General features: G+C 50.0%; 3 protein-coding genes across 6 annotated transcripts; 1 reads left to right on the top strand and 2 right to left on the bottom strand.

Moving 5' to 3' along the window:
* The first annotated feature begins 12,321 nt into the window (after positions 1–12,321).
* Positions 12,322–38,219, top strand: ILKAP (ILK associated serine/threonine phosphatase). 2 transcript variants are annotated; one of them, XM_063103399.1, is made up of 13 exons: positions 12,322–12,465; positions 19,762–19,827; positions 20,301–20,357; positions 23,014–23,133; positions 23,353–23,394; positions 24,426–24,552; positions 26,527–26,633; positions 27,070–27,163; positions 27,441–27,528; positions 29,196–29,317; positions 35,675–35,794; positions 37,600–37,681; positions 37,946–38,219. In XM_063103399.1, the coding sequence occupies exons 1-13, from the start codon at positions 12,411–12,413 to the stop codon at positions 38,084–38,086; spliced, it is 1,221 nt and encodes a 406-aa protein (XP_062959469.1). In that variant the 5' UTR covers positions 12,322–12,410; the 3' UTR covers positions 38,087–38,219. The 2 variants fall into 2 exon arrangements, with proteins under 2 accessions (XP_062959469.1, XP_062959476.1); XM_063103406.1 differs by lacking the exon at positions 23,353–23,394.
* A 1,528-nt stretch (positions 38,220–39,747) lies between these two features.
* Positions 39,748–50,522, bottom strand: ERFE (erythroferrone). Of its 2 annotated transcripts, none has more exons than XM_063112342.1 (8): positions 49,074–49,223; positions 46,574–46,696; positions 45,503–45,605; positions 44,263–44,498; positions 44,079–44,187; positions 43,898–43,988; positions 42,880–42,958; positions 39,748–41,787 (listed from the first exon to the last, which is right to left on the bottom strand). In XM_063112342.1, the coding sequence occupies exons 1-8, from the start codon at positions 49,221–49,223 to the stop codon at positions 41,689–41,691; spliced, it is 990 nt and encodes a 329-aa protein (XP_062968412.1). In that variant the 3' UTR covers positions 39,748–41,688. The 2 variants fall into 2 exon arrangements, with proteins under 2 accessions (XP_062968412.1, XP_062968420.1); XM_063112350.1 differs by lacking the exons at positions 39,748–41,787; positions 49,074–49,223 and adding exons at positions 42,239–42,636; positions 50,239–50,522.
* Positions 50,523–54,031: 3,509 nt separating this feature from the next.
* Positions 54,032–65,567, bottom strand: KLHL30 (kelch like family member 30). Of its 2 annotated transcripts, XM_063091847.1 has the most exons (9): positions 65,459–65,566; positions 63,586–63,621; positions 62,772–63,355; positions 61,219–61,354; positions 59,374–59,460; positions 58,739–58,894; positions 58,004–58,192; positions 56,751–56,896; positions 54,032–55,397 (listed from the first exon to the last, which is right to left on the bottom strand). In XM_063091847.1, exons 3-9 carry the CDS (start codon positions 63,294–63,296, stop codon positions 55,146–55,148), a joined length of 1,491 nt encoding a protein of 496 aa, XP_062947917.1. In that variant the 5' UTR covers positions 63,297–63,355; positions 63,586–63,621; positions 65,459–65,566; the 3' UTR covers positions 54,032–55,145. The 2 variants fall into 2 exon arrangements, with proteins under 2 accessions (XP_062947917.1, XP_062947909.1); XM_063091839.1 differs by having other exon boundaries at positions 62,772–63,621; positions 65,459–65,567.
* Between the last annotated feature and the right edge of the window lie 3,357 nt (positions 65,568–68,924).

Here is a 68,924-nt window from a genome sequence, read left to right as displayed (position 1 = left end):
GTATGCATGAAAAATAAAGATAATTCTTTCGAATAAATGAGTCAATCACAATTCACTTGCCATTAGAACACTTTAAGAAAAAAAACTCTTTAGAAAATCTTTGTCCATCATGTGAAATAGATTCACTAATATCTACATCTTGCCCTTCATCAGGTTTGTATTCTATTAAAATAATTTTTATTTTATTACAAAGTAATAAATGGAGAATTATTAAAATTTACTTCAAATGGCATCTTTTTACTTTCTTGCTCACACTCATGTCCACTACTTTCTGAAATTTCTAATATTTTTCTTTCTCCGTTTTTTTGAAGAGGAGATTTTAGTTAACTCGGAATTCCATGGTAATTCTGTTCTAAGATTGTCAGTTTTGAGGGTCCCAGTCACTTTCAATAGCTGGAATACTGTTTTTTCTAGCTGCTATGGTTTGAATGTATCCCCAAAGTTCATCCCCAATACAACAGTGCTGAGAGGTGGCACTTTTAAGAGGTGGTTGGGCCATGAGGGTTCTGCTCTCATGAGTGGATCATTGTCATTGCAGGAGTGCATTAGTTATCGCAGGAGTGGTGGTACCTCTAAATAAAGGCTTACTTTACAGCAATTAGAGGGAATGAACTGTAACTATTAACAACATGGATGAATCTTACAAACAATGTTGAGTGAAAGAAGTCAGATTCGAAAGAACACATATGATTCCATCTACATAAAGTTCATATCCAGGCAAAACTCATATATGCCTTTGTTCTCTGCCCTTTACCCAAAATGAATCTCTCTCATTTTGACATCTGAAAATCACACCCCACCTTCAAAGCCCCAGGTGGAAGGTTCTAGGGTGCCCAGTCCAGGTCCCCTCGGATCATTTTGACCATTCCTATGCATTCTGCCCACTTGCACGCACACACACATCCCATATTTTGCAAGGTTTTCCCACTCTGGCTAGTGCTATGTGAACTATTCCTGGCCTGGTGTGAACTTTGAGAATGATTATCTTGCTCCTCTCCGATTATTTCCCTAGGCCATAGGTAGATTTCTCACACTCAAGTGCTGATCGCTTCTCACCTACAGACTCAAGGGGAACCTTCTGCAGACCTATCAAGTGGGAATACTGTTCCCTCACAGGTCTGTTGAAAGATTAAATGGAATTAACATATTCAAAGCATCTAACTAGTGCCTCACCCAAAACAGTGTTTAAATTTAAAATTTAGTGTTCTCAGTTGCGTGCCCCTTCATTAGAAGACATGTTTCACAATAAAAATACCATAGCCAATTTCTTTTGTGCAATGTGAGAAACTTTTTCTGACATGTATTCATTTTTTCCCCAAAGTAGAGTTGCTATAAAATCCCTCTCCCGATTGTCGTGGAAAAGAGAACAAATATTTGTCATTATTTTCATTTTTCATCCCTCTCGTGCAGTACAAAAAACAAGTGTATAACAGGTTGTTCAGGTATTGTTGCCATATACGTACCCCAAAACTTAGCAGTTTAAAGCATTCACTTGATTTTGCTGATATTTTGTGGGTCAGGAATTCCCGAAAGGCTGGAATTGGCAGTTCTCACTTAAGATCCTTCATATGGTTGTAGTTGACACTTTCAACATTTTTCCTGGAAATCTCCTTAGCCAGAGTCATCAGATCATTGGGTATATTTTCTATTTCCCATGTTGTTGCAGGCAACAGTTTTACTAAACTTTCCACCCTACAGAAGAATGATATTCTTTTCTCCATCTTCCAATAACGTTTATTCTCAACAACAGCCTCAAGTCCCAGTAGGGTTTCAAAGCCCTACCAGCTTTTGTCTGCTGCCCAGTCCCAAGGATAATACCTTATACTTTGGGTTTTTTTTTTTCCTGTGTTTTTTATACTTTTTATGCTTTTTTATCTTTTTTTTTTCTTAATTTTATTTTGTCGATATACAATGTGGTTGATTATTGTGGATTATTGTGGCCCATCACCGAAACCTCCCTCCCTCCTCCCTCTCCCCCCTCCCACCCAACAATGTCCTTTCTGTTTGCTTGTCGTAACAACTTCAAGGAATTGTAGTTATTATGTCTTCTTCCATCCCCCCCCCATTTTTTGTGTGTGTGTGTGTGTGTGAATTTATTTATTTATCTTTAGCTCCCACCAATAAGTGAGAACATGTGGTATTTCTCTTTCTGTGCCTGACTTGTTTAACTTAATATAATTCTCAAAAGGTCCATCCATGTTGTTGCAAATGGCAGTATTTCATTCGTTTTTATAGCTGAGTAGTATTCCATTGTGTAGATATACCACATTTTCCGTATCCACTCATCTGATGATGGACATTTGGGCTGGTTCCAACTCTTGGCTATTGTAAAGAGTGCTGCGATGAACAGTGGGGAACAGGTATACCTTCGACTTGATGATTTCCATTCCTCTGGGTATATTCCCAGCAGTGGGACAGCTGGGTCATATGGCAGATCTATCTGCAATTGTTTGAGGAACCTCCATACCATTTTCCATAGAGGCTGCACCATTTTGCAGTCCCACCAACAATGAATGAGAGTTCCTTTTTCTCCGCAACCTTGCCAGCATTTATTGTTCAGAGTCTTTTGGATTTTAGCCATCCTAACTGGGGTGAGATGGTATCTCAGTGTAGTTTTGATTTGCATTTCCTGGATGCTGAGTGATGTTGAGCATTTTTTCATATGTCTGTTGGCCATTTGTATATCTTCCTTAGAGAAATGCCTACTTACCTCTTTTGCCCATTTTTTAATTCAGTTGCTTGTTTTTTTCTTGTAAAGTTGTTTGAGTTCCTTGTATATTCTGGATATTAATCCTTTGTCAGATGTATATTTTGCAAATATTTTCTCCCACTCTGTTGGTTGTCTTTTAACCTCTGTTAATTGTTTCTTTTGCTGTGCAGAAGCTCTTTAGTTTGATATAATCCCATTTGTTTATTTTTCCTTTGGTTGCCCGTGCTTTTGGGGTCGTATTCATGAAGTCTGTGCCCAGTCCTATTTCCTGAAGTGTCTCTCCTGTGTTTTCTTTAAGAAGTTTTATTGTTTCAGGGTGTATATTTAATTCTTTAATCCATTTTGAGTTGACTTTAGTGTATGGTGAAAGGTATGGGTCTAGTTTCATTCTCCTGCACATTGATATCCAGTTCTCCCAGCACCATTTGCTGAAGAGGCAGTCTCTTCCCCAGTGTATAGGTTTGGTGCCTTTGTCAAAGATCAGATGGCTATAGATGTGTGGATTGATTTCTGGATTCTCTATTCTATTCCATTGATCAGTGTGTCTGTTTTTATGCCAGTACCATATTGTTTTGGTTATTATAGCTTTGTAGTATAGTTTAAAGTCAGGTAGTGTTATGCCTCCAGCTCTATTTTTTTTGCTCAGCGTTGCTTGGGTATGCGTGGTCTTTTGTTATTCCATATAAATGTCTGGATAGTTCTTTCCATTTCTGAGAAAAATGACATTGGAATTTTGATGGGGATTGCATTGAATTTGTATATCACTTTGGGTAGTATGGACATTTTCACTATGTTGATTCTTCCAATCCAAGAGCATGGGATGTCTTTCCATCTTCTTGTGTCCTCTCTAATTTCTCTCAGCAGTGGTTTGTAGTTCTCATTGTAGAGATTTTTCACCTCCTTGGTTAACTCAATTCCTAAGTATTTTATTTTTTTGGTGGCTATTGTAAATGGGCAGGCTTTCTTGATTTCTCTTTCTGCATGTTCACTATTGGAGAAAAGAAATGCTACTGATTTTCGTGTGTTGATTTTGTATCCTGATACTGTGCTTAAATCATTTATCACCTCCAAGAGTTTTTCTGTAGAGGCTTTAGGCTGTTCTATATATAGGATCATGTCATCTGCAAACAGGGACAGTTTGACTTCATCTTTTCCAATCTGGATGCCCTTTATTTCCTTCTCTTCTCTGATTGCTCTGGCTAGTACTTCCAGCACTATGTTGAATAGGAGTGGTGAGAGTGAGCATCCTTGTGTAGTTCCTGTTCTTAAAGGAAAAGCTTTCAGCTTTTCCCCATTCAGGATGGTATTGGCAGTGGGTTTATCATATATGGCTTTGATTATGTTCAGATACTTTCCGTCTATACCTAACTTATAGAGGGTCTTTGTCATGAATGAGTGTTGAATTTTATCAAATGCTTTTTCAGCATCTATATAGATGATCATATGGTCTTTGTGCTTGATTTTATTAATATGGTGTATCACATTTATTGATTTGCGTATGTTGAACCAACCTTGCATTCCTGGGATGAATCCCACTTGATCGTGGTGAACAATTTTATGTATATGTTGCTGTATTTTGTTTGCTAGTATTTTAGTGAGGATTTTTGCATCTATATTCATCAAGGATATCGGCCTGTAGTTTTCTTTTTTGGTTATATCTTTACCTGGTTATGGTATCAGGATGATGTTTGCTTCATAGAATGAGTTTGGGAGATTTGCGTCTGTTTCAATCTTTTGGAATAGTTTGTAAAGAATCGGTGTCAATTCCTCTTTGAATGTTTGGTAAAATTCTGCTGTGAATCCATCTGGTCCTGGGCTTTTCTTTGTTGGGAGCTTTCTGATAACAGCTTCAATCTCCTTTATTGTTATTGGTCTGTTCAGATTTTCTACATCTTCATGGCTCAGTTTTGGGAGCTTGTGTGTGTCCAGAAATTTATCCATTTCCTCCAGATTTTCAAACTTGTTGGCGTATAGTTGTTTATAGTAGTCTCGAACGATTCCTTGCATTTCAGATGAATCAGTTGTAATATCACCTTTTTCATTTCTAATTTTTGTTATTTGAATCTTCTCTCTTCTTTTTTTTTTGTTAGCCATGCTAGTGGTTTTTCGATTTTATTTATCTTTTCAAAAAACCAACTTTTTGATTCATTGATCTTTTGTATTGTTTTTTGGGTTTCAATTTCATTAAGTTCTGCTCTGATCTTAATGATTTCTTTCCGTCTGCTATCTTTAGGTTTGGATTGTTCTTGTTTTTCTAGATCTTTAAGGTGAAGTGTTAGGTTGTTCACTTGCCATCTTTCCATTCTTCTGAGGTGAGCATTTAATGCAATGAATTTCCCCTTTAATACTGCTTTTGCAGTATCCCACAGGTTTTGGTATGATGTATCATTATTTTCATTAGTTTCAATAAATTTTTTGATTTCCTGCTTGATTTCTTCTTGGACCCATATGTCATTAAGTAGAATGCTGTTTAATTTCCATCTGTTTGTATAGTTTTCAGAATTTCGTTTGTTATTGATTTCTAGTTTTAATCCATTATGGTCTGAGAAAATACATGGGATAATTCCAATTTTTTTGAATTTGTTGAGACTTGATTTGTGACCTAATATGTGATCTATCCTGGAGAATGATCCATGTGCTGATGAGAAGAATGAATATTCTGATGTTGTTGGATGGAATGTTCTGTAGATATCTGCCATGTCCAATTGGTCTCGAGTATTGTTTAGATCTTGTGTTTCTCTGCTGATTCTTTGCCTAGATGATCTGTCCAATATTGACAGTGGGGTGTTCAGGTCCCCTGCTATTATGGTATTAGTGTCTATTTCCTTCTTTAGGTCTAATAGAGTTTGTTTTATAAATCTGGCTGCTCCAACATTGGGTGCGTACATATTTATGATTGTTATGTCTTCTTGATGGATCAGTCCTTTTATCATTAAGTAGTGTCCCTCATTGTCTCTTTTTATGGTTTTTAGTTTAAAGTCTATTTTGTCAGATATAAGAATAGCCACTCCAGCTCGTTTTTCTTTTCTGTTTGCATGGTAAGTCTTTTTCCATCCTTTCACTCTTAGTCTGTGTGAATCTTTATGGGTGAGGTGGGTCTCTTGTAGGCAGCATATAGTTGGGTCCTGCTTTTTGATCCAGTCAGCCAGTCTGTGTCTTTTAACTGGGGAATTTAAGCCTTTAACATTACGAGTTGTTATTGAAAGGTGTTGATTTATTCCTAGCATTTTATTGGTTGTTTGGTTGTCTTAGGTGTCTTTTGTTCCTTGCTTTCTGATTTACTGTTTGGTTTCTTTGTTTGTTGGTTCCTTAGGTTGTAGATAGTGTTTTTGTTAGCTTGTTTTCTCTTCATGAATGCCATTTTTATTGTACTAGTGGGTTTAGATTTTTCTTGGGTTTTTATGGCAGTGGTAGTTATTTTTCAGGAACCAAACCCAGTACTTCCTTGAGGATTTCTTGTAAGGGTGGTCATGTGGTGGTGAACTCCCGCAGTTTTTGTTTGTCTGAGAAATATACTATCTGCCCTTCATTGCGGAAGGATAGCCTTGCAGGGTAGAGTATTCTTGGCTGACAATCTCTGTCTTTTAGTATTTTGAATATATCATCCCATTCCTTTCTGACTTTTTGGGTTTGTGATGAAAAGTCTGATGTTAGCCTGATTGGGGCTCCCTTATAGGTGATTTGATGCTTCTCTCTTGCAGCTTTTAAGATTCTCTCTTTGTCTCTGAGTTTTGCCAATTTGAGTATAACATGTCTTGGAGAAGACCTTTTTGGGTTGAATACATTTGGAGATCGTTGAGCTTCCTGGATCTGAAGATCTGTGATTTTTCCTATACCTGGGAAGTTTTCTGCCACTATTTTGTTGAATATGTTTTCAATGCAATCTCCTTTTTCCTCCCCTTCTGGAATACCCATGACTTGGATATTTGAGCGCTTAAGGTTATCTGATATCACTCTCAGATTTTCTTCAATGCCTTTGATTCTTTTTCTTTTTTTTTTTGTCTGCTTGTGTTATTTCAAACATCCCATCTTCAAGTTCAGAGGTTCTCTCTTCAACTTCCACAACCCTGCTGGTTAACCTTTCCGTTGTGTTTTTTATTTCGCTGAATAACTTCTTCAGTTCGGCAAGTTCTGCTACATTTTTTTTCAGGGCATTGATTTCCTTGTACATTTCCTCTTTCAGGTCCTGTATACTTTTCCTCATTTCATCATGATGTCTAGCTGAGTTTTCTTATATCTCATTCAGTTTCCTTAGAATTATCACTTGAAATTCCTTGTCAGTCATTTCAAGGGCTTCTTGTTCTATAGGATCTAGAGCTTGAGATTTATTATCTTTGGGTGGTGTACTTTCTTGATTTTTCTTATTTCTGGTATCTTTTCTTTGATGTTTATTCATTGTGGCAGGGAGTTTCACAGTCCACAGGTTTGACACTCTTGACTAAGATGTTGCTGTGGTTGCCAATTTGGTATGGCTACCTCAGTGTCTACTCAGTTGGCCACTAGTGCCTTGCGTGTGTGGTTGCCTCGGGTCTTCGGCCTCTCCAGGGAGCCACCTCTCTGGTCAGCTTGGACTCTGCCAGGCTGCTGGGTGATGGGGTGGTACCGCAGGGTGTCGCTCCTGCCGCTGCTGCTTCCCCTGCTGCTGCTGCTGGTGCTGCCGCTCACGCTGCTGCTGCCGGCACCACTGCCGCCGGCTCCACTGCCGCTGCTTCCCCCGCTCCCGCCACTGCTGCTGCTACCACTGGTGCCGCTTCCCCCACTGCTGCTGCTGGTGCCACTACCGCTGGTGCCACTTACACCACTGCTGCTGCTGCCGCCACTACTGCTGGCACCGCTTCCACCGAGTTTCCTAGGCTGGGAAGTCCAAAGACTGTCTGGTGGTGGCGAGTGACCCAGGAGTAGTTTCTGAGGCTGGGAAGTCCAAAGTCCGTAGTTTTTGAGGCTCAGAAGTCCAAAGTCCATCTGGTGATGGCAACAGTGAACCAGGGGTCTCACCTTGCAAGATGGTGGAAGCAGAGAGAGAGCTTATGCTTTGGGGTTTTGATGTCTCAGCACCACACTCTGGATACCAAATTTCTCTTCCAGTTACTGCTGTTGTGGAACAAATCACCCCCAAATGGAGCTGCTTAAAAAAATGAAAACATTTAATTTTGCTTGTGGTTTTGTGGATCAGAAATTCATGAAAGGCTTAGCTGGAAGTCCTTGCTTGTGGTCTCTTGGGAGGTTGTAGTCAGATGCTGGCTGGGGCTGTGGTCATCTGAGAGTTCTATTGGGATGGATGTCCCAGATGACTCACTCAACATGGTGTGCAGTTAATGTTGGCTGTTAGCTGGGAGCTCAGGAGGAGTTGCTGAATACAGTGTCTACATGTAGTTTCTCCAGCATAGAAGTCTCAGGGTGGCTGGACATCCCATCTCCAGAGAACCAGGCAAACTGCATGTCCTCTCATGGCCTTGCCTTGCAAATCATATCACGTCACATCTTCCATACCTTGTTGGTCAAAGCAGTCACAACGCACCCAGGTTCAAGGTGAGGTCACATAGACTTTATCTCTGGATGGGAGGAGTGTCAAGGACATGTTTTAGAAGAGCATATGGGGTGGGAGAGATCATTGCAGTGAACTTTGAAAAATTCCATCTGCCACATAGGCAGTCAATAATGCCCTGATGTAACTAGTGACTTTTCAGGTAAAAGTTATTCCCTGTTTAAATTGATCATTCTTTCAGTAAATTTCCATAACTAATCTATAATTCTGTTTCTTCCTATCTGCCTTTTAAGATAAGGCTTCTGGCACAGAGGTCACGAGTTGTGACCTAAGGTGTTTTTGCAGGACTGTTGGAGTTAGCTTGCCCCAGCACAAGCCAGGCTAAACTGGGTGATCCTGCAGACTTCTCTACTGAGCCTGTGTGAATGTCTGATGGTGAACTTTTCATATCAGAGGGTCAAAAACTCCACCTCCAGATCATGCTAATGCTGCCATTTTTCTGAACACAGAGGCATGCAGGCAGCTTGTGCTTGTGCAGATTGCTGAAGAACTTCTTCAGACCCTTTAATCAATCACAATCCCCATGCCTTGCACCACCTCTAACTACTTCCCCAGAAATACACCTTCTTCTTGCTGTGGACAAGATGGATTTGAGATATAAATCTCCTGTCTTCTCACTTGGCGCCTTGTGATAAACCTTTTCCCCGCTGCAAAGACAAGTATTTCGGTGTTTGGCTTTCTGTTGTGCAAGGACAAATGAACTCCATTTGGTTCAGCAACATGGGGACATCAGGTGTTTTCCTTGTGTCTAGACAGTTTAGGGTCCCAGAATCAGAAATCCATAAACTTTTTCTAAGAGCAAAGTAGTAAACTTAGTTTTGGGGCAGTCCTGAGCAAGCACACAGGAGGTACCAGTCTTGGCTCCACCCTTAATGACTTTCCTGAGGTAAAAAAGGCTTTTTTTTTTTTTTTTTTTTTTAAAGATGACCGGTAAGGGGATCTTAACCCTTGACTTGGTGTTGTCAGCACCACACTCAGCCAGTGAGCGAACCGGCCATCCGTATATGGGATCCGAACCCGGAGCCTTGGTGTTATCAGCACCGCACTCTACCGAGTGAGCCACGGGCTGGCCCGTAAAAAAAAGCTTTTTATTCATGTACTTTGAGCATCAAAAATGGACATGTGTATTCATTTATTCATTCATTCATTCAACCAATGTTTCTGAGCACCTGTTATGTGCCAGGTGTTGGGCGTGCAGTAATAAGCAAAACCAGACATAGTTCCTGACCTCCTACAGCTTACATTCTGATGGGGGATAGTCATTAATAATTGCATAAATAAATGTAAAATTGAGACTATGATAAAAACAGAGAGGAGGTGCTATCAGAGTGTGTAAACGGGGTGTTTGCCTAGTTAGGACACTCAGGAAAGGTTTTCCTGAGGAATTGGTGACTCAGCTGAAATCTGAGGGATGAATGGAATTTACCCAAGAGAATGGACCCACATGAGAAAGTGTCCTGGAATAAGAGAAAGGGAAGGACAAGGGATTGAGAGAAGGGCAGAGGGAGAAGCCTGAAAGGAAGCTGTGATCCAGTGACACAGATTTGCCGGTAGTGGGCTCAGAAGACATGCGCTCAAAAGGCATTTGGGGGCTAAAACTGATAGGACTTGATGATGGAGCGTGCTAGGTGTCTATTGCTGAATGACAAATTAACACGAACTTAGCACCTTAAAACCACATTCACTGATTATCCCACAGTTTCCATTGGTTGGAAGTCCAGGTACAACTGAGTACTGCAGGGCTGCAATCCAAGTGTTGGCCAAGACTGGGCTCTCATCTGAGGCTCATCTGGGCAGGATCCACTTCCAAGCTCACGTAGTTGCTGGCAGAATTCAGTTCCTTCTAGGTCCTTGGATTGAAGACCTCAATTTCTTGGTGGCTGTTAGCTGGAGGCTATTCTCAGTTCCTTGCTGCATGGTCCTCCCCATATTGCAACCCACAACATGCAAACTTGCTTCTGTAAAACCAGTGATGGAGAGAGAGTCTCCTAGCAGGATGTATGTCAAAAACCTGCATAAAGGAATCACATACACATTATCAGATAAATCCTGTCACATTTGCTGGATTTTATTGGTCAGAGCAAGTCACAGATCCTGCCCACTCTCAAAGAAAGGGGACCACACAAGTGTTGAATACTGGGAGATGGAGACCTTGGGGGCCATCTCAGAGTCCACCTTCCATGGAGGGGTCTGGAGTGGGAATGGTGGGAGGTGTCAGCCCTGGAAGGGGAGCAGATTGAAGGGGAGATGGTGGGAAGGAGAGAAAATAAATTCAGTTGGGAACAGGTCAAGTTTGAAGTACTTTTGAGCCATCCAAGAGGTATCCCATGGGTACTTCTTCGAATGCATAAAGACGGTAGGAAATGCAAGTTAACAAATTGTGTTCAAATGGGTGGTAATTCAAGCCAAATGTGGATGAGATTACCAGGGGAGAGAGCATGGAATGAGGAGATGACTCAGCATCGAGTCTTAAGGAATTCTATCAATTAATAGCCAGGCAGAAGTTGAGCCTGCGAAGACAGACGGAGCAACCGAAGAGCAGGAGTAAAACCAGGAGAGTCATGTGTCCCACGAACCCAAGGGAAAGAGTCCAATTGTCAAAGACTGCTGGGATTCACATAAGATGATGACGAAAGTGGCCAGTGCCATTTAGCAAGAGTGGGAAGTTACTGGTGAGCTTAGAAAGAACTATTGTGGAGAAGTGATGAGGTGAAGCCAGGTTGGGGTGGGCTGAGGAGTGGGTGAGAGGTGAGGAAATGGAGGCTGTGAGTATTGTTACTTCCGAGTATTTCCACTGTAAGGCAGGAGGCAGGCCATCCAGTGAAGGCTAGGAGAGAGCCGTGAAGCTTTCAGATAGTGGCCGATGAGAAGTCCACTCAGATGAGAGGCATGAGAGCTTACTGGGCCTGATTAACATCCCATGGCTGGAGAACACCAGAAACACATCTGTAGTTGAACAGACTGGGCTTAACTCATTGTATCAAGGGAAGCCACGTAACCTGGGAAATGTTGGTGTTAGTCGATTTGGGGACACATTTAGGGAATGGGGCTTTAGTGTGGATTGGATGACATCAAGAAGAGGAAGTAATTCCACCTGGATAGCTTGCTGAATCTTATCTAGACTGCGGGAAGATTAGACAAACCTCTCATTAGTAAAGAAGGAGCAGTCACTCTTATCAGGCGAGGTGGGGAATGTTTGGTCATTTTTGCGGCTTGGACATGTTCAAGTTTTGTTTGTGTTCAGACTTGATAGAGCGATCTCGTTTTTTGTCTTGATCTATTATCACAGCCTGATGTTGACATTTTAGTAAATGGTTTACATTCAACTGGAGAACACTAAAGCCTAGCTGTGTGGGCCAGGCCACCTTGTAGCAACACCGAGGCCTGGCTCCTGATGTCAGCGGCTGCTTTTCCCTTTCTCGGTCGTAGGGCGGGGGCGTCAAGGGGCAGCCGCGCTCTTCCCTGACCCCCAGGAGGCCGCGTGGGTGCAGACAGGTGGGGGGATGCGTCCTCTCCCTCCTGCAGCTTACGGGGTTCCGTCCCAACGCACGGCGCTGCTCAGTCCAAGCCTAGCTTTCTGTCTCTACAACGGGCCAGGAAAGGAGCCATGCTGTGCTGGCGAGGACGAAGGACAGGGCAGTGTGACGTTCAAAGCTCCACGAAGCCTTCCTAGACGTCAGGGACCGACCACCGTAGCTGCCCTTGAACTCAGACATTCTCTCTGCACGTGACTTCTTGGCCAGGAGCTCAACAAAACCTGGCGGACATAGGACGCTTCTGCGCTGAGAAAGCAGGAGGGACCCGGGTTTGGCCAACACGGGGTACACAGCGAACCCGCCCGCCCTCTGCAGAGCCGCCCAACCGGGAGCGAGCTTCCGGCCGGGCGCGTGAGGGGCCTGCGCGCGTGCGCACCGCGTCGTCCCGCCCCTCCTCATCGCCCCGCCCCGTCCCCCGCGCGCAGGACCCTGGGGCGGCCGGGCCACGCCGCGCGCTGATTGGTGGCGTCCTGGGCCCGCCCTTGGTGTGACTGACGGCGCCGTCGCCCCGCTGCCGCTGCTGCTGCCGCCGCCGCCGCCGCCGCCGCCCGGGTGTGGAGCCGGGCCGTCGCTCGCGGGCTGTGTCCGCGTCCGCCGCCGCCGCCGCCCAGTCTCGGCCATGGACCTGTTCGGGGACCTGCCGGAGCCCGAGCGCTCGCCGCGCCTGGCTGCCGGTGAGCGACGTCTCCGCCCGGCGGGCGAGGGGGAGGAGGGCGGGATGGCGGCCGCTGAGGCCCGCGGCTGAAGCGGCGCCCGCGCGGGCTGCATGGGCCTGTTGCTGCCTGGCCGTCCGTTCCCTCACGGGGCCTGGGGACGCGCCTCCGCCATCTTCGCTGCGCAGCACGGAGAGGCCGCCGACCCCGCGGCCCTGCGCAGCGGGGGAGGGCGCCGTCGCGTCCGCGCGGCCCGGCCCCAGGGAGGCGCTCCGAGCGCCCGCCGGCCGCGAGGGCCCCAGGCCGGGGCTCCAGCGAGCGGCCCTGCGGGGCTTCCGGTCTGCGCTCCAGCCCGCTGGCTTCAGAACAGCCTGCCCCGGGCGGGGTGCACGGTCAGGGGCTTGGGGTATTTTGGTTTTTGCACCGCAGATCGCACGAATCACCTTCTCGATTCTTATTGGTTTTGAAGCCCTGAAGACAAGGTGCGTTCTCCGTGGTCCTATGGTTTTATTTCGTGGATCACAGGAAGTTCCTCCGCTCCCTGAAGAGCGCTGGCTAGCTTGGGTCCACTCCTCTACGAAGCCCTGACCCTGCCAGTGTGCGAGTCCCTGCAGTCTGTCGTTTGAGCTCAACATATTAGCAATATGAAACAGTGCCTTTTTTAATCCCTTATGTCCGATGGATTACAGTCACTCCAGGTTTAATTTGGCAAAACACGTGAATGTTTTCATATGCAAGACATTCAGCTAGTTGCTGTAGTTTAGAGTCTTATTTCCAAACCTAACTTGGTGGCAGAAAACCTGTAAAATTTTAAATACAAATTCAGATTCCCCGGGCCCACCTCAGCCCCGCTAAATCACAATCAGAAGGTGAGTTTCTGAATCTGTTACTGAAATCCCCAGGGGATTTTGACTGGACAGCCCAGCGGGGGTCTGGAGACAGTGATTTGGAAACTACTGTTGTAGGGAATATGAAGGTGAATAAGATACAGCTTTTGCTTTCAGAGAGCTTAATTCTGAATGCAAGTGATTGTAATTAAAACTGGCAGAAGTTAATGACTGTGGGAAATGCTGAGTTCCCTGAGTGGTATTTGTAGTCCACTGAGATTGGGGAAGAAGGCAGTATTTGGGTTGGGCTCCTAAAGATGGGTAGACTTGTGATTTGCAGAGATTCTAGGCAAGAAAACAATGTGCTCAAATGGGGAACGCTTCGTTCTGCAGTTCACCAGAGCAGAGCATACCAGGGATTTGGGGCCCTGAAGAGGGGTCCTTCTGCTCTCCACAGGGCCTGGATTCTGGGTTTTCACCTGTGCGTGGCTGGTCTTTATCGAGCCGTTTTGAAGTTTCATCTTTTTGCCCTGTTCTCAGTAAGGGCACCATCACTTGTCCCCACTGACCATTCTGATGGCATAGAAGCATCTAAATAACATGTCCTTGAGTCTATGAACTTAACTCAGCCATTCATTTTCTAGATAACTACAGTTCTAGTCGTGCGTGAAAACTAGCTTTGTATAGGCAGTTTTGAGTTTGGATTCACAAATGTAACTGTAACCCTATCATTTTAAAATCTCCATTACTGTTTACCTGAAATTAATTTGGGTCTGTTCAGGGGAAGTCCCCCTTGACGGTACAAAACCTGACAACTTGAAATCTTACAAGTTGGCACTTAGCATCCTATCAGCAGATACAGTGGGAGGGTACATCCTGCCGCTGTTTTTTCCAAACTCAGCTTCCAACCCTGGCTGAACTGACCTGGTAGCAGAGGGGCTGCGTGGTGTTCAAACCCCCCATACTCTGAGAGTGGATTAGTGAACTGTTCCCTGCCTGTGTATTTTTAAAAATAGCTTTAAAACAAAAAAGACATGCTTTCAGAATTTGTAGATGACAGGAAGCTCAGAGGGATAAGTACTAAGTGAGTGACAGATTGAGGTCCAAAGTCATCTTGACTGGCAGTTAAAACCAACAAAATGAGATTGGATAGGTTAAAAAATCATTTCAGCAAGAATAGAATCTGATTTCACTTTCTTATAAAAATACTGTATTTTTTTAAAAAGTTAATTTATATACCATACTTTGTTTCAGTAAATCATATTGATTGCTAAAGTGGATTGAAGGTTGAGGCCAAACTGTGCATCATGACCCTTGCATGTGATATGTGGGTGCCACAAGTTTCTAAGCTAGTGCAGGGAACAATAAAAGGCACCCAAACTCTTGACCTTGGTGTTATAATACCACACTCTAACCAGCTGAGCTGTAACTCATCAACCTGAGACTTTTTGAGTCCAGCTCTTCACTTACTAATTCTGTGTCTTCTGTGGCTGTTTCTGCATCTGTGTGATGCTTCCTATTGGTATGGTAGGGATTAGAGTGTGTGTACCACATGTACTGTGGAGCACAGAGGACAGGATTGAGCACATAGTGCTTTGTAGATGTTGGCCATTATTATATGAGCCATTAACTTGAACAGCTGATAAAAAAGGTAAAAATGGATTTCATAAAAGCAGTAAGTGTCAAAAAGGGATAAGATGCCACACTGCTCAGATCACATCAAGCGTATTTTTTTTAGTTCTTTGACTTTTGTTTTCTTGTAAATATTGTATCTCATGTTCCTACACCCAAGCCTCTTACATTTTTATGATCTGGCAAAAATATAGAAAGAGTGCATTAAATGCTTTCAGGTATTTAGCCATTAGTAGTTTTCATCTCAGCACTTAAAGGTTTTGATTGCTGAGTGAATCAAATTTTTAAAAAGAAACGTGTATACAGAGAGAGTGTGTGTAGTTTACCTAAAAGAGGAATTATGTTTGTTCATATCAGACAGAAATGGAAGTTTTCTGTCATATCCATAGAAGTGCTGACTTAATGTCTTTAAGATTGACAGCTTATATTTGACAATTCATGCAAGTTAGTTAAAGGTGTCATGGTTTAAAGTTGCTTCAGCAATAATTTGGTTTCAGTTTTATGGGGTAGTTCTTTCACTTATTGCTGCATCAGCTGATGATTAGCTGTCAAGGACTAAGTATTTGCTTGGTAGACCATCTTAAGAATATTTAAGACATAAAATAAAGGTTAAGATATTAGAAGTAAACAGACTAATTGTAAAACTTCAGGGTTAAGCAAGAAAACTCAAGTCATAAAAAATTAAAATGAATTTGACTATGTAAAAATTTAAAGTTTCTGCAGGACAAGAGATACCACGAAGGCTAAAGACAGAGAAAATAACTGCAATATACATTTCTAACTGTTAATATTCCTAATAAATGAAAGGCTTACAATATTAATAAAAAATATATAACCCATTAGAAAAATGGTCAAAGGATTTATGTATCCTGACAGTTTATAGAAGAAGGAATATAAATGGTCCCTTAGCAGGAGTTTATGTTCAGCTTCCCTGGTCACTGAGGAGGAAGAGAATGTCAAATCACTGACATTCCATTTTTTCTTACCCATCAGATTGGCAAAAATTGGTAACATTGGTGAGGGTGTTGAGAAATGGACGTTCTCATAAAGTATGTTGGGAGTAGAAATTATAAGAGCTTTTTGGGGAACAAATTTTGACTGCTGTCCAAATTAAACTGCCCATACCCTTGGACCAGCAGTCTGGCAGATTATGTAAGGATATATGTGTAAGGTTGTTTATTGTGGTGTATTCATGTGAAAAACTAGAAATAGCCTGAATGTCAGTAAGAGAACTGGACAAATGAGTAGAGTTACTTCCCATACAGAGTAGTCTGTAACTGTTGGAGAGAATGACTTAGGTCAGGTGTGTTGGCCTGGAGCATTCCCTGATAGGTTTGGTGAACAACCATATTTGTGAAGTATTGTGTGAGTCTACCTTTTAAAAATTAAAATGAACATATATATGTATATGAGCGTAAAGGAAAGTGGAAAGTATACGCCAAACTTATTATGCTTGGAGAGCATTATGGACCCCCTGTCCCCCATAATATTTCTGTGGTATTTGGAAAACATTTGTATTGCTTTTGCAGTTGAAAAGAAAATTCACGTTTAAAAAACAATTTAGGCAAAATATTTTAAGCTCTTTTTGTTTCTTTATCATACTTAGCAACCTTTAGCTAACCTGAATGTGATCAACCCAAGAGTGTTTTTCTCAGCATAGTGTGTTACTTTGGATAGACTTAGCTTTAGAATGTAGATAACTGGGAAAAAAAATTCTAAGGGAGATTAACTATAATGAAAAAACATTTTCATTCTTATTTCATTCTGTATTAGAGCTCTTATTAGAGCTTGGAGAACCTCTTCCAAAGTTTTGGGTCAAAGTTAAACTTTGTCCAGTGATTGCAGTTCCCAATACTTTTAATATTTATTATCCAAAACAGAATGTAAGGTTTTGCCTAATCAGAAATTCCCTTAAAGATGCTCCTCAACTTATGATGGGGTTACGTCCTGATAAGTCCATCCTAAGTTGAAAATATCATTAAGTCAAAAGTGCATGTACTATATTTAACCTACTGAACATCATAACGTAGCCATTGACTCCCTTAAACTTGCTCAGAACATATACATTAGCCTACAGTTGGGCAAAATCATCTAACACAAAGCCTGTTTTTAAATAAAGTGTTGAATATTGTCATTTATTGCATAGTGTACTAAAAGTGAAAAACAGAATGGTATGGGCTAAGTACATTTTCTACCAAATGTACATCACTTTTGCACCACCTTAAATTCAAACCATTGGAAGTTGGGGACTGTCTATATAGTGTTTATGACCTACACATTTTTTTTTTCTTTAAAGAATCCAGATGCAAACTTATTAATTTGATCTTTTCGATGATACAAAAAGTATTCCAGAGGTCTTATAAAGCCTCAGAATTGTCATTGTAGGGTTGTCGTAAGGGTAAAATGAGATGATCTTTGTGAAGTTCCTGGAAGGGTGCTCGCATGTGGAGGTGGTGTAGCACCTCGCCAAGAGCATGGACTGGGAAGCCAGAGTGCCTGGGCTTGCATCCCCACTCCACTCTTCACTGGCTCTCTGATCTTGGGCAGGTATTTGCCCTCAGTGCCTTAGTTTCCTCATCAGTAGATAACAACAATAATAGTACTTATGTCATAAGATTATTGTAAGGATTAAATGAGTTAAAATATGCAGGGCCCTTAAAATAGTGCCTGACAGGCGGTAAATATTAGTTATTTTATAAGCCATTCTCAGGTGTGGCCAACAAAATGTAAGATGGTCTTACTGTGTTTAATTGAAGTACCTCTTCTAGTATTCTAGAGTGAAAAAAGGTGATAGGCTCATTTTGTGCAGGATAGGGAGATAGGTTATTCTTTGAGGGGTGGTTATCAGTTTTGGGCACTGTCTTAGACTGAGTTGTACCCAAAGGGGAGAGGCCAGACTGATACTAAGCTGGAAATTGTATTGTGAGGAATGCTTGCAAGAACTGAGAATATATTAGCTGGTTAAAAGAAGACTTCCGCCATTGGACAGTGGCAATAGGAAGACCCGATTTAATTGGGTGGGTTTATTCAAAAGTTAAAATCTGACCAGGCACAAGTGGAGGGGCTCGTTTCTCTTCAAATTGGCTTCTTCCCTCCCCACTGAATGCAATGTGATTTTTCTGGATTATCCCATATGGTTTCGAGTCTGTTAGGAGAATGGGCATTTTGATTGTTAGACCCAAAGTAGTTTGGGCTTCCCTTGGAAGTGACCTGCTAGAATATCAGGGATTCTTACAGGGGGGTTAATACATTGAGTAAGTGTTTATCCTAAAATACCTTTTAAAGTCCTGCTGCTTCTTGAATACTTCCCATAGAATATGCCACTTGTGAGAAAAATGAAAGTTTTTGCAATTATTTGTTTAGGATAATCCTAAAGAATTAGAGTACACTTTCCCATTCGCAGTAGGGGTATAAAGCAAAAGAATTACTTTTTGTTAAGTCGGGGATTTCTTCTGTATTTTAGGTACTTATTATCTAAAGACCCCTGAAAAAATTTCCTTCCTTGGGGCTTTTAAATTTAAATTTAAGTTTTTAAAAAAGAGATTGAAGCTGGATAGTTAGCTCAGTTGGTTAGAGTGTGGTGTTGAAAACACCAAGGTCTGGGGTTCAATCCCTGGACAGTAAAAAAAAAAAAAAAAAAAAAGTAGACTTTACCCAGTTCATTTCTACATGGAGGCAAAAAGACAATGTAGATGAACCTCTTGGAGGATATAAATTTATTTTGAGTGAAATGGTTTTTAAGTGAGTACATTTTTATACTTGAACTCTGAGGAACAAAAGGTGGGAGAAAGCCTGTATATTTGGTCAGTGTATTGAACTTCATAGGAGATGGACATGCATATTTTTATCTTCAGCCCTGTGTTTTTTCCCAAATTCCTGTGTGCCAATTCATATATTTGGTAGCTTAAATAGAATTTTTGGAAAAAGCTGGAGAATAAGGAAAAGTGGTTAAATTTTATGTGGAAAGGGATAATTGGGCATAAATCATTTAAGATGTGTACTTCTGAAATGTAAATTTTCAGGTTTTTAGATTAAAAAAAGGTCTCTCTGGCTTTCTCCTGAGGCCATCTGTCTTCAGTTATCTAAAACTCATTTTCTCCATGGATGTTTATTAAATCAGGCACTGTGCTAGGGCTACCAAGTTATGACAGACTTTCTTCACTTGAGGCTCTCACCACCACGTCTGTGCTCATTTGAGATTTTAGCTAGTGGTTAATTTAGAATGTTTTGAAACAGGATTTTTAAAAACCTATAGATCTTTGAAGGGCCCCCTTATTGCTGAAGTTCTATCTTGAGGTACAGAAGTATTGTTTTCTCGTTTTACAGTCAGTTTTTTTCCTTCCCAGGAGGATTCTCTTTTAAAGAAAGATATTTTAAATGGTTGATGCTTTTTAATAATGAAATTAACAAGAAAAATATTTGTTTTTCTCAAAATACCCAGTGGCTCTTAAATGCCTGTTAGGGGCATCATTCTTTGCTTTTATGTTGACTATAACCATTGTAAACAAGTGTTTATATTAAATAGCTGTCATGAAAATATTTTTAAGAAATAAATTTTGGGGCCGACCCCATGGCTCACTCGGGAGAGTGCAGCGCTGGGAGCTCAGCGGCGCTCTGGCCGTGGGTTTGGATCCTATATAGGGATGGCCGGTTGCGATCCCCTTACCGGTCACACACACACAAAAAAAAAAGACAAAAAAAAAAAAAGAAAGAAAGAAATTTTGTCCAACAGGAGAGAGAAAATGTGAATAGAATAGCAAACTTGTCTCAAAGCAGGGGAGACCACACCGTCTTCTCCTTTGGCAATCCATCCTTGATCATGACCACATGCTTTCTAAACAGTTTTTCTGTGTTTTAGGGAAAGAAGCTCAGAAAGGATCCCTGCTCTTTGATGACCTCCCTCAGGCCAGCAGTACTGACTCAGGTACAGTCTTCAGGCTCTCCCAGGTGTGTGTCAACGTCTCTACTCATCCTGGGATTGTAGTTGTCTCAAACTTTTTCCCTTTCCCCCGTTTTCAACACACAGATGTTTTAGGTGTTGGACTGTCTTAAGTTTTGAATCCATGGCATCAGGTAAGGCAGAAAAATCTGCTAGTCGTCAGCCCTGAGAAGTACTGCGTAAAAACGTTGAGCAGTTTTCTCTGGTTCATTTGAGTATTTATTTTACTAGTTGAAATAAAATTTAACTTTTTAAGGCAGATTTTTATTTCCTTTGAAATGATAGGACTTTAAAATAGGTTGAAGATATTATTCACTGCAGTATGAGTTGCCACTGGATTGACGCAAGAGTTTTGAGTTTATTTCAATAACCTACATAGGTGTCCTGGTGGGATGGATTCTGAAACTTAAGCCTTATACATTTTTTGTGGGCTCACTAAGTGTTCTGCTGTGTTTCAGGATCAGGGGGACCTTTGCTTTTTGATGATCTCCCACCTGCTAGCAGTGGCGATTCAGGTAAGTGGTAGGGAAGAAAATCCAAGGTGCTGATAGAAATAATACATAATATTTTACTCTTATGTAAAATTTATCTGCAAGTTTTAGTGGGATTTTGGATTACATTAAATCGTAGTGCAGCGTAAGGTTTGTTAAAACTAAACAGGTACGATTAGGTGGAAGCAAAAAGATTAGATGCTTTGATACTATATCACTTTTGAGATTATTTAACTTCTTGGGGTTCAACCTGTTAGAACTGCCTGTAAAAATTAAAAGTTTAGTAATTTACTCTGAACATTGTTGTTAACGTTTTTTTAAAAAAATTCAGAGTCTGTTGTTCTGGTTTGCCTTGTTATGTTCCTGGCAGATCCAGATGTATCAAGCCTATTAGCATTGGCTCAATTGCTCCTGAAAATGTTTAACTCTCATTTTGTGTTCCAATTAAGTGCAAGGGAAGAATAGAGCAGATTCGTCTATGTTGTCAATGACAAATCTATTACTCCATCTGAGAACTATGTGGAGGTCATCTGGTTGGTGGGTGGTGGTGATGGGGGCAGTGGGGATGCAGGCAGTGCTATTTCATATGCAACTATCCTCTGGTGTAAAACTATTCTTTTATTATCAAATAGAACATTTGAAGGTTCTCAGGTAGATTTTTTTGTATTATTAATTTATCACCATAAAATCATTTGAATCAGACTAGAAAGTATAGATTAAGTTAGTATACTTCCTGTATTTTAGAAAAAGTATTAGAATCATCTGACATAAGAATTCTTGGGTTTTTTAGAGAATTCGTACCAAAAAATAACAGCATTCTCATACTCAAAATTTAGCCTGAAACCTTCTCAATAAAGACAGTACTCTTATTTGTAATGAAAGTTGATATGTGTAAACAAGGCTCTTACCAGATTTAACAAAAGAAATGAAGATTCAACATAGCTATCTCTTAATTATCCATAGGGTAAATGACAATTGACTAGTAACAATTTAGAAGATTTACATACCACTCACTATTAACAAGCTTGATTTTTGGGGGGGGGGGGATATATACAGAATCTTGCATCCAGTATTTTGGATTTCTTGAGAAGATGACACACTCTCTCAAGCAGGCAGGAACCATTTACAAAAATTGACTATGTACTAGGCCATAAAATAAGTCCCAATAAAGAATGTTTCATATACAGATCTTATTATCTGACTACAGTGTAATTTGCTTAGAAGTCAATAACAAAGCTATAAGCTTTCTCTGTTTTGAAATTTAAAAGAGAGGAAGATACTTTCACATATACATTGGGAAACCTGGAACCGAAACAGTAAGCAATAGGACTCCAATGGAGAGACCATCAGGAGAGATTCTGTTGGAAACGTCTATGACATTTTCTCATTAGTTTGCCTTATAATACTGGGCGGCATATGTGTATTATATTATATTATATTATTGCAGAAGTCTGTTCTTGTGCAAGTGATTGACTTTTCTTGAGGGCAGGGACATTTTCTTTTTTGCTGGGTTTTTTTTTTTTTTTTTTGCCAGATGATCCACTTGGATATTCTTTTCTTCTTTTTCCTCAGTGTTCAGAAATGTCTGACAAAGAGTACATTGAATAATAGTTGCATACTTTTATACCTAAATGCAGAGACCTTAGAGCCATTGATTTGGACAGCAGCTGCCATTTATTGGACATGTGATGTAGCAGGCACTATGACATATGCTTTACATACATTGTCCTCATCAATTTGCAAACAACCCTCTGAGATGGCAGTATTCTCACCATGTTACATTTGAAAAAACTGAGGTTGGAAGGTTAAGTAACTTGTCTTAAGGGCACATCTCTTCGAACCTAGACTTTTCTCATTCCAAACACACACACACTTTAGTGCCCTTAGCTCTGGCTTTGAGTAAAGATCCATCCCTCTGCAAGTGGGAATGGCTGCCCCAGCACCATTTTGCCTTTTAGGATACATACAGTTCTTAAAGCCTGACATTTGTCTCATTTTGAGCTTTTTGGGGCACTGATTACTTTTTAGACTTTGTTCAGGACATGTCAGTTTGTTTACAGGTTTTGGACACTCCCCTGTTTATCAGTAAAGGCCTGGGAATATAAAACACATGTATGTGCTACAGGCCAAAAATATGTACAAGTATTTTTACCAGTGAGAAACCTTTTACAAATACAGGAACATATTGCTCATCAACAAGGATACATTTTGAGAATGTGTTGTTAGGCAATTTTGTTGTCCTGTGAACATGATAGAGCGCATCTACACAAACCTAGATGGTGTAGTCTACTACATACCTAGTCTATGGTATAGCCGTTATAATGTTACGACGGGACCATTGTTATACATGTGGTCTGTCATTGACCAGAATGCTATTATGTGGTACACAAGTGTATCTTCAGGGTCTTTCTGACTCAGAGCCTCAATCTTAACTTGTGCTCTCCCACCTTGGATTTGCAGCAGTGCCTGTGGCTGTCCCCCCAGCCCCACCTCTGCCTCCCCCCTCCCCCGGGGTGGAGTCATAGCCCTAACTACTGTGCCTGCCTGCATTTGCCAATTCTTGCTTGAAATGTCATTCTGTCTCTGAGGACTGGGATGGAGACTAGTCTGACTAGTCTGCTAATGACTTTTGCTAACAGTATCTGGCTGTGTTTCTGTCTGGCTTATACTTTATTTCCAGGTTCTCTTGCCATGTGCATATCCCAGATGGTAAAGAACGAAGGGAAAGGAGCCAAGAGAAAGACCTCCGAGGAAGAGAAGAATGGCAGTGAAGAGCTTGTGGAAAAGAAAGTTTGTAAAGGTTTTCAGACAGTTTGGAAACAAATGTATTAGACTTCGTATTTTAACAACCCAGAGCAAAAAGCAATCTCAGCTTTCTAATTATAATACTTCCTTTTCATATCTGTATTTAAAAAATGGGTAGGGTTCTCTTTTTGCAAACAGATGTCCAAGTTTACCTTTGCTTTCTTTCTCCTTTTACTTTTCATGTACATCTATCTCTCACCCTACCTTTGGTCAGAAAGGAAACCTACATTTGTTCCTCAAGAGTTAAAAAATACAGGTAGTTTTTTCTTTGCCTTCTGCAGTGAATGGTTAATTTATTGACCACCCAGTCTCTGATCTCTGTTCATAACCTATAGATTAGCACATAGAATTCAATGATGCAGCTTATGAAAAGAGAGCCCGAGACTAGAAAGGCAGTTAATTTGTAGTTAGTGTTGTAACTTGTTTTGTTAGTGGGGAAGATAATTAAAAGTATTGACTAAAGAGAAGTAGTGGGCTTTCATTTACTGCACCAGACTCCTTTGTCCTTTGCCACAAATTACCTTAGTGAATGCCGTAGGATGCACACGGATGTAGTGAGAATACCTGCTCGTAGATCTGCTGAGAAGATGTGGTTTTCAGCTTAACATGTCACTTCCCAGAGATAGGTCTTCCAGAAGTGTTCAGAAAGATCATAAATTTACCTGACTCTAGGTGTCAGAAGATGAGCTTGAACTAGCCTAGACATTAAACATAAATAGGTTTTTGTGCCAACAGTGGACTCTTTTATTCTTTTCTTCCTCAGTTGAAGTAAAAGCAACTGATCTCACCATTTGATCAAATTCGCCACCAGCCTCAGGCATGGAAATACATATTTTCAGGGTGTCCAACAGGGCATTTGGGGCAAACTCTGTTGATTTGCATTTCTCTAAACTAGTAGTTTTCCTGTCCTTGTCCTTCTCAGCAAGGCTTTATTTGCATATGACCCCTTCCCCTGGTTTGAGTCCCCCTTCTGTGAGCGGCAGCCCTTGCCTTGCTCTCGTGCTCTGACTTCCGCCTCCTTAGACGAACTGTTCTGTGCGTGCTGGCTGTCCTCATGTCTCCACCCTGATGTCTATCCTCTCAGAGCCCAACTTGACCAGCAGTGCTCTGAGTTTAGTTACACACCTGCAGCGGGGGAGGTGCCTTGAGGGGAGTGGCTCATTTATTTACACCATGAGGACATTGCTGAGCAAAACAGCCATAGTTCCCACTCATTTGCTCTGGGACTAGGGTTTCTGGGGGGAGGGCACAGTTTTGTATTGGCTTTTTTGTTCTCTTTTTCCTTAGCCTCTTCGGTCATCTTTGGTCTGAAAGGCTATGTGGCCGAGCGGAAGGGTGAGAGGGAGGAGATGCAGGACGCCCATGTCATCCTGAACGACATCACTGAGGAGTGTAGGCCCCCATCGTCCCTCATGTGAGTGTCCAACAAGAGTGGTCGGCATTAAATTCTCCACTGACTGGATTTTTGGACTGTGGCCATTTGTATTTACGAGAAAGATTGACATGTCACTTGAGTTGCTTAGTGTTACATCAGTGGTTCTCAGCTGTGGTTGATTTTGCCCTCCAGGGGACATTTGTCAGTGTCTGGCGATATTTTTGTTGTTGCAGTTGGGGGAGGGGGTTGCTACTGGCATCTGGTAGAGGCCAGGGTTGCTACTAAACATCTTACAAGCATTGGATAGCCCCACAACAAAGAATGGCCGAGCCCCAATTGTCAGTAGTGCTGTAGGTGAGAAACCCAGCTAAACAGGAAGTGACTCTCCACATCGTGGGTCTTCATGGGGTGTCACTCTTCACCAGTAACAGCAGCTTCTGGCAGAAAGTATTTCTATTCTGTGACCTAGAAGGTAGAGTTGGAAGCCACTAACTAAAGTATGAATGGTAATCAGAGAGAGCTAGTACAGGTTGAGTATCCCTTACCTGAAATGCTTTGGACCAGAAATATTTCAGATTTTGGGTTTTTTCAGATTTTGGAATATTGGCATTATACTTACCTGTTGAACATCCCTAATCTGAAATCTGAAGTGCTTCCAGTGAGCATTTCCTTTGAGTGTTATGTTGGCACTCAGAAAATTTCGGGTTTTGGGGGATTTCAGATTTTTAGTTTAGGGATACTCATCCTGTACAAATAATTAGGGCCCAGAAAGGGAGCAGAAAAGCTGAAATGGCATTAAGGAGAAAAAAGACAATGAAAAATTTCATGCAACTTTATAAACTAAAATGAAGCTTTCTGGATTAGCTTTTAGGCATGGAGAAAAAGCAATCAGATGGTAGAATGTTAAGTTGGATGTTAACATACATTATGTTACATATATAATAATATATATTATATAATTACTCATACACGGTATGTATATTACATAATTTCCAAAATCCAGAATTACATAGTACTGTATATACATGACATACATTAACTGAAGCAGTTGGTCAATAATATACGGTGTGTTTGAGCCATTTGTGCCAGTGGCTTTTGTCCAGTAGATGAGGCCTCATGAAGATGAGGTGATGGCTGGCTGGTCACATGCAGAGGCAGCCGCACATACACTCATCTCTGTAAGGCTGCCATTGTTCAACAAGATTGTGGTGTGCCTTGGAGTGTGCTTTGGAATTGCTTTGAAAGTCAGGAAAGGGACTTGTGGTGAGCAATGGAGGGCAGAACCTTTGGGGGTAGATTTAATTGGAGACACTAAATCATACCTAACCAACACTAAGCCATACCTAGCAAATACTAGGTTGTAAGATAACAGTTCTGAGTTATCAACCAGATGAGGTTCATTTTCTCATGGCTTATGGTGTCCTAAATTGAAAAGGGATTCCAAAAAGTTTGAAAGAAGAGCAGCTGTATAAATTAAATGTCATTTCTTGTAGGCATTTTTGTTCTTTTCCTTTTATTCCATATATGTGCATCTCTGGCCGAACTTGAAAGGGGAGTAGGAATAAGACTGGTAAGACAGGCTTTAAAATCAGATGTCTGTCAGGTTATTTGAGTAATAATTCTGGAACTTCCTCCCTACTCTTATAGATACTTTTGGCTGTCTTGGATCAATAACTCTATCCGTGTATTAATTTTTATTCCTAACTCTGATTTAAATAGAGAAAAGTTCTGAAGTTTAGTTTCATCATCAATGAAAAATTAGTTAACAGATCTTGATTTTTGAAACAAGTGTGGGTTTTTAACATTTAATTTAAAATGCCATGAAAGTTACTTAAATGTTTGTCTCAGTCAGCGTTACACCTTTTTTCCATTTGTGACAGTGTGACTGGTGTCTCACCTGTGTGACTTTCTGGCTTACTAATGTTCACTGTTTGAGATGAGATTTAAAAGCTTTAGCAGGGAGGTGTGATCTTTGCTGTGAGAATCTCATTGACTCCTAATTCATTCTTCCAGTACTCGGGTTTCATATTTTGCTGTTTTTGATGGACATGGAGGAATTCGAGCCTCAAAATTCGCTGCACAGAATTTACATCAGAACTTAATCAGGAAATTTCCTAAAGGTGAGGCTGAGAACCAAATCAGTTAATATTCACTTTGTTTTTATTTTATTTGGGTAACTGTATAAATCAGATATGTCATTTTTGATTTAGCAAAGAATCATTGATGACTCTTAAAAGAGGAGCTAAGAGGAGTGGACTTAGGCTTCCAGGTGTAGTGGCTGTGCATGGGTGGTCTTGGATAGTACTTCTCATGTCTCTAAGTGATGGGTACCTCTTGTGAATTGTCTTTGGGTACAGTGAGTGTCTTGCGTTTACACTTGGGAAACCAAGTTGAAATGGCACTATCTTATAGGTAAGGAAATAGAGATTGTTCTTAGACAAGCTTAGAAATCAATTGATGTGCAAAAAATACAAAAGGATATTGACCATGGGAGGAGGATAATCTTCCCTCCTTGAGAGATTGTTTTTTGTTTGTTTTTTGGCCCTCCTGTAATAGGAGATGTAATCAGTGTAGAGAAAACTGTGAAGAGATGCCTTTTGGACACTTTTAAGCATACCGATGAAGAGTTCCTTAAACAAGCTTCGAGCCAGTAAGTATAACTCCATGAAGAAGTGTGATTGGATTGCATGTGTTGTTTCCCTAAATACATTTTAGGTCTTCTGATGTGGTTTGATACTAACGGTCACTGTCTGAAAAGTGCCTAGTGCTGAGTAAGCTCTTAAAACCACTAGCTAAATCTAAAACAAAAAAATAGCAAGTATCAAGGAAACAGTCCATTTTAAAGTAGAAGATACTTCCGTTTAGCTGGAAATGAGTCTCATAGTGCTAGCCTATTGGTGGTGACTGTTTTCTGCTGTTTCCCTCAGGAAGCCTGCCTGGAAGGATGGGTCCACTGCCACGTGTGTCCTGGCTGTAGACAACATTCTGTACATTGCCAACCTAGGAGACAGTCGGGTATGTGGCTCTAGAGCCACCTGTGTAGATAAAGCGTGTTTATGGGGAACAAAACCTTAGCAAGTACTTGCTGAATAAGATTAAAATGATGAGGTCTGGGTTGACATCTTGTGCTTCTTGTGGGGTTGCTGCAGGGTGTTCTGCAGAGTTTAACTTCTAGGTAGGGGAACAGGAGCCAAACTGCGGCAGTTTGTTCTCTGGGAAGACTTATGCCCTGTAACAGACTTCTGTTTTAAAACCCAGATCCTCCCCCACCCCCCGTGCTTTCTTTTTGTGTGTGTGTACTCTGTGCAGGTAGGTGATTCTGTGGTTTGTAATTTAATCATATGCACGTAGCTTAAATATTCTTTAATTTCATTTCTCTGACTTCAGACTATAATGAATGAAAAGTAACAACCCCAGCCTCTCAAAATCATTGTGACTTCAGAATAACTTGAAAGCTACAGCTAGAAAAGTACTAGGTGAGGTGCCATTCATTCACTGGGCCCAGTCCACCTGGCTGAGGGAGAAAGCCCAGGGTATTGTTTCCTACTGGTGACAGTTGTGGGGAATGACAAGGAGCCTGGATGGCAGCACTTTGTAAGTCTGACTTCAGTCTCTCCCTCCTCCATGTCAGGACACATGTTCAATTCCACTGCTGCTGCTTCAGCCAGCCTCCATGCTGCTTCAGCAGTCACAGGAGCAAGGTGACCCTTCCCACACTTAAGCAGAGGGGGTCTCCCTCACCCCTGATGCTTCTGGGGTGATTATTCAGCACATAGATACCAAGCACTAGGGGTACAGCAGTGAACATAACAGACAACAGTCCCTGCCTGGTTTATATTCTGGTGATGCTCTAGTAGACTGGTTCTAGTACATATGTGTTTAGACCAAGTGACTTCAAAAATAGCAGGAAGAAAATTGACCAAAAAAAACCCCCAAAGGTGGGCTGGCCCCGTGGCTCACTTGGGAGAGTGCAGCGCTGGTAGTGCCGAGGCCACGGGTTCGTATCCTATATAGGGATGGCCGGTGTGCTCAGTGTCTGAGTGTGGTGCAGACAACACCGTGCCGAGGGTTGCAGTCCCCTTACCGGTCAAAAAAAAAAACCCCAAAGGCTTGAGTCTGGCCCAAATTGGAATCCTGGCTCTGTTGTATGACTTTCGGCATGTTACTTATCCTCTGGGCCTCAGCACCTTCCTCTGCAAAGCACACAGTAAGCCTGATGGTGGTGAGAACACACAGAGGCGCTGGTGTGGAGGGCCTCTCCAGCATTATCTTTGCCTCTTGTAAACTCAAGGCCAAAAGGGTTCTTGACACTTGTTGAATGCCTCGCTTCATGTCACATATGTGACAGTGGCCAGGGTGAGCAGTTGGCTGTGGTCGTCCAGCAAAGTTTGCAGCAGAGTTGAGAACAAAACCAGGGGCCTTTCTCCCTGACTGGTGTTTCTACAATACTGCTTTGCTCTTCAATATTCAACACTTCTTTGATGCTTGATTATCTGAACTTGTGTCTATCAGCAGGAGGCTGAATGTGAAACTTCACTGTTAACCTTTCTCTTCAAAAATAATAATAATAGTAGTAATAATAATAATAAGTAAATAAAATAAAAACCTTTCTCTTCAGCTAGTAACTTTATGCACTGTGCTCACTGAATTTTATACAACTGTCGTACTCTCCATCTTCCCAGGCAATTCTGTGTCGTTATAATGAGGAGAGTCAAAAACATGCAGCCTTAAGCCTCAGCAAAGAGCACAATCCAACCCAGTATGAAGAACGAATGAGAATACAGAAGGCTGGAGGAAATGTCAGGTAATTGACAGAGCTCTAGGGAAGGAGGGTTGTTGGCCGTAGTAGTGGCTCTGAAACCTTCAAGAAACAGAACTTTCCATATTGCATGGTTTTCAGTGTGGAGAGACTCCTGTCTTAGGTCTGACACTGGTGACATGGGTGGATGACTGTTTTAAGATTTAACATATATCCAAGTGGAAGCAAAATGTGTGCATGAGAAACATGCCTCCCTAAATTCGTATAAGGGAGCTGGCCGGTTAGCTCTGTTAGAGTGTCACCTTGTAACACCAAGGGCAAGGTGTTCGGATCCCTGTACCGGCCAGTTGCCAAAAAAAAAAAAAGAAAGAAATTAAATTCGCATAAGGGCAAAATCTGTCTCAAATTTGTTTCACCGTTTGCAACATTGTCTCTGTGCCTAGGAAGTTTCTTAAATACTGTCATTTGTCATACTGAATAAGTTATAGTTTTAGGTGAATTCTCCAGAGAGAAAATCTGAAGTGGCTAAGACAGCATGTATTCATAGTGTGTGCTTACTATCTCTGGACATCCTGAGAACAACTTCTGTGGCTTAGAGGAACACATCTTTTGTGGCTCTGTCTTCAGCAGTTCCATTTCACCTCCCTAAGTCTTTGAAGAACATGTGTCCACTCAGGTCTATCATCTGCCATCTCTCCATGTCAGCTAGAAGAGGACTTAGGAGAATTCCACTTCAAGGACATTGCAGTATGAATTTGACCCGAAGTATTTTCTGGCTCATTGTATAGTTTGATGATTAAAATTTTATTTTTTTTTGTTGGGGATAAGAGAAAAGTAATCTATCAGTGAAAGATGGCAGTTATTTGTCCTTGAACATGTAGTTTCTCTTCTGTTGTTCTTTTGGGGAAGACTTTGTTATTCTTCCAGCCTGAGTCTACCCAACCAGTAGTGGAGGGAGGTCTCTGGAGAGGAGTCTGAGCTCTTAGAGATTGTTCAAAAGCTCCTGGATTAGTGAGAGGTGATTTTGGTCATAGTTGATATGGTTTACATGAGCAGTAATGGGATAATAGGCCTGGTTTCAGACCACAGACTGGGCTGTTTGGTCAATTTTTGCCACGGTGACTACTGTCCTGGCCACTACTGGGGAAATTAGTGCCTGAGAATGTGACTATATTTGCTTGAATTCCTTGAAAAGATTTTGATATTGATAGTAAGGCCAGCTGTGTTGCAGTTACTTCCTTTTTCATAATCCCCATTTAATTCAGAGCATGTTTAGATGTCTTAGAGATACCATTTGACAGTATGGGCTTGGATGAGCCCTTTATTTCAGAGAAGAAAGGTGGGAGGGTCAGAGACAGGCACTGAATCTCGGTCCCTTCGCAGCAGAACCCTGCTGTGACCTGTTCTCCTGCCTGAGGCCAGGGCTGGCTCCCCGCTCCAGCTTTTATTATTAAATTTTTCAAACATACAGAAAAAGCTTTAGTAAAACAAACATTTCAGTAACTACCACTTAGATTCAGCAGTTAACATTTTGTCATGTTTGCTTTGGGTATATGTGTGTCAGGCTGAACTATTTGGAAGTTGCAGACATGACAACATAACACCACAAGTGTGCATCTCCTGAAGATAAGGACATTCTCAGTATAATCAGTGACCATTTTCACACTAAGACAATAATGCTTCCTTAGATTATATTAGGTTATCTAATATCCTCTCCAAATTTATATTTTCTTTCAAACTAGGGTCCAGTCATCATACATGTTTCCCTTGGACTCATTTCTTACCAGGCTTTGAACCATGTTAGTCCAGGCCAGCAGGTGTATAGAGTCACCAGCGTTCCACACTTGCCTGTTTTTTTATGGCATTATATCTGTATATTTCCTAGAAACTGGAAGTAAGGTGTAAAGCCTTCTTTAGATTCAGATTAAATGTTTTTAGCAAAGATGTTTTCTGCAGGATGCCGTATACTTGACAGTTCCTCACTTTGGTAAGCACGTGATCATCATTAGTGATGCTGAATCCTAGCACTTGGTTACGTTAGTAGCAACCAAATGGTTCCCCTGTGTAAGCAGCAGGTAATATGGGGAGTGCACTTTGGTACCTTGTGAATATTCTGTTTCCTATCAACCTCTCACCTGATGGTTTTAGCCTACCTTAATGATCTGTGCATGAACTATTTCATTAGTGGTGACAAAGGTGATTTTTATGTTCGGTGATTCCTTCCACATGTATTAGTAGGTATTCTGTGAAAAAAGGCTTTCTCTCATCACTAGGAGATGAACATAGTTTCTTCTAAAAAAAAAAAAAGCAGAGTACCGTTTAATTTTTTTCCTTTACCAATTTGCAAAGTAAGATAGTCACTTACAATTGTGGAATTAGTGTTTTTTTCCTTTCTCTGCTTTTCTCCTTCCTTCCTCGCCCTGTGAATTACTGTGTGCCAGTGGACTTTATTTATTCAGTGTGGTGAGTTGATTCTAGTCAGAGTATTAGTGCTTTCTCTTGCTCACGTTATCCCTGTACAGCCCGTGGAAGATCCTCAGCTGGCTCTAGTGTCCTTTTCATATGTCTGCATTAATCTTAAAAACGAAAATTCATATGTTGGGATGTTCATTCAACTGTGTTGTCATTAATTTTAAGTCTGTTCAAGTACAGACCTAGGAAACTGACACACACAACACATTTTAAATCGCACATTTAGATTGCCACTTTTTACTCAAATTTAATGTTAGTTTTCTCTTTTTTGACTTAGTATTTTGTAGCTCTTTTCTCTTATGCTGAAAAGCATGGTTCCTAATAACACTAATATATTCGTCAAAATAGCTTCAAAATCATACTATCAGAAATACCACTATCAATGAAATTTAAGTGTTCCTTGCTGTTCTTGTCCTTAGAATATTCCTCAGTAAAGACATACCGTCAGCGGACCAGGTGAAAAGTGAGATAATTATTTTCAGTGTGGTTTTGTTACCACTTTGGTTATTGAGATCATTAGTTTCAATTTGTTTTCAATTTTAGGGCTTTTTTCTCTTTATAAATTACATTGAGAAATTGGAACCCTTGTATACTGCTGGTGGGAGTGTAAAGTGGTGCAGCGCTGTGGAAAACAGTGTGGCAGTTCCTCAGAAATTAAACATGGAACTACCGTATGATCCACAATTCCATTCTGGGTCTTATACCCAAAGGAATTAAAAGCAGGAACTTGAATAGCTTCATGCACCCATGTTCACAGAAGCATTGTTCACAGTGGCCAAAATGAGGGAGCACCCCAAATGTCCATTGACAGATGAATGGATAAGCAAAATGTGGTGTATCCATACAATGGAATATTCAGCCTTAAAAAAATGGAGTATTGGGCTGGCCAGTTTGTTCAGTTGGTTAGAGTGTGGCCTTGTAACACCAAGATCAAGGGCTTGATTCCCTGGACCAGCCAGCTGCCAAAAAAAAAAAAGGAATACTGACACATGCTACAACATGGATGAACCTTGAGGACATTATGCCAAGTGAAATAAGCCAGACACAGAAGGACAAATAACTGTGTGGTTCCTCTCATACAAGGTCCCTGGAATAGTCAAATTTGTAGACAGAAAGTAGAATGGTGGCTGCCAGGGGGAGAGGAATGGAGAGTTAGTGTTTAAGGGGAACAGAGTTTCAGTTTGGGACGATGAGAAAGTTCTGGAGATGTGTAGTGGTAATAGTTGAACAACAGTGTGAATACCTAATGCCACTGCACTGTACACTGAGAAATGGTTAAAATGGTAAGTTTTATGTGTATTTTACCACAGTAAAAAAATGAGTAACCTCTTATTACATGGTTCAAAATCTAAACTGAGTGTAAAGACATATTTAGATATGTCATGCTTTCGTTTCTGTCCCCTCACCCCGTTTCTTCATTCTTTCCAGTGTTTCTTACAAAAATAAGCCAGTCTGCTATATATGTTTGTTTTTCCTTTTTTCTTACACCAGAGATAGTTGGGCAGTGGTGAATTCCTCTGAGAAGGTGAAGACAGTTTTATTTTTATTTTATAAGGAAGGCTACTGAGCAGATGAGGGGAAACTTACAGATAGTAAACATTTAGCTTTAAATGTCAGTACTGTGTGCCTAGAACTTGGTCAAATACAAGTCTCATAACTAAAACAGTTCTGGAACAGTACCTTTGGTTATCTCTGTAGCACTCATCATATGATTACACTGGATTTGGGCATCTACCATTATTTGGATGGTCAGGAGGTGGAGCTTCTGTCTCCCAGCCTTAGCTCTGCAGACATTAGTTGTGGATAGTTTATCAGGACCAACTGTGTCCCTGCTTTTACTCACATGCTAGAAGAGCTGAAGTCAAAGTAGTCTCCAGCTTTCTCAGCAGCCATATTAGCCTAAAACCCACAAGTAGTAGAAAGTCTCTGTCTCTGTATCTTTCTCTTTGATTGTGAAGAAAGAACAGAAAATAACAGCAAAAATAGCTAAGATGTGAGGACTCTCTTGAACAGCTTGCCCACTAATAGGAAAGCAGTTCTCTGATTGATTGGCAGATGGAAAACAGGAGAGAAATAAAGCAGCCTGAAGCAGAATTTGGAAGTGCTTAAGGGCAAGTTGCCAGTCCTAATGAGGGCTGGTAGCAAGGTGCAGGCAGATTAGGTTGAGACTTGAGAAGCCACTGGCTCCTAAGCATGTAATCCTGGGGTGGGCAGTGTGAGGGTGGGGAAGGAGAATGAATTGTCAGCAGTTTGTTGGGGGCAAACGGCTTTCTGTTGTGTCCCGGGTAGTATAGGCATTCTGAGAAATGGATAGGTATGGAGTATGTATTAGAGTCCTAGTAAACAGGACAAAGCCGACAGGTGCTAGCAGAAATCTTTGGAGAATGGCCGGCCCGTGGCTCACTTGGGAGAGTGTGGTGCTGACAACACCAAGTCGGGGGTTAAGATCCCCTTACCGATCATCTTTAAAAAAAAAAACAAAAGTCTGGGGGGAAATAACCCACATCTTTGTTACAGAAAACTGCACTGAGTGGGTGACTGTGGGCACAGTGAAGGGCCAGGGGACAGGCAGAACTCTGCTTCCAGGACAGCAGCCCAGACCAAAGCAGAATTTTCTGTTGTATGTGTCCATCTGCACAGCATCTCCAGAGCTGCATGTTCCATGATTTGGGAGCCCCATAGTGGTGTGAAACCTCCACACACAGCTTTGGTGTTTGCTGAGTGCTCAAGAACCAGGGAGGTTGGAGCTGCCTGAGGTCATACAGTGAGGAAGTGGTAGAGCCCAGAGCAGAATTTTTCTTGGCAGTGGGCCCCCAAAACCGGTTTCTCTTTGGTATTAGAACTCTGCCTTAGGTGTCTCTTCCCATGTATAGGTCACCTCCCCATCTCTCTGTATCCCCTCACCTCATCATATAATACTGTGCAGAGTACTACTGTTCACATTAATGTTAAATCATACCTGTACCTGTTGTAAAGACAGTGTATTTCAGAATTTGGGAATAGTCACTTTCAGGTACTTTCCAAATCTAATTAGATTGAAATACAGAACATCCATCTATTCCACCTATTCTTAATCCTGGTGCATGCTTATTTATTTATTTTTTTAAAGATGACTGGTAAGGGGATCTTAACCCTTGACTTGGTGTTGTCAGCACCATGCTCTCCCAAGTGAGCCAACTGGCCATACCTATATAGAATCCGAACCCGCAGCCTTGTTATCAGCACCATACTTTCCCAAGTGAGCCACAGGCCGGCCCCTGGTGCATGCTTGAAACACCTGAGGAGCTTTAAGATACACAGTCAATTCTAGGCTCCCACCCAGTCCAGTCAAGTCTGACTCTGGGGTGTGGGTCTGGGCAATGTGGTGACAAGTACCACTGCTGAGCCCAGTCAAGGATTAGGCTGACCACTGCCACTTGGCCACCACAGGGGGTGCTGTTCCCCCCAGTGTGCAGTAGAGTCTCTGAGGACAGGAGGAATGTTAATGACTTAGACATCTCTGCATATTATTTGAGATCAAGAAATGTCAGTACTGAGGGCCAGCCCGTGGCTCACTCGGGAGAGTGTGGTGCTGATGACACCAAGGCCACGGGTTTGGATCCCTCTATAGGGATGGCCGGTTGGCTCACTTGGGAGAGTGTGGTGCTGATGACACCGAGGCCACGGGTTTGGATCCCTCTATAGGGATGGCCGGTTGGCTCACTTGGGAGAGTGTGGTGCTGACAACACCAAGTCAAGGGTTAAGATCCCCTTACCGGTCAGCTTTAAAAAAAAAATAAAAAGAAGAAAGAAACGTCAGTAGTGGTTGATAATGTGGATTCTAGTTTATATCTTTCACTCTCCTATTTTCTGCTTTTAAGATCAAATTCTAAGTACTGTGGACCATAATCTGCCAGATAGAGCCTGAAAATGTTTTTCCCCTCATTTTAGGGATGGGCGTGTCTTGGGTGTGCTGGAGGTGTCACGCTCCATTGGGGATGGGCAGTACAAGCGCTGTGGGGTCACTTCTGTGCCAGATATCAGACGCTGCCAACTGACCCCCAATGACAGGTAAAATGACCTTACCAAAGGCACTGGGGTGCATACACATGGCTTTATTTCTCTTCCTGACTTCTAATTTGTGTTGAGCCTTGCTGGGAGGAAGGTTGGGGGGGATAGCAATGTCTTAGGCACTGTGCTAGTTCCTGGAGTGCAGGGATAGATAGAATGTGGCTCTGTTGTAGTGAGGCCCACAGTGGTAGGGAGCACACATGGGGATGGGTGGTTGCAGTCCAGCGTATCCCAGGCATGTGGGTGCTCTGGGCAGCTTTGACTGTGGAGGAAGGGGGTGTCCCTGTTCGAGAAAGGAGAAGGGCTTTCCTGGCAGAGAGAACACACACTAAAGCATTAAAGTGTGACACTGTGAAAGCACAGCCAGGCAGGGCCAAGAATGGGCAGTGAGGGACTTGAAGGATAGAGGTGCTTTGGGGACAGTGTGAAGGGCCCTCAGTTCTGTGTTGAGGACTTCAAATTTAACTGATGGAGAATAATAGGAAGTTTTTAAGCAGAGTCAGGGTAGGGTGAGAAACTGCCCGTTTAGCTCTCCGTCTCCCTTTTTGTGTGCCTGAAGACAAGGCCCCATGCCTCACCCAGGGGAAGCCCTGAACAGCTCATGGTAAAGACGGCATTACAGAACCAGGGAGGCCCATTAGGAACAGGTGCAGTAGCCCCGTGTGAAAGGCGATAGCAAGAAGGAGATGGGAAGCTAGGGAATACAGGATTCCTAAGACTGAGTTGCTGAGGGAAGTGAGAGATTGTCTGCGACACTGCAGCAGGGTGCAGTCCTTTGCAGGTGCAGCTCTGAAGAGCACGTGCTTGGTGCATGCATTCTTGGCCTTTTCTCAAATCACTCGCCCTGTTCTCCACACCTGCCTTCAGTGTGCCATGTTCTTGCCCACCATTGGGCCTTGGGACATGTTTCTAACAGCCCCCTCCTGAGTTTCTAAGTGGTGCCTCAGGAAAGTCTTCTCTGCCCTCAGACTCAGCCGGGCCCCATCTGCCTAGTACTCTCAGCTCTGCTTTCACAGCTTCTACCTGGTGTTGTCACAGGTCTGTGGGGTTACTCAGAGTTTGACTCTCACAACACTAGAAGGGGCATGAGCCTGCTCAGACTTGTCCCCACTGTGTCCCAAGCACAGGCCATATGCTCAGTCAGTACTGGTTGAATGAATGCCCACTCAAAAGAGGAAAACAAAGACATGGGTGTTATTACAGTGAGGAAAGAAAGGTGGTTCTACCTTAAACCTGTGGGGGACATATTCTGTCCATGGTGCCAGGAGAGCTAGAGCTGTCCCATCGACTTCCGTGGGGCAGTCTAGCAGAGGGGTGGATTCTGAAAGGGAGAGCATGCTATTTTCAGACGAAGGAAAGTGGACGGTGCCCGCTATAGGGCTGTGGACTCAGTCCTCAGGCATGCAGTGCGCACCGGTTTCACGCAGGTCCAAACTCACTCTAGGCTGCGTGTCTTTGGGAAATGATGCAAGGCCTGTGGTGATACGAAGTCATTGTACGTTGACTGTGACACCTGATGTTTTTATTTGGTGATTTTTCTTGAGTTAGTCTGGGAAAGCACAGCACCTAATGTTTGAGGTAATTCATAATTATATTTATTAGTGAAGAGAAGGATAGTCCCAGTTTTAATGTGTAACATCACACCTACAAATATTTTTAAGTAATTTTAACATTTGCCTGTTAGAAGTTATGCTGGTTTTAGCCTCTGAGTAGTTGGACAGGTATTTATTTTACCTCCATCTTTAAGCCACTTTATTTTTATAGTTTGCTGCTAAAACCTATTGTATTTCTTGCTGGGGTTGTAGGTTCATTTTGCTGGCCTGTGACGGGCTCTTCAAGGTCTTTACCCCAGAAGAAGCCGTGAACTTCATCTTGTCCTGCCTCGAGGTGAGAAATCTCACAAGGGGTTGCCAGTTGTTTCAACTGTACTGTAGTTTTTAGAGAATGGAAGTCCTGAGACCCCATATCCCCCTGTTGTTGGGCAACCTGTGTGCTCTTTTTCAATGTGAATTCCAACCAGAGGACTGCTGGTCAGTTTGTCCTGCCAGCCCTGATAGACACTGGAGCAGTTCTTCCTCCTGGCATGTGTCTTGGGAGAGTGACAGGGTGCAGGATCACCCTGTTCACTTGTGCCCCTTTCCTGTCTGGTAGGATGAGAAGATCCAGAGCCGGGAAGGGAAGCCCGCCATAGATGCCCGCTATGAAGCAGCCTGCAACAGGCTGGCTAACAAGGCAGTGCAGCGGGGCTCGGCAGACAATGTTACTGTGATGGTGGTGCGGATAGGGCACTGAGAGATGGTGGTGGCCAGGAGCACGCATGGTATTGACTTAAAAGGTTCATTTTGTGTGTGTGCACATTCTATGTGTTTTGTGTACTCCTGTGGGACTCCCATGGTTGTAAATAAAGGTTTCTTTTTTTTTTTTTCTTAGTCTCTTGAGTTCTCTTATTATACTTTGAACAACTCTTGACCCTTCAGAGGTTATTTGTGTTTGCTTTTAAATATGCTCTGGGTCTTTCCTTGTTAAAACCATTATAGGCATCTTGGACTGGCTCATAATGACCTGCAGGCTGCTGGTTGTGTAAGGTTTTGTAGTTCACAGGCCTCCTCTTACCGTACTTTCACCCTCATGAGGACCTTGGTTGGGGAAGTGACATTTTGCAGTGAGGAGACTGAGTAATGACTGGTTAGAGAAAAGGCTAGGCTCAGAACCAGGGCTTTTGGAACCCCCTGGCTTCTTTAAGTTTCCATGCAAAAAAAAAAGTATTACAAAACATTACATAGTGGGAGCCCAGGTTTAGCCAGGAAATAGATCATGGAGACCCTCCAGAAACTACAGAATTCAGCTTCCACTGGTAACAAATGCAATCTTGGTGAAGGATTCTGTGGAGCACTCGGTTTAATAAAAGTCTCAAATCTGGATGCCCTGGGTGTAAAATGTGTACCTTCCTGATTTTTAGCAGTCAGGCTGCTGCTCAGTATGGCCTCTGAAACTCACCTTCCTGTCTCAGGAGTGTGCATGGAGTTGGCTCTGTGCTAGACCAAGGTCTGTCTTCACAGTAACACCTAAAAGGGGAAGGGGAACCCTTCTGTGAAAGACATAAAAGGATAAAAACAATGTATGATCAGCCTATTCAGAACAAACTCTAAAATAGTTTTTAAGCACTTGTTTATATATAAATCATGTATTAATTATTACTATAATTATTTTTTAGCAAAGCAGCTCTTAGATCATTTTGTGTAAATGTTTGGTTCAGGATGATGTAAGAGTCTAAAATTTTGCCTTTTCAGAATCTGTTTTGTAATGTTCACTGGCCCGCACCCAACACACATGGTCTTATCACCCAGTCAGTTCAGTTAGTGGAATTTGGTGTCTAGGCTACAAGTACCTCAGTGGTGAACATTTCATGCAAACCTTAGATTACTTCTGGGGATCTGTTGTATGGAAGCCATAAATAAAAACTGAATTTTTAAAAACTTCTGAGGTGTTGGGAGTGTTAAGGGAGTGTTAAGAGCCAGGTATCCATCTCTGCTTAAGGGGACATGGTGTACAGTGTGGCATCACTGGAGGAAAGAATCTCAGTGCCTCACAATCAGAAAATAGTAACAATTTATTTGGCAAATATCTTCCTATAGCAAACCAGGTGTCAGTCTGGACACTGAAGTCTGTGACTCATATGGCCTTAAGTGCCACTGCCTCTTATCTGAGAGGGGGTTGGCATTGTGGCTTCCCTGGCAGGGCACTCCCCAGCCACGTTCAAGGGGGTACAAAGAGCCCCCTTACCCATACACTGGAGGCCATCTCTACACCTTACCTTCCAGAGTTCACTCCTTGCCCACCAGTCTTAGTGAACCCAGGCTAAGGGATTCAGATTCTATGTCTTAAGCCCTTTGTTTTTATAATTTTGTGTAATCTCACAACACAATTCTTAAATACTTGAACCACTCCATAAAGTCAGTTACATAAATATATTTCACCTGGCAATATTATACAATAAATACTTCTTCAATAAATTGCTGTAGAACACACATTGAGAAAATAAAAGAGATGTGGCTATGTGGCTTTTTCAAGGGTAAAAGATAACTTCTGTAAAATATTTGTGCCCACTGCATACAAAGTGAAATCCAGAGAAAGGTGTGGCCATGCCTCCCCTTATCAAAGTGTGCGGGACACAGGGCCCAGCCAGCCCTGTCCTTCCTGGTAGGGTGGGTACAAGCCCTACTGAGAATCGGGCCAGGCCTGTGCCCAAGGGGCACAGAGTGGTTGGTTTGTGTATTATCGCGCTCGAGGGCCCTGCTTTGGGGGAGATTGATGCTGGAGTGTGGGGATGGAAGCCAGACCTGGGGATCATTCAGGCCTGGCTGTGGTCACCTCATCCTGAGGCCGTTATCCCCTTCTCTCCCATTCCTGAGCACCCTCAGGCCAGCGTGGTCCCAAGGAGGTCCTGTGGCAACAGGTCCCTTGTAGCCCATTGTGTGTGGGGGAAGAGCTGGGGTTAATGTTTCTTCAGCAGGCAGTGGGGGCCCTGGAAGTAGCTGCTGAAGGCCTTGTCGTCTTCATTACTTACTCTGGGGGCAGTCCTGCACTTTGGGGGAAATGTGGGAAGCTACATATAGGCAAGCTGCAGCCCTTTGTCTCCTCATGGGAACATTCTTCCCAACCCCCAAGTCCCATCACTACCACAGGAGCATGGCGGGCTTGAAACTAGCTTTCCCAAGGCCACTGTTTCTCGGCACCATCTGTCTGTGCGTAGAGCCACATTGCCACCCAAGTGGAAAAGATGCTTTGAAAGATCATCCCAGAGCCACTGGGCCCTGCTAGGTTGGGCCACCCCATGAAGCAGGAGCTATCATCCTGGGGGAAGCCTCTGCTTCACTTATTCAGGTGATGGGTCAGCTGGCTAAGCCGTTGCTAATCTGCAAAGGCATTCTAGATCTTTCTTTTGGTGAGGGGATCCTAGCAGGGAGTCAGAGCCTCAGGCGGCATAGAGAAAAAGATCTTGTTGGCCTCTTGAAGGTAAAAGAGAGCCTTGTCTGTGAAAGGACTTGCAGAGGAGAAGAGAGTAGCTCACATTTGGAAAGACAATTTGCAAGATGAACTTGTGAGTTGATCTTGCATACATCAGAAGTGGAAACAACTCCTGGAAGCTGGGCCCAAACTGTATGTCCCCCCATAAGCCTCTGTCCAGCGTCCCTCTGGCCCCTGAGGCTGCTGTGCTAAGGGTCCATGGCGAGAGTCTCAGGTTCTATAGTCACTGCAGGCCAACCAGCGCCCTGAGGTCCACAGGCAGGTGGAGGCCTAGTTGGCAGGGCGGCAGGCAGGATCAGGGAGCCCAGATGGAAACAAGGGGGAGTAAAAGGCTGTTGGCCATGCCAGCCCGGGCTCCCCTCTGCGCAGTGAGGACACACAGCTCGCTTCCCCTTGGCGGCTCCTTAGCCCTGTGCAGGATGACGCTCCTCCAGGGAGGGTCCTCGGCCAGAGCTCCCTGCAGTCCATGAGAAGGCTAACATGGAAAAGGTGGGCTGGGCCACCAGAAAGAAACTGCCATTCAGGCAAGCTGCCCAACAGGCCAGGATGGAGCCTGGGTCCACAGCTGGGGAAAAAGCAGTGCTCCTGGGTATGTAGAACATTCCCAGGATAACAGCCTGTAGGCTTTTCCCCTTCTAGAAGGTGGCATCCCAAAATAACACCCGGTTCAGAGACCACCTGCTTGCACGTCACCTCCACAGGCCTGCCTGTAGTGGCAGTCTCTGGGCTGAACTGTGGTGGCCAGGGTTGGCAGAGGTCCATGTGGGCTTCCTCCTGCATGTGGCCACTGCCACTCCAACACCTCTAGACACTGTTCAGACCCCCACTCCACTTGCCCAGCAAGAGGAGGGGCCTGCGGCAGCCGCTCACACACCCAGAAGGACAGCACTGAAGTGGGAGCCACTGCGCACTGTGAGAGAGGAGCCGCTGGCGTTGTCCAAGAAGACGGAGGTGTACTGCCCTGCCTGCAGGGAAGGACGCCCATCAGGCACGGGCTGGCCTCGCAACAGCAGGCCCTTATAGCCTGCAGATGCGCCCTAGGGGCCTGTTGGCCACATTCCCTCCTGCCCACTCTGCCCACAGAAGGGTCCAGACCAGAGAAGAACATGGCTTGCCTGAGGTCGCAGGGCAAGGGCTTCGTAGGCCTTGAACTGAAACCCAGCACCTTCTACTCTTCTTCCAGTGCTTTCTCCCCAGCACCCTACAGTTCACTTGTGGGGGAGCAAGCCCCTGCTGGGCCAGAATGGGGTTCAAAGGCCCAACAGGTTTCTGTGCGGCAGGCTTCTCTTGGAGCCTGTGATGGCTCTAAGATAGGTGGGATGGTGACCCCCATAGGCCTGGCGCCAGAGCTGTCTGGCAAGAGTCGTTTGTGAGACCAGTACTCCAAATGCACCAGCAGTGTCATAGCCCTCAGGGAACCTCCAGACAATCTGGCCTCCAGTCCTGGCTCTAAACTTGAGCAAACTGGACGAATAACAGCACCTACCTCAAAGCGCTGTGAGAACGAAACAGGAGCTGTTATTCCACACATTTGCACTTAGTTTTTTTCTTTTTTAGTAAATCTCACCTTTACATCAATTTATCTACCACCTGCCAAAATCCCCTTAGTGGCAGAAAGACCGTCTCCTAGGGTTTTGTGTTGGAAACAGTTACATCTCTGCCTTTCCACGGTTTCAATGGTCCCAGGTGTCATGATGTCAGCCTGGGGCACAGAACTGACCTCCACTCCCTCCCTCCACCATTTCCTCGCCACCATCCTCAGTATGGGATGCTTGAGAAGTCTGCAAATTGGAGACCGCAGAGCAGAGCAGCTCCTAAAGAAGACAGGTATCCCTGGGGGTTACAGCTGGAGTTTGGAGGAAAAAAATCTGGACATGAAGCCTGGTTCTGCCTGGACCAGCGTGAGTACTCGGGCGTGTCTTGGAACCTCAACCAAGCCTGGAGTCCGAGAGGGCTGTACCCAGTGATCCTGAGCACACACCAGTGCCTCTCGCTCCCCTGCTCCCTGTGACCAAGCCCAGGAGGTGCCCCTCCATGCCGGAGCCTGACACACGCACCTGCAGATACAGGACACCATTTACAGAGATGGTGAAGAGCTCGCTGCTGCTCTCCAGGCCCATGACAGCTTCCAGGGAGCTATGGCCAAGACAGAAATAGGGTGAGCCCACCCCCGTGACCCCACCAACACCAACCACAATGCAGTCACTTCCTGCAACGCTGAGCAAAGTGCCTGGTCCTGGCTAGGTCTTTTGGTGGAGGTGGTGTTGGAACTGGGTCCCCAAGAGGAGGAAAGACCTGGGCAAAAGGCATGCTTCGAATACAGGGAAAGGCAAGGCCGGAGCGCAAAAAGGGGCAGCAGAGGCCTGGCTCTGATGGGAGACAGGACATTGGCTGCTGCAGATGGAGGTGGGAGTGGGCAGCAGGCTCAGGCCTGGATATCCAGGGTTTCAAAGCCAGACTAGGAAGTGTTGGGCTTCATCCATTCATCCACCCTCTCCAACTATTTGCAGATCACCTGCCCTGTGCCTGGGGACCAGATGGTGCACTCTGGGTGTGGGGACACCAGCAGTGGGTGATCATCTGATCATGGGGAAGAAAGTGCATAGGCCAAGGGTGGGAGAGTGACTGGGGAGGGGCCTCCAGAGAGTGGTCAGGAAAGGCCTCTGGGGAGGTGACACGTGCATCAGGCCCCACCCTGGAAGAGAGTCCCGGTATGCCACGGGAGGAGACAGGAAGGACCCAGGAGGCTGGGAAGGGCCAGGCCTCCAGCGGCCTTCGGGGGGAGTTGGGGATTCTGGGCAGGGAATGGCTCGGGATGAACTGCCCCTGGCTGCTGGAAAGGAGGGCCTAATGGGAGAGAAATACACGGAAGACCGGGAGAGGGGTCGGGGACACCCAGGCCACAGTGGCTGGGGGGGATGGAGGAAAAGGGTCTGTCACGCCCGGCGACGCAGGCCTGGGCGAGGGCGGGATGCGGGAAGCCTGGAGGAGCCCGGGCTGTTTAACTGAACCCCGAGTTGGGGGAGACCAACGGGGCCGCGGCGTGGAGTCGGGGCTCGGGCTGGGCCCACTCACGCGTTGTGCTGGCACCGGGACTGGATGCAGATGAGCAGACGCAGGCGGTCCCGGGGGCGCGGCGGGCCCCGCCTCGGCGGCTCCGCGAGCGCTGCGAGGCGAGGGGTAGGGCGGGCACGGTCACGGGGCGCGAGGGGGCGCGGCGGGCGGGCGGTCCCCGCACCCACTCCCCGGGCCTCACCCACGTGCAGTGTGGCGGCGAGCGCGTAGAAGCCGGCCACGGGCGCCGCGTACTGGCCGCTGGTCAGGTTCAGGCCCGGGCCGCGGCGGAAGGCGCCCTCGGCGTCGGGCTGCGGGGCGCACGGACGGTCACCCCGCGTCCCGCCCGCCCCGGCGCCCCGCCCGGCCCGCGCGCCCGCACTCACCTGGTCGTAGCCGCCGAGCTCGTGCAGCGCGCGCCGCTCCACCGACACGTCCCTCCGCAGGCGGCCGTGGAAAGCGGCCTCCACGCGCGGCGCCCGCATCCCGGCGCCCAGGGGCGCGGCCAGCAGAGCCAGCACAGCCCCCGCCTCCTCGTCGTCGTTGTCCCCCGCGGTGGCCGGCTCCGCGGGGCTGTGCGCGCAGGGCTCGGGCTCCGCGCGCTCGCGCTGCCGCACCGCGCCTGGCACAGAGCGAGCGGTGGCCGAGCTGGTCTGTGCCCCACGGCCGAGGGTCTAACCCCGAACAACGGGCATACATGGGACGAGGGAGCAGCCCGCGCGGGTTTGGGGTTCAGGGCGACACACTCCAGAGTCCGCGGGAGACGCCCCCTCAGCCTGCAGAGTCTCGAGAAACTGCCTCCTCATCCCGCGCTGCTCTCGTTTCCCTTCTCACTTTGGCTACCGGGAAGCTCAGGGCAGACGCACGTTCAGCACCCAGGACCCTAGTTCTCCAGCCTCTACCCCCTACCCTACCCGCATTTGTTGAAAGAAGCTGGGTGTAAGTAAATAACTATCACAGCTATATTGAAAATAACACGGAGGCTATTCAAGCAGTTGAAGGTGCTATGTTTAAATGAACAGTACATTGAGTTGAAGGGGGCAAACGGCTACTGATAGTTCTTCATGATAAAATCAATTTTAGGAGGTCATGTGAGCCACTGCTCAGCAGCTGGCCAGTGGAGAGACATCCCTGGGCACAACAGCTCCCCTCAGCCCTGCTCACTCCCTCTGTGGCCTCCAGCTCAGGCTGCCCCAGCCCTGGCCGGGTGGTGATTGTGGGTTCAGGGCTGGGCTCCACCCTGTGCTGCCTGGATCCACTATCTTCTGGGCCCTCCCATGGGGCTCTGGCCAGCAGCCAGGCTGGGTCTCACAGCCTTCTCTGGCTCACCTGACTCCCGGGTGGGGGTGGGTGCCTACCAAACACTGAGTGGCCCAAGTTCACCTTCCTCTGAGAACCCTTCTTCTCACCCTTCTCCCCCCAGCCCCTGAGCCTTGGCAGACATGGGCTAGGCCAGGGCAGGGACCTGTCTCAGGCCAGCGCCATGGCTCCTGAGCCCTGCACAGAGCAGGTGTCTTCTCAGGTGCTAGCTGAAGTGCTGAGGTCTGCACCATCTCAGCTCCTCGGGACACCCTCCTGGCCCTGCTCACACCTGAATGTGTGCCCACATGGGCACACACCCCCTACCTTTCAGCAGCAGCTGGAACTCCTTCAGCAGTGTCTCGGGCAGGATGATGGGGCCTGGGGGGCCCTGGGGACCAGGAGGCCCAGGGGGCCCTGGCAGGCCGAGCTGAAAGGGAACCTTGGCAGTGAGCACATGAGGAGGCAGGCTGGGAACCAGAGGCGTGCCCTCTGCAAATTCTCGCCACTAAGAGGCAAGCAAGAGAGCTCCCTAGCCAGCCCCGGTGGGCCCTGACTGTCAAGCTGGAGGCCAGCTTCAAACTCCCCTGAGTTTCACTGGGTCAGTGAAAGCTGCCAGCTCCCAAGCCAGAGTGAGGACCACAAAGTGTTGGAGGTGTGGGGTCCCTGGGCGGTGGGGCTGGGGTCAGGGAAGGGCTCTGAGTGAGGAAGCAGAGGGCTGTGGCCTGCCCTGAGGCCAGGTTTCATGGAGGGAGGGAGACTCCAGGCCGCTTTTGGGGACTTGCATCTCAGGGTGTGGCACTGGGCCAGAGTCAGCCAACGTAAGCAAGTCCCTACTGAGCGTGGCCCAACACAGGAGCAAGGGAGTCCCCACAGGTAGGAGCTAGGGGCAGGGCTAGGTGGCTCAGGGGGCTGCGGCTGGTGGGCCAAGCCCGGGTCACAGCTCAGCCGGCAGTCCATCACTGGGTCAGATCCGAGACAAGGCGAGGCTGGCCCTCTGGTGGACAGGGAAGTCTGACACCCAGTGGGGCCCTCTTTGGGGCTCCAAGCAGGAGTTGGCCCATCGGGACCAAGCTCCAGGTCCCTGGTCAGGCCAGGCCCAAGACTGAGTGAGAGTGGGAACCGAGCAGCTGCCAGGCCCCTGTGCCCCCCACCCACTGGGAACCAGACTCTTGTGTCACTGCATTTGAGGGGTGCGGGGAAAATGGCTGGAACCAGGACCATAACTCAGGCTTGTGGGCCCTGGCTTGGAGCATTCTGTGTCCTCCGCTGCAGGTGAGGCAGGAGGAGTGGGCTGAGGAAGTGGTCGGGGGGGCACTAGTGGGACTGCCAAGGGTCACGGAGGCAGAGGCCCCGGCTCACACAGCCGCCACATGTGCTGGTGGGGACTCTGCTCACCTTCGGCTTCTTAGCCTTGGTCCTGCTCCGTCTCTTGCCATTGACACCCTTGTCACTCTGCCTGACGAAAAGCATCCAGGTGTCCCGGGGATCGATGCTGTGCACATTCTCAGTGGTGGGTTCCTGGAACACAGCCACCCAGCGGGTTGGTTTGCCTCACCTGGTGCCCCCTGAGGCGGGACACTGTGCATCAGGCGGTGACCACGTTCAAGACTGGCACTTAGCACCCTAGGGGCCCGGTCCTTGTCACCAGTGGTGCCCTCAAAGGCAGCACATCCCTCCATGCATCCCCTGCCCCCTCGCATCACAGAGGACGACTCCCAGGGAACAGGCCACACCAGGGCCTGGACTTTGCACTTGGGAGAAGCGGACTTAGGATGCAGGTGAGGGAGACAGGCTGCAGAACGCTGCGGCAGATGTGCATTCTGGACCTGCTGGGCCACAAGGCCCTACTGGCCTCCTTCCTCGAGATGAGCTGGAAGGTTCGCACTGACCTTGAGTCACTGGGAGGATCTGACCACTAGACCCGTAGGTGCTCAGGAATAGGTGACTGTCATTTTCAGGGACCCCAGCTACTAGCAGATCCTTCTGACCATCTCCCATAGTCAGAAACTCCAGGGAGGCAATTTCAGTCCTCAGGATCATAGGGCAGCCAGGGGGACCAGATGAAATGTCATGACTCAAGGCTTCTGCATAGACATTCATCTTCCTCAGCACTTCTGAGACAGTGACCCAAGCAAGGACAGGGATGCTTCTAGAAATATCCATTCCTGTGCAAGCTCCATGCTGACCACTCCCGACAGTGTGCAAAGTTCTGGAAGGAACCTTCCACAGAGAGGCCTTTGGCCCATTGGCCTGGGCTCCTGGCAAGGCTGCCAGCTGCGAGGGAAATTTGCCCAAGAGGACTTAGATGAGGTCATGGGTGCTGACTCCAGAGCCTGTGGAAGGACCCCAGGATTTTATAGCTAGCCAGGCCCTTTTGTCAGGGACAGACCCAGATGCCAAGTCACTGCCCTGTGGCTTCCTGGTCACTCTGTGGGGACCCAGGGCATTCCTTTAGGAGACTGCCTGCCAATGCACAGACCAGGGTGCTGTGGGGGGAAGACAGAGACGTCGGTGTTGGGGGAACCTTGGGTCGGTTGGAGCAAGACTACAGAATGCCCAGGGCTGATGGCACCAGCCTGCCAGGTGCTCTCCATGGGCACCAGGACAGGTGATTCCCCTTCACAGGCTCACAGTGCCCTCGGTGGAAACACGGGCACAAGGATTCTGCACACAGGCCAGGATGGGCATGCCGAGCTGACCCTCCCAGCTGGACCAGTGGCTTATGATAGACTGGGACCCCAGTTTGTTTTGGGGGGAGAGCCGAAACAGGTGGAGCCATGTCAATCTGGGAGATGGGCCTGCAGCAATGTGGGCTGGTGCTGGGCACTGCCCTGGGCAGCCAAGTTCTCCAGCCACGAGGGGCTCTCTTAGAAAAGAGCCTTGAAGCCTGAGGGGAGGCTCTGATGCCACCTCGACCCCCCAAAGAGGCTCCAAGACCAACACCCCACCTGGAAGCCCTCGAGCCCCCTCTCTGCTTCCTGGTGACCATGGCCTGACATTTGGCTGCCCTGACTGACTCCTGGGGGTAGGGGTGTGACTTCAGTTCATGGGAAGTGGCTGGAGGCTGTGTGGACAGAGGCCCCTACTAAGGGAGCCCCAGGGCTGCTCTTTAGTGGATGTGCTGTCGGCAACCCTTGGTTCTAAGTGGGATCCTGAGAGGAGAGAGGCCCTGGCCCGACCCTGCGCTGGGCTCTCACTTTGTGCTGCCTGTCAGCACCTTCAGAATAAGTGAAGGGCTGGCCTGAGGCTCACTTGGGAGAGTGACAACAGCACGTCAAGGGTTAAGATCCCCTTACCGGTCATCTTTAGGGAGAAAAAAGAGTAAGTGAAACCCAGCTCCCTTCCCCGTCCTGGAGCAGCCCTGACCTCCCTGACTGAAAGGCCCTACCCAGACTGGGGGCTCCTTGGGAGCGCCGCCAAACCCTCCCCAAGCGGACCTCCCTCTGCTCGGCAGCTCAGGGGAAGGAGGGCGCAGGGGACAGCCACAGGGCGCCCTCGCAGCCAGAAGCCACCGGACAGTCCCAGAGCTACCCGTCAGCCATCGCCGGCCCGAACCCCCACCCCACCCGCCCTTCCAGACCCGCAGGGAAGCGCGTTTTTGTGTCTCAGAGGGCACCGCACCGAATAGACGGGGTCACTTTTTCAAATACGCTCTTTCCAATTTCGAGAGAATCAAGTTTTCTACACTAATTTCCCAATTTCCTTCTGTCCCAAAAGAAAAGGGCATTTTCGCCGTCCTCGTAGAATTTTGCCTTAAGCCAAAGCGCTACCGCAGGAGGCAAGGTCAAGGCCGCCCTCTGCAGCCACCCGCTGTGCGGAGGGCGCGTCTACGCGGCTGGGATCCGCGCCCGCGGCCGGAGGTGCCCCCGGGGCCGGGGGAGCGCGGGCGTCTTACCGGCGGGCGGGCGGTCGGCTCCGCGGTCTCCGCGGGCAGCTCGTTCCCGGGCGGCGGCTCCTCGAGGGCGCGGCTCCCCGCGGCGGCGGCCAGCAGGCCCGCGCAGACGAGCAGCAGGCGGGCTCCGGCGGGGCGGCGGGCCGGGGCCATGCGGGCGGCGGGTCCCTCGCGGCTCCGAGCGCGGCGTCTCGGGCCTGCCCCGGGTGCGCGCCTTATAACGCGCTCGAATCCCCCGCCTCGCCCGGAGCCCGCGCGTCACTGCCGGCGCCCCCTGCCGGCCCCGCGCGGCTCCCCGCCCGGTCCCGGCCCCGGGGTCCCCTCCGCGCGGTGCAGCGCTTCCGCTCCCTCCTGCCCGGGGCGTCCTTCCTCCCCTCCCGGTCCCGCGGGGACCCCGAGGCGCCCCCTGCCGAGGCCAAGGCCTTCGCGGCAGTTGGAGCACGTCGGCGCGGGGAGGCCCTTTCCCGGGCGGGCACCGCTCCCCTCCAGGCCGGGCGCCCTGCGCGTCCTCCCCCTCCCGGGCCACGCCGCGAACCGAATCTACCCCGGGGCTGGGAGGATGGACCCCAGCGTGCCCAGGAGCCGGCTGCCCGCTGTGCACCACCCGCCGGGGCGCCGCAGGGCACCCCGCGCGCTCAGCGGGACCAGACCCCGCCGGCCTGACCCCCCGGGCGCCTCCCCTCACCCCAGCCTGGGCCGCTCCCCTGTATTCCGCACCGCACGACAGACGCCACGAGAGCGCATGTTGTTCACGAGTGGGAAGAGGCCCAGCTGGCAAGGCACCTTCCCACGGCGTGGACCCACGGAGGGATAGTCCCCTCCTGTCCTGTCGCACCTAGGCTGTGCCACCAAGAACAGAAAGGAAGTCCCAGAATCGGGCAGGTGGTGCCCCGTCCAGCCTGGGGGACGGGCCCGGGTCATGCCTCAGCCCGTAGCTCGCCTCCGTCACCCACCTTCTCTGGCACTCGTGGGTCGGTCCCCCAGCCGGCTGGGTGCCAGGCAGCGGGGTTAGAAAAAGCTTGGTATTGGATGTTAATTATTCCCAGTTATTCTGTCTCTTTTCCAGGAGGATGTGGGAAAGGTGGTGGAGTTGGGGGGTTTTAAAGAAAACACACCCTGCCCGCCCCGAGAATTCGTCTCCCTGGGGCCGAGAGTCCCACAGACTTACTCTGTGAAGATGTCATTCAACAGCAGGTTAGCACTGCAAACGGCAAGCTCTGCCTTCAAAACCTTCACAGACCTAAGGATGTCTCCAGTGGGTTTTCATTTCAGGGCCGTCGGAATGTCTGCTGAGAACTTCGTGGTGACATGCTTAGGCGCTGGGGCATGGGCTCCAGTGCTGTTCAAATTTGGTTTGGTTTTACTTATTCAGGGAGGTCTTATCCGTGGATTACAGGACACGGAGTGTGGGGTGTCCCCTTCACTGAAACCTGCAGTCTGCTGCTAGAGACGGGTTCCTGTCCCCCGGAGGTGCAACACTCTGTGAAATGTACCTTCCTGCTTCTGGAAAAGTATGTCCGCACCCAGCACCAAAGTCCATTTTCACAGGCCCCACCGATTAGCCCAGAGGGGTGGGCGGCGCGCCCTGGCACACACAGCCTGGGCAGAGCCGGCTCGGGTGGGAGGCAGGCCCTGTCGTCCCCTGGGAGTGGCTGTTTCTTCACAGCTATATGTTTTGCACGTTAGGGTTCTTCCTACTCTAGCTGGTGTGAAATATGAGCTACGTGAGGAGTTTGAAGGTTATTGAAAAAAACATGGCCCCGTCTTCCCTATGAGGAGTTATCTCACAGGTGCAGGATTCCCTGCAGGAAGCCTCGCTGTGGCCGTGGCTTGAGGTGGATGTCGTCTGGCCCAACCCGAGCCCCGGGAATGTGAGGATCGGGCTCTCTCATCTTTGGCAACACCAGGGACGTGCAGGGATGAGGGGACCTGATTTGGGGACTGTGATCCTTAAGATGTCCGTGTGACATCATTCCTCTTGACAGTGGGGGGCCTCAGCCTGCGTGAGGCCAGCGTTGAGGACAGGAGCCGTTGCCGTGTCGAAAACAGTTATGTTCCCAAACAATGAGCAATTCTAGTGATGTCATAGGCGCTGCCGGAGGGCCCAGATCAAATTGGTTCTGGTGTTGCCACAGCCTCCTGTAACACTATCCTGAGGGGATGACACAGGCTGGCCCCGGGGTCAGGACAGTGGACAGGGCTGGGCCTTCAGGTAGGGGGCCCTGCATGTTTCTGGGGTGACATTTCAAAACAGCTTCTATTCAGAGGAGGACAGAGCTTAGCAAGGAATCATGCAGATCAAGGAGCAGCAGAAACGGGGTTCTGGGGGCACCGAGCGCCCCCTCCACTGGCAGGAACAGCCAGGGCTCAAAGACGGGGTGGCATCTGTGGGGTGCCGTGAGCCCCGGGGTGGAAGCACCGAATGAGCAGCCGGAGAGCAGGGCTCGGGCAGAGCGGAGGCGGCCTCCCCACGCGCCTTCATGCCCGGCTGAAACCTAATCCTCCTTCTTGGGCCCTCATGTCACGGCCTCGGCCCCGGCTTCCCAGCAGCCCGGTGCGGGCGAGCTGCCGCCTCTCCTCCAAGGGAAGGAACTCTGCCGATGAAGTCATGGGAATAAAAGCTCCCTTTGCCCCCAAAACAGTGGGAGCCTCCAGTCAGCTCGTTGTGTGGCCTTTGCTGTTTACCCAGGCCTTCCAAACACATGATGTCATCTAATTCTCAAGTCATGTCATTGTCCCCACGCACAGATGGAGAAACTGAGGCTCAGCTATTAGGATTGGCCCAAGGTCATGGAGCTACCAGACGAAATCACTTCCATGTTCTTTCTCACTTCTACCCAGAGGGTCTGTTGGGTTTTTTCTCCATGTTTTCAATAGATTAACGAAAAATATTAGTCTTTAACTCACCTCTCAGTTTAAGACAAGAGGGTAGATATTGGAAGTTCTGTTTGCCATTTTGGTAAGAATCACATTCTTAAATGTGATTGTGATCAAAATAACCCCAGCCCTGACCCTGAAAGATCCTGGGATAGTCCACTTGCTTTGAGGAAGTCACATTGGCTCCTGGGGTGTCCATTCCAAATGGGAATTACTTCCCTCGTGAAGACTCTTGCCACAGTCTGCTTCGTTTCTCAATTAGTCAGCCTCATGTCTGGCTGCCCTCCCGTGTGCCCGGCACTGGGGAGCCCAGGAGGATCAGCTGCACACACAGCCACGCTTTGGGCTGCGTGTCCCACACGGTGCCGGGCCGTGGGGTCAAAGAACAGCACGGCCCTGGAGGAGCAGATGTCCTCAGCTCGCACGTGGCTGTGCCCATCCCTCTTCTTAAGTGACAGGCTCTAGGTCAATATGCTTACTTTTCACCTGGGCTGGCTGATTGACCAACTAACTGGAGCTGTGGTCTAAATTGACTATACAGAGCTGTCAGTTGGCCAGTCCATTTCATTACAGTTACATGAAGGTATCGACACCTGATTCCAGCAGTCGCCATCCCTGCCTGGTACAGGGAAGATGCTCAATAACACGAGGGTCTTGTCTGGGAGGTGTTGGAGAACCCAAGTCCGATGGAAGTGGCTGGAGGCATCCCTGGACGCTGGCTCACCTGGGAGCCGCAGGGGGCGGAGCCTGCATCAGCTGTGCTGGGCCTGGCTACTGAGGGCACATGTGCTCACTGAAGGCTGGGGTCTGCTAAGGGGTCTCAGTTTACCCAGCACCAGCTGTGGGAGAGACAGCATGCACCCGCTGGGCAGACATGAACACTGTGGGGCTGGGGAGGGAGGTTTCACTCCCCGCACACCCCTGGGGGCCTCAGAGTCTGGGGGGCTTTTGCACATGTTCCAAGGCTATCTTTCTAGGAGCCTGTATTAGCCCCAAACCTTCTAATGAGGCTTCATTTTCCTGGGGACTTTGATCATGGAAGAGGATGCCTTGGGTTGCTCACGGGCCTCTCGTGTGCATGAGTGTGTCAGTGCCAGGCACACAGTCAGAGCACCCCCGAATGTGTGATCAGTGAGGTGCAGACCTTCCCTTTGCCCTCCCGATGCCCTGCCCACAGGGGCCTCTAGGACTGTCTCGGTAGCTCTCTGCCCTCGGGATTCTGGTTGGTTTTGGCTGGTGGGAGGCACTGTCGGGAGACTGGAGGGCAGGTGAGCACGTGAGGTTGGGGCATCAGTTCTGTCATGTCCTCCCTGTGGGACCACAGATTGCAGCGGCTGCATTCCCTTGCCCAAGGCCCAGATCACCACGGCCCTCTCTGAATGGCACTCTGGAGTCTCACCTGCTCCTTGCCTTGCCCCTGGAGGCAGAGGGGTAGGGACAACTCCCCACTGTTGTCGTCCTGGGGTGCTCTCCAGCCCATAGCTTGGAAACAGGAGGCTCGGTTGCCCCTGAATAGGGCGGCTCAGCTCATCAGAGAGGGTATAGTTCGGTGCCCCAAAGCTGAGGGCCAGGCCCTGGTGTGGCTCAAGCCCCCATTCCCAGAGGGTGTGCAGAAGAGGAAAGCAGGCCTCCCTCTAGCCATCGACCACCCGTCCGAGTCTCCATTTTCTACCAGCCGTTCGTCTGACTTCCTCCAATAACTGTCTCAGAAGATTTGCATACGGAAACCAAGTCAAGGGCCCCAGAAGCCCTTGTTCTTGTTTCACCCAGTCCGCCGGCTGATGTGGCTGTCCTCAGGTCCCAGCCCTTGATCCTTTGGGGGCGGGAACCCGACGCCCCGCTCTGCCTGGGGCAAAGCGGATCCCGACCTACAGAAGCAGGTGGGACACAGGGGTAGCAGAGGCCCCTCGGGGCCCTGGTGGGGTTCAAGGAGGAGCCAGGGGCTGGCCCTGGAGGAGAAACCCAGATCCAAGGGGACGGGAGCCACCCAAGGCTTCAGCGGGCCAGTGTCAGGCTGGATCCGACTCTGATTGCAGCTGCGTCCTCTGACGTAGCCTGTGACAGAGGAGACATGCCACTCGGCACCCAGTGAGAGTCCTTTATTGCCTCTTTGGTTGCAAGCTTGGCGCCTCGTTCAGGACAAGAAAGAAGGTGCACAGAGGCTGGGCCAGCCCTGCATGGGACCCCAATCAGCCTGAGGGGCTCTGGGATAGGCCTGAGCCACCTGAGTCATGCCACGTGCTGGCAGGAGAGCCCATTGGTCACGACCCACCACCCTCTCTCGGGAGCATGCTGGGAACAAGCCACCAATGCACCCAAGAGGCAGCCCCGCAATGTGCAGATTTCGCATCGGTGAGCCTCCCCGGAGAGACACTTGATTCTGAGGCAGAGCCTTCGTTTTGAGGCAGATCGCGCAAGAGCAGGGGAAGGCCTGTCAGAGCGCACTCCCTCCTGCTCGCCTCCCTGGCCCTTCCCTGGGGCCCTTCATGCCCCGCCTCCTTCCTTCCTAGTGCATCCATGGGGGTGACACACGAAGAGTTGGGCGGAGGCCTCCTTTGTCCCCAGAAGCAGATTTGGGAACATGGTGCCAACACGGAGAGGTTGGGTTGGGGAGAGCCCAAAGCCCAGCTTCGTGTGTGGTGACAAGGAGCCTGAGGCCAGACAGGGGAGGCTGCAGGCCCTGATCACACAGCGGGGGCCCGGCAGATGCAGGATCTGATGCTGGCCCCATCCCAAGGTCCCTCCTTCCTCAACAGCCTCAGCTTCCTGGGCTGCTCTGTGTCCACCCCCAATTTATGCAGCTCCTCTGAAAGCCACCAGTGGGACACAGAGGCAGGGACAGCTGACATTTGGAGAGCACATGAGTTCTGAGAATGCTGTCCTGGACCCACTGGCTCCTGTCTCTGAGGTCTCAGCAACCCCAAGGGGCAGCTGCACTGCGTCTGCCATTACATGACTCTGCAGAGTTCAGGCCCTGGCCACTGGTCAGCTCGGTTTGCTGTGGTGGCTCCAGAGACCAAGGCTGTGTCCTCTGAGCTGTGCCATCTGACGTGCCCTGGTAGCCCAAGCCTGGTCCGAGTTCTGGATGGGATAGCAGCTCCAAATGAACAAACAGGCAAAAATAAAAGGGCCCAGCCCACGGGGGTGACCACAGGAGGAGCTGCTCTGGGGACCCTCTCCTCGGAGCCCCTTTCCCGCTCAGTGCTCTTGGGCAGGGCTGAAGGGCTGGGTCCACCTGGAGACATCCAGGAAGATGGCGGAGGCCCCGTGGTAGAGCCAGAGGCGGGGCAGGGCACCGTGGCGGGTCCAGGCGTCCCGCACGGTGTTGTAGACCTCCATCTCCACGTGGTAGTCGCCGTCCATGCCCTGCCAGCGGCCTCCCGTCACGTACAGCGCGTCGCCCAGTGGCACCAGCGCACCATTCTCATGCAGGCTGTGCAGGGACTGCACCTGGGGACAGTCAGCTGGTCAGTGTCCAGCGGGCAGCCAGAAGGCAGCAGCAAGGGGGGTCGTTGGTGGGGGCGGGGGACAGGTGAGGAGGACGGCCAGGTGCCTGGCTCAATGTCCTGTCCAGGACACCAGCGCACCGGCTCCCTGGGGAGCTTACCCCCAAGTTCCCCGTAGCTTCCTCAGACTCTCCCTTTAGCAGGGAGACCTCACCGTTCCCCTCTCTGGCCCACATCTCCAGCCCCCTGCAGTTGGGGTGGGGGGACACCAAGGCCTGAGCCCAGAGCCGCCTCCCACAGAGGTCTAAGCTTCACAGCGGCTCTCGTGGAGGGCGCAGGTGTGGCTCAGCCCCGGCAGACACCCAGGAGGGCTGAGCCCTCCATAGGACCCCTCGTCCACCCTTGCACCCCTCGCCCCAGCCCATGGTTCACGAGTGCCCTGGAGAGGGGTCATGGGATGAGGGCTTCTGGAAGAGCCCGGGGTGGACAGGAAGGGTGAGGCCTGTCTGTGACCTTCCACACGAAGACGGTAACTGGCAGCTACCCCCACCCCCAGGCTTGGAGAAGGCAAAGTAGAGCCCCACATTGGCGAGACCCCAGCCCAGAACCGTGGCCTCCCTGCCGTAATGGGGGGCCTCGGGTCTACTGTAATGGGGGCCTCGGGTCTGCTGAGCACTGATGCCAGGCAGAGGTGTGGGCAGCAGGACTGCAGAGGCCCTGCTGTCACCCGGTGGTCAGTACAGACTTTGGTGGCTTCAGGAAGGGGCGCCACCTCTTCAGCCTCCAGAGACTCAAGGGGGCAGACCCAGGCATCCGGCTTGGCACTGAGACCCATCATGGGCCTCCTGGACACTGTCCCTCCTCCTCCAAGGGAAGCTGCTTGGAGGACATGCTCGCCTCCCATCCCGTCCCCTGTGTCTGATGGCTCAAGAGGAGGTGTGTGGTGGATGGCACTGGGGTTGGGGGGCCGAGGAGCTGGCTGCCCCTGCCACTCCCACCGCTCAGGAGCCCTCCTCTGCTGACCCCCAGGGCAGGGCCCATCCCCTCTTGGCCAACAACAGGAAGGTGTCCCTTTCCTCTAGTCCATGGCTGAGCCTGGTCTTGCTCCCTGATGAGGGGGACAGGCCACCCCTGCCCAGGAAGAAGGCATGCAGGGGACAGAGTACTAGTGGGGACCAGCAGCCCAGCAGCCGTGCTCTCCCCCTCGCGGGGCCCGCGCCTGCGCCTGCCTGTGCTGTTGGCCCCTTGGTGGCCCAGCCGCCCATCCCGCTGTTTGCAGGCCTGCGCTCTGCGTTGTCAGGAGTCCCAGGCAGTGGCTCTCCACCGGGGTGGGGCACGGGGGCAAGGGAAGGCCCACCTTCTGCCACAGGTTGGCCCCAGGGTCGTACACGTAGACCTTCTTGGTGTTGTCACCAATGAGGTAGAGCGTCCCGTGCAGTGCCGCGCAGCGCGGCGAGGACAGGTACTTGGGCAGGAAGGGCGAGGCGATCACGCTCCACGTATCTGCGGGGACACGGGCCCACCTTCACCAGGGTCTCCAAGGTGGGCTCCTCCAGAGGGGAGGTCGTTTCCAGTCTGAGGACCCAGGGCCAGGGACCTCTCTGAGCCTCAGTGAACCCATCTGTGAAATGGGAGTGGGCCCCTGGCGGTGCGGCCATGGAGGTCCACAGGGCCCGAGCGCTGGGGCAGGTCTACTCCCTGCCTGTCACTGAGCCTCACTCTCTCCCTTCAGGAGAGGAGGGGACGGTGTGGGGATCCCTCAGGAATCTCACCCTCAGGAGGGGCTATGGCCCGGTCCCCATCCTGACCGGGGACTGCTGTGAGCCCCTGGGCCTCCACCTCCTTCCTGTCCTGTCCCTGTCCCCCAGGGTCTAGTAACCAAGTGGGCACGGCCCCCGGGTCCAGGAGGCCTCTCGTGGGATGCTCAGGCTCACACTGCTGAGAGGGTCCTGCTCTCACCTCCACAGGCCAGAGGGAAACAGATTGGAGACCGGGGCCAGGAAGGCTTCTGAGCTAGAGAGAGCTGAGCTGGGACTCGAACCCCAGCAGGACAAGTCCACAGCCCGAGCTCCAGCATGCTGGGCCTGGAGGTCAGAGGTCGCTGCTCCCGGCCCATGAGGCCAGTTCCAGGACAAAGCAGCCAGGTAGCTTTCAGGACCCAGCTTGGGGCTGGGCTTCCCCGTCACTGCCCCTGGGCACCCTGCCCCCCAGCCCGGTCCCCCAGCTGCTGCACTGAGGCCTGGGCAGGGCAAACATGCGGCTTGCTTCTAGGCTGGGACGAGGCTGTGACCCTGCAGAGGTGAGCCCCTCAGCCCCTGACCCCTCTGCCCCCTCCTTTTTCCACCATCCCATCCCCTCTGATGGGGCTGTGGCCCTTTCTAAGAGAACTGTAGCTGCCAGCTCCCTGTCCCTGTCCTCAGGAGCTCCCCATGCTCACCCTCACCGTCAGCCTCACTGTGATGTACTGTAGCCTTTCAGAGGGTGCCTTTGGTCACCTGTCCTGTCCTCTAGGCCCCGCCCTGCACCCCTGGCTGTGTTGGGACGACAGTACTGCCACCTGGCTCCCCTGTCCCAACACCCCCAGCCCCACCCCACCCAGTGCCTGCCCACCTGTGACAGGGTTGTAGCACTGCAGGGCCAGCGCGTTGTACTTGCAGGCGCTGGAGCCCACCAGGTAGAGCCGGCCGCGGCAGCCGGCGGCTGAGAAGTTGCTGACGTACTTGAGGGCCGGGCTGACAGGCGTCCAGCTGTCTGTGTAGGGGTCGTAGCTTTCCACCTCCACCACGTCCTGAGTGGTGCCTAGGGGTGGGGCGGCTCAGCTGGCTGGGGGTCAGGGCTGCAGGGGGCTGGGGACGAGGGAAGGGTTCCTGGAAACTCAAGGTCCAGGCTTTGTAAGACAGCAGGGGCCACCCTGGGTGTCCCATCTCAGGCTGGGGGCGTGGAGGAACAAAAGCAAAGTGGCCACCGTGGGTCCCCTCATCCTGGTGGCTTCCCAGTGACCCCAGCTGAGGGCTGAGCCCAAAGGCTTGGGATGGGTGTGGTCATCTCTGCTGGCAGCTCAAGGTCTGAGCTCCTGCCAGGTCCCTGTCTGGGGACTTCCTCGTGGTCCTTCATTCTCTGTCCCTGTGTGCGTCAGCAGCACCGGGAGCTGACTGTCGAGGGCACCCAGGCGGTGGGTGCTGATGGCCCGCCTGGCCGGAGCCCTAGTGTGGGGCTCACTCACCCTGCCTGACAGCAGCTGTGGGAGCGGTGCCCCTGTGGCATGGGGCTCTGTCCCCCCTGGGGCGTGGGGTGGGGGAGTCATTGCAGCAGGGATGAGAGGGAGGACGAGGAGGGAGGGCTCACCGCCGATGGCGTAGATGTCCCCGTTGAGCGCTGCGCTGGCGTGGTTGGTGCGGGCCTTCAGCATGGGTGCCACGGGCTTCCAGGCTGCCTCCTTCAGCGGGAAGCACCAGGCCTGAGTGGTTGACCAGGTGTCTGTCTTGGTGCCCCGCGAGCCGCCTGCCAGGAGAGGTTCTGTCCACACAAGCACCGCCAGCCTGGGGTCCCTTTGCCTGTGGGGGCTGGGACCAATGTCTGGGACCCTACCCCCATGCCCAGCTGTGATTGGGAGTGTGGCAGGCCAGGGGCGGGACTGTGGCTGGCAAGTCTAGCTGGGTGACTTTGGACAGGTCCCTCCGCCCCCCAAAAACAAGAGGGACAAGATCAGTGGCCTCAAACCTCCATCAGTGGATGCTTTCTCCACCACCCGAATCTTAAAAGGACCCCAATTTCACACAGCTCCTCTGGGGAGGCCCCGGCTGCAGGAGCACAGCAGGTCAGCCCCCACGAGTGTACCCGTGGGTTTTAAACTTCCTCGTTTTCACACGCATGGAAAAGTCTGGAAGAGTCTTGACTAAATTGTCACGGATCACACTGAGTGTGGGATGGTCGGACTCGGCTGTGCTGCGCGGTGCCCTTAGCTGGGCAGGGCTGCCCACCTGTGACATAGACGTCGTTGTTCAGGGCTGCCAGGGAGAAGCCCCACTTGTGGTAGTCGGGGAAGTCTGGGAGTGCCATCCACCTCTCTGGCAGGAAGAGAGAAGCAGCGGGGTCAGGGTGGCTGGGCTCCCGGCTGAGGCCCACCCTCCTCTGGCCTTGCTGGGGTGGAAGGGACAGGGCCCAGCTACCGCAGAGGTAGAGGGTGACAGCTGGTGGGGTGCGGTCAGAGGCGGCCCTGGGCACCCTGGCTCAGCTTGGCCCACCTCTTTCACCACCTCCCCTCACCACCCTCCAGAACCTGGCACCCAGACTGGACACAGGATTGTGCCCAGGGATACGACAAGAGGCAGCCCCGGCTCTGGAGACTGGGGGGTGTCACCCTGACCCTGCAGCCGACCCGTCTGGGTCTGCTCTCCCCTCAGTCAGATGGGTTAAGGGCCCTGATCTGTTGGTGTTACTAGTGGGCTGTAACACAAACACCACTCATTCACTCATTCCCCATTCATTCATTCATTCATCCTGACCACCGTCTCAGCCCATGGCGGCCAGGGGTGTACAGGAGATCAAACACAGGCCTTGCAGCAGGCAGAACAGGGTCCAAATCCTGGTTTTGGTGCACCAGCTGTGTGGCCTTGGACTAACCCCAGCCTCAATTTCCCCACCTCTCAGGGAGGCGTGGGCACTACAGGAGCAGACGTATCTGCCACGTGGCCACTGCTCAGCTGACGGTGGCCATTAGGATTATCGTCACTATTGTTGTGATGGACAGAGGAATGTGCCCAAGTCAGACCTGCCTCATGGAGGTACATGGGGTAAACCGAGGCAAGAGGTGAGGAAATATTTTGAAAAATCAAAATGAGACAATAAATGAGAGAATGTTAAAGTCCTATAAATGGACATGTTTTGGGTGTTTGTGGAAGAGACCCAGGCCTTGCGATGTACCGTGGGAAGACTGTTTACTGTTTACCATGGTTTTTGGGACATGCGGAATTCCAGGCCTTGCTGGAGCAGAGCCTGGCACTGTGTGCAGGGACTGAGTGTCCCCCTGACTCATGTCTCTGTCACCCCAGGGTTGCCCAGCAGTCAGCAGCCTTCGCCTGCCAGTGGCCCCCCCGCTGCCCTCCAGCTGGGTCTGAGGGACAGCTGCTCCTTCCTGACGTCAGCCCCTGGCCGGGACAGCCAGTCTTGGACTTCTTTGAGCCTGCCAGCTGCTGACGCCATGGGGGGTGGCCCCAGGACACCAGCCAGCCACATTAGCGCTTTCCACAGAGCTTCCCTGGGGCCAGCATGGCCCTCCAGAGCCCCTGCTGGGCTCTCAGCCCTCCTTCCCAGGTGGACAGTGCCCACCTCAGGACCTCCCTACACCTGTGCGAGGAGGTGCCAGAACCCATCTCACAGATGAGGAAACGGAGGCTTAGGGCAGTGAAGTGACCTGCCCAAGGGCAGAGCTGGACCTGAGCTCCACCCCCAGGCTCCTGCACCCTTTCAGTCCCGCTCTGTGCTCGAGGCTTTGGTTCCCCCATTGGGTGTACAGGGCAGGGGCACTGAAGGAGCAGCCAGCCAGGTGCCCACCACCGTAGTGCAGTCAGGCAGTGGGACCCCTTACACCAGCCCCAGGACCTAAGAAAGATTGGAGTCAGGGGCTCTGGCTACAGGGAGAGGGGATGCTGCCTCCTGCCGTGGCCCCCGAGGCACCTCTGCAGCCCCTACTGGGGCCCACCCAGGCACGCCCAGGACAGTGGACTTGGGCAGATCCTGTGCTTTATGCACCTCACTTGCTCCACTGGCATGGTGGGCACGACCCAGGGACAGTGGGGAGCCCTGAGCCAGGGAGGGGTACTCACTGGCCTTGGTGTCATAGAAGGCAAAGTTCCCGGGGTGGGTGGCTGGCTCCTCGCCGCCCTCCTCGTCTTCCTCCAGCGACCGCCCGCCCACCACCACCAGAACCTCCTCCAGATTCCCCAGGAGGGCCGGCAGCACCTGCAGGGCCAGGAGGGCAGGGTCAGAACAGGCTTGACTGTCTCCTGGTGCCCAGGGGTGCGAGTGTCCTGCTGTGCCAGCATCCACTCATGGGTCCAGGTGGGCCTCAGCACGTTTGCACGCATGTATGCGTGTGTGCATCCATGTGTGCGTGTGTGTGTGCATATTGCTGTGGGGCTGGAGATGGTGGCAGGTGTGCCATGAGGGGAGGGCAGCAGGTCCATGTGTGCCCTGAGCAGCAAACCTGCTGATCTCCAGCAGTCAGCACACGCCTTTGAAGGCATTTCTGCACCCACCTTTGGAAGTGACCCAGAGCCTGTCCCCAGTACCCCACATGAGCCTCCCTCTTTCCCCCAGGAGTCCCTGTTGCCCTGGCAGACTGCAGCAGGCTGCACTAGGATGGCTCCAGCCTGGCGGGAAATGCTGGAATGCTTCCACGTGGAATGGCCAGTAAGTAGCCACTGCCCAGGACTCCCCGGATCCCATGGTCCCCCACTGCCACCCTGGCCCCTCCTATGGAATGCCTGGATCTCCCACCACCAGAGATTACAAGATGACCACCTAGCCAGGAGTGGCCCCCAAGCCAGCTGCAGTAGAAAGCCAAGCCCATTGTGACTGGGTATCAGCGGTGGCAGGGGTTAGGATTTTGCCCACCACATGGTCCATCCGTGGCCTGGGAACCATCAGCCAGAACCACTTCTTCATTCTGACTTTCTTTGCTCCAAGGGAGTCCTCTGAGCAAGGCCCCTGGGCAGGCTGCCTGCAGTTGAGCCATCCGTCGGCTCCTTGTCCCAGCCACACCCAGGCCTGTCACTTCATCAGGACTTACTCAGCCTGCTGGCCCACTGCCAGCACAAGTAAGAAGTTGTACCTCATACAGGCATGAATGGCTTCCTCAGGGGCAGGCGGGCTGCCATGACTCTCTGTGCCCCCGTGCTCGTGCACAATCCCTGCCACCTTCCAGGATGGTTTTCCCTCCCTGTCCTCTTGCTGAGCCCCTATCCCTCCTCTAAGGCCCGGCTCAGGTGCTGACTCCTCCAGATAGCCCTCCCTGACTTCCAGACCCTTCAGGATGTCCCTAGTGTCCTGTGCATGTGCCTCACCCAGCGCTGGCCGTTCAACTCTGCTTGAGGTCTGTCCCCAGGAGCTGTGGGCTCCTTCAGGACAGGGGTCAGGTCTTATCATTTCTAGGTTCCCTTTTCCCTCATGTCCAGGGTGTGGCACACAGGGGCACAATCTGTACTTAAGGGGTGAGTGGTAACACCCTCACAGGTAATCAGCCCAAGGCAAGGAGCATTGCAAGGTTGGGGGTACCCGAAGGATGCCCTCTCCTTCCCCTCCACCCCTATGCAGGTGGGGTCTCTGGGGCTCCTCTCCCTGCCTCCCCAGGGATGGGAGCCCCTGGTCCCTCACTTACGCCACCATGGCCCTGGGACAGTGCTACCCGGCATGCTTCTGACTCCCGGATCAGCGGCTCTGTGGCCAGCAGCTGCTGCACACAAGGCCTGGGCACGGCATCCAGGTGCACCAGGCTGAGCAGCTCAGGCAGATGGGAGGCCCGGGCCTGGGGGTCATGGCGCACCCAGCGCAGCAGGGCCTCCAGCCGGCTTTGCTCTGGCTGCACCTGCAGCAGGTCGCTGGCCAGACAGGTGGCCAGCCGGTCTCGGGACAGCTGCAGGAACTCATCCTCCTGTGCCACAGCCTCAAAGTTCTCCCGCAGGAAGGCCCAGGCCTTGGCAGCCACGCCCAGCAGCCCCTGCTGCTCCCCAAACTCACAGATGCCCAGGCAGTTGGCGGCATCCAGCTGCTGCTGCAGGTAGCGGCCACAGACCTTCTGCACAGCGGGGAAGTGCAGGCGTGCGGCCGTGCGTGTCAGCGCCTCCACATTGCCCTGGGTGATGGTCAGCCGGCCCGTGTACACAAAGTCCACCAGCTGCCCCATCACGGCCGGCTCCACGTCCTGCAGCTCCACGCGTGCGGAGAAGCTCTCAGCAAAGTCTCCTGCAAACATGGCGTGGAAGTAGGGGCTGCTGAGTGCCAAGAGGCCACGGTGGCAGGGCAGCTCCCGGCCGCCCACCAGCAGCGTGACGTCGGCCAGCTTGGGCTGCGAGCGCAGCCGCTGCAGGCCGTCCAGCATGTCCTGGGCATGCGAGGGCAGGTGGAAATCCAGGTCATCCACATTCCGCACCATGATGCCAGGGCCAGCAGGGGACCCCTGGCGGCCCACTCACCCACTGGGAAGAAGTGCGTTGAGCCCAGCGGAGCTCCTAGGGAGAGAAGAGAGCAGGGTAAGCCAAGGGGGACCGTCTCACTTACCTGAATGACCCATCTGTCCGACCGTCTGTCCATTGGTCCTTGCCATCCGTGAGCAAGCACGGGCTGGTCCCATTGGGAGAGGGTGGGAGAACTACCCATGGCCAGGCTAGTGGGGCAGCACAGGGCTGGGTCTGCTCCGCAGCTCTGGGCTACACAGAACAGACCCCTAGAGCACGGGGACCCCCAGCGCCCACACTCCCAAGAGGCTTCCTCTGTCCCAGATCTAACATTGCTGGGGGGCCGTCGAGGGACGTTTGAGAGGTTTCCTGCCCCACTGATCTCACTGTCTGCCTGCCATGATCTTGCTGGTGACCGTGGGCAAGCCACACCCCTCTGGTTTCCTCATCTGCTATCAAAAGGCTGACAGTGAAGGGGCTCAGGCCACCCCCTCACTGCGGTCGCACACAGCCACACTGCTCCCCACATGCGTAGCCATGGACATGCCTTGCCACACACTCCTCTCTCAGCCTCACAACAGTCCTGTCAGGTGGGGGCGCTCAGTGCTCCTTTTACAGCTGGGGAAACTGAGGCACAGAAGGCTTGAGTCAGTTGCCCAAGATCACACAGCTGGGAAGTGGCAGAGCTGGGATTTGAACTCAGAGCAGACTTGGGGCCCATGGTCTGGACACCCATGTCGCCTCGGCTGGGAGAAACACCCCAAAGGCAACTTTCTGGAGGGTCATTTTGCACCACAATGTTCATATTGGTGGGTCAGCAAATCTACTTCTGGACTTATTTAATTATGTGTAGGTTTATTTATGTACTTCTGGTATTTGGCCCTAGGAAAACCATCCCAAAGGAAGAAAAAGTCTGTACTAAGGTGTTCATCTGGAGTCGCCCCCAACAACAAAAAGCGGCAAGGCCTCCACTAGGGGGTGCCTCCTGGGGCCCTCTGAGGGCAGGAGAAGTGGCTGGGCCACTGGGAATCAGCAGATCAACAGGACAAAGGCCAGTCTACAGAGCCAGTGAACCAGGGACACGTGGGCGCAGCCCTAACGCTGGTTCCGGGCAGTGGGAGCTGAGGCCCCACCATCTCCCCACCCACTGGAGCCCCATCTCCATCCTCGAGAGCAGGAAGTGCCCAAGGAGACCACTTGGGGCCTTCCGAGGACCAGCCTGGGCAGGACGGCCCGGGAGTCCAGTGGGCGCCGATGCCCAGCACCCGGCCGAGCATCCATCCTGCTGACTCCCTCCGGGAGGTGCTCTGCCCTCCAAGGGGAAGAAGGGAGACTGGCTGGGGACTGTCCAGGCGAGGGGCACTGTCCCTGGGCCACCGCCCACAGCCTTGCATTCCGATCATTGCTGTGCTCCCTCTGGCCAGCTGCTACTGTGGCGGCAACAGCAGCTAGCAGGCAGGAACCCCCAGCCACCTTCCCAAGGGCCTCCGGAATGCCTGCTGCTGCCTGCTGCTCACAGTCCAGCGTGGGGCAGGGGCTTCTGGAGGGTCTCAGAGCCTCACCCCAGGGCCTGCCCAGGCCAGGAGGAAGGAAGGGTGAGCGGGCAGGATGGCAAGAGGCCTAATCCACCTTGTGCTGATGACTGGCTGGTGAGGCCCTGGCTGCAGCCTGAGGGGTGGTCCAGCCTCCCTCGGCCACCTCTCCAGCCAGGACACTGAGTGAACCATGTCTGCTGAGCCCCCACCCATGTAAGGAGCCTGGGTTCAAAGCACTCAGCTGTGATCCCCAAGCCCACTGGGCTGCCTGATCATAACCTAGCTGCCCTGCTGTCACCCACCTGGTCCCCACCTCCCCTGTTGTCTGCCCCAGTGCAGAGCCCCCTTGATCTTACCTCTCAGTCGGCCCTGGACCCCGTTGCTGAGAACACAGACCTGAGAACTGGACGCTCAGCCGGCAGCGCCAGGGGCAGGGAGGGCCTGTGGGGCTGGGCTGAGCAGCCACGTGGGGACGGAAGGGTATTTTTAGCTTCTGTCTGCATCAGGAGGGAGGGTGCGTGGTGAAGGCTGGGCGGGGGCGGGAGGGAGTGAGGTGAGGGCTCCCCCCAACCGTCGGCTCTGAAAGCTGCACCAGACATGGCTAGTCATGATGGGCAGCCTGAGGCCTTCGTGTGACTGTGCGTCAGACAGACAGATGCAGGAAGCGTTCCAGCAAGGACGAGCTTTAACCCCTCGCTGTGGCAGCAGGGCTGGCCTCCTCCCCACCTCCATTTCCTCATCTGCTTGATGGGGACAGTGGGAGCCTGTGCTGGGGATGCCGGAGGTGCCGACAGGTGCTGGCTTCTCGATTGTTCCTGATGGTACTGATGTGGCCTCTTGCTCTTTTATCTGGTGGGCAAAACTACTTATGAGTAAATGCAAGGGGCCAGCAAAGTCTTTCAGAGCTTGAGGTCCGTGGTGGTGCTGGGGAAGACTCTGGTGGCAAAAGGAGATGCTCAGGGAGGAGGGGAGGTGCCCCCAGGTGCCTGCCAAGCTGGTGCAGACCTGGAGATCCCAAGACACCTTCCCCTTGGGCTGCCCTGGGGTCTTCATCCCCCGTGAGCACCAGAGACGGCCAAGAAATGGGATCATCTAAAAACACAGCATAGGGGCTCTTGGCCCCCACGCAGCACTTGGTTCGTGGTGACCCCAGAGAGCTCCTTATGACTGCTTCTGAACTGAGATCTGGAACCACAGGCTCTGACCAAGGTTGGGGGATGAGCCCAGGGGACTGAGAAGGGTCTCCGGACATCTCTAATGGCAATGGTCAGAGCAGAGCTTCCCAGCCAAGGGGCTTCAGATGCACAGGAGAGAAGCCCTCAGCCCTCAGCCTGGGTTCCAGGAGGGGCCACTACCCAACAGCCCCTCCTTCCTTTTTTTTAGCCACATGGAAGTGTCAAGTATAGCAGTGACCTCCTGATGCCTGCTAGGGACTGGCTCAATGCTTTTATAGACCAGAGGGGCCAGGTAGCGGCCAGGGTGACAGCCCACACTCCTGGAAGATTAGGTAATTCAAGGTGTTGGGGTGTCCTGACAGCCAGGGCCCGGGACACATAGCACCTGCCCTGCCAGTATAGCTGCTGGTCTGCTGCCTGCTGGGGACATGGCTGGAGATGGAAGCCGAGTCCCACTCCCATGATGTGTGGCCTAGGGAGGAGACCGTCCCCACACAAGCATTGCAGTGATTGATTCAGTCATCCCAAGTTTGCAAGGTGCTTCCATTTGGGTTCCTTATTCCATGCTCCGCTTCCAAGCTCCAGCTCAGCATAGTCCAGCCATAGCCCAATCACAACCCAGTTATAGATCAGCATAGACCAGTCACAGCCCAGCCATAGACCAGCTATAGACCAGCATAGACTAGCCATAGACCAGCCATAGACCAGTCACAGCCTAGACATAGACCAGCATAGACCAGCCATAGACCAGCTATAGACCAGCCATAGACCAGTCACAGCCCAGACATAGACCAGCATAGACCAGCCATAGACCAGCTATAGATGAGCCATAGACCAGCATAGTACAGCCATAGACCAGCTATAGACCAGTCATAGACCAGCCATAGACCAGCATAGACCAGCATAGACCAGCCATAGACCAGCATAGTCCAGCCATAGACCAGCTATAGACCAGCAAAGTCCAGCCATAGACCAGCTATAGACCAGCCATAGACCAGCATAGACTAGCCATAGCCCAGCCATAGACCAGCCATAGACCAGCATAGTCCAGCCATAGACCAGCTATAGACCAGCCATAGACCAGTCACAGCCCAGCCATAGACCAGCCATAGTCCAGCCATAGACCAGCATAGACCAGCAAAGTCCAGCCATAGACCAGCTATAGACCAGCCATAGACCAGCATAGTCCAGCCACAGACCAGCTATAGACCAGCCATAGACCAGTCACAGCCCAGCCATAGTCCAGCCATGGACCAGCATAGTCCAGCCATAGACCAGCCATAGACCAGCATAGACCAGCAAAGTCCAGCCATAGACCAGCTATAGACCAGCCATAGACCAGCATAGTCCAGCCATAGACCAGCCATAGACCAGCATAGACCAGCAAAGTCCAGCCATAGACCAGCTATAGACCAGCCATAGACCAGCATAGTCCAGCCATAGACCAGCCATAGACCAGCCATAGACCAGTCACAGCCCAGACATAGACCAGTATAGACCAGCCATAGACCAGCCATAGACCAGCATAGTCCAGCCATAGTTCAGCTCAGCCCAGCCCAGCCCAGCCCAGTCCAGCCTTGGGCCCTGTCCCTTCCCCTGCCTCTGTTCCACATAGTCCTAGGACTTTTTCACTGGCCTTGGGCATCAGCCTCATGGGGTGGGGAATGCTCATGGATGTCCCCACCTGTCACTGTGTCCAGGACAATCATGGGGAGAGTGCTGGGGAGTGGACCAGAAGTACCAGGTTGGCCCACTGTCCCCGTTTGCAGGCAAACATGAAGGGTTAATGCACTCCCAGCTTGGGCTGGACGAAACGAGGACAGGGGATTCTGATGACAGGCACTGTCACAGGGAGCTGGCTCAGCTTGGGCACAGCCAGTGCTGCGTGCCAAGTGTGGAGGCCTCAGGTCAGACCTCGTGGGGATCTGAGACTCAGCACCTCGAATGCCAGGTCAGTTTGGGACACTCAATACCAGGGACTCAAAATGGATCCTCATCAACAGGTTGCTACTGGGTATCGCAGTGTGTAAAAATACGCTGCTTGTTCTTTTTATGATGATAAAAATAACACACGCTCATTTTGGAAAACACAGAAAAATACAAAGCAGGAAAGTCCACCAGTAAGAGACCGTCGCCATCAACACAGCATCTCTTCCCTACGGTCTTTTACCGTTCTCAGGATCAGAATCGCTGCCCGGACGTGTTGTGACTGCTCTTATCACCTGATCGCATGTCGTGAGCATCTCTGACGTGATCAGTGTTTGAAAATATGATTTTAAACTTAATCTCAACAGGGAGAAATCTCCCTTTACGAAGTTGGAAGTGACTGGATGTCACTATTAATGGGCATTTAGGCTGTTTTCCATTTTTTACCACTATAATGAAGACGGTGTCACCTCTGTGGTTACCCCCCTGAAATAGATCCTGAGCATGGAATCACCAAGTTAAAATGTGCGAGCATCTTTAAAACTGGATGTGCGTGACAGCGGGACCTGCAGCCTGGAGGGACCGGGGCACCTCCTCCCGCCGGGGGAACCGCGTCGCCTCTGCGGGGCCTGGGCCTTCAGGCGGTGCGGCCGGCCCAGTGCGGGACCCCCACACAGTCGGACTGCCCACCCCTCTCTGGGGTCTTGTGGCTTTACTTGTT

The sequence above is a fragment of the Cynocephalus volans genome, chromosome 1 (assembly GCF_027409185.1).
Source record: "Cynocephalus volans isolate mCynVol1 chromosome 1, mCynVol1.pri, whole genome shotgun sequence".
Classification (NCBI taxonomy): domain Eukaryota; kingdom Metazoa; phylum Chordata; class Mammalia; order Dermoptera; family Cynocephalidae; genus Cynocephalus; species Cynocephalus volans.
This window is presented reverse-complemented; position numbering and strand designations above follow the sequence as displayed.

Excerpts from the sequence above, each read along its gene's own strand:
- ILKAP (XM_063103399.1), top strand. The coding sequence starts at position 12,411 with ATGGACCTGTTCGGGGACCTGCCGGAGCCCGAGCGCTCGCCGCGCCTG. Across the intron at positions 27,164-27,440 it reads CTTAAACAAGCTTCGAGCCA|GAAGCCTGCCTGGAAGGATG; the intron begins GTAAGTATAACT and ends TGTTTCCCTCAG. Across the intron at positions 37,682-37,945 it reads TCATCTTGTCCTGCCTCGAG|GATGAGAAGATCCAGAGCCG; the intron begins GTGAGAAATCTC and ends CCTGTCTGGTAG.
- ERFE (XM_063112342.1), bottom strand. The coding sequence starts at position 49,223 with ATGGCCCCGGCCCGCCGCCCCGCCGGAGCCCGCCTGCTGCTCGTCTGC. Across the intron at positions 46,697-49,073 it reads AGCCGACCGCCCGCCCGCCG|GAACCCACCACTGAGAATGT; the intron begins GTAAGACGCCCG and ends GCTGTGTTCCAG. Across the intron at positions 44,499-45,502 it reads GTTCCAGCTGCTGCTGAAAG|GCGCGGTGCGGCAGCGCGAG; the intron begins GTAGGGGGTGTG and ends GCTCTGTGCCAG.
- KLHL30 (XM_063091839.1), bottom strand. The coding sequence starts at position 63,545 with ATGGTGCGGAATGTGGATGACCTGGATTTCCACCTGCCCTCGCATGCC. Across the intron at positions 59,461-61,218 it reads CTTCTATGACACCAAGGCCA|AGAGGTGGATGGCACTCCCA; the intron begins GTGAGTACCCCT and ends TCTTCCTGCCAG. Across the intron at positions 58,193-58,738 it reads GGACATCTACGCCATCGGCG|GCACCACTCAGGACGTGGTG; the intron begins GTGAGCCCTCCC and ends CCCCACCCCTAG.